At 46.5% G+C, this 72089-nt stretch overlaps 3 protein-coding genes across 4 annotated transcripts; all 3 read right to left on the bottom strand.

The window, feature by feature from the left end:
* Positions 1–20386: 20386 nt before the first annotated feature.
* Positions 20387–23606, bottom strand: LOC119311578 (BTB/POZ domain-containing protein At2g46260-like). 2 transcript variants are annotated; one of them, XM_037587231.1, is made up of 5 exons: positions 23138–23606; positions 21923–22041; positions 21780–21843; positions 21137–21395; positions 20387–20990 (listed from the first exon to the last, which is right to left on the bottom strand). In XM_037587231.1, the coding sequence occupies exons 1-5, from the start codon at positions 23301–23303 to the stop codon at positions 20741–20743; spliced, it is 858 nt and encodes a 285-aa protein (XP_037443128.1). In that variant the 5' UTR covers positions 23304–23606; the 3' UTR covers positions 20387–20740. The 2 variants fall into 2 exon arrangements, with proteins under 2 accessions (XP_037443128.1, XP_037443127.1); XM_037587230.1 differs by having other exon boundaries at positions 21119–21395; positions 23138–23594.
* A 4927-nt stretch (positions 23607–28533) lies between these two features.
* LOC119311576 (BTB/POZ domain-containing protein At2g46260-like) lies at positions 28534–32589 on the bottom strand. Its single transcript, XM_037587227.1, has 5 exons — positions 32318–32589; positions 29939–30057; positions 29796–29859; positions 29121–29400; positions 28534–28997 (listed from the first exon to the last, which is right to left on the bottom strand). Exons 1-5 carry the CDS (start codon positions 32466–32468, stop codon positions 28775–28777), a joined length of 837 nt encoding a protein of 278 aa, XP_037443124.1. The 5' UTR covers positions 32469–32589; the 3' UTR covers positions 28534–28774.
* A 1665-nt stretch (positions 32590–34254) lies between these two features.
* On the bottom strand, positions 34255–36811 carry LOC119310065 (BTB/POZ domain-containing protein POB1-like). Its single transcript, XM_037585917.1, has 5 exons — positions 36586–36811; positions 35803–35921; positions 35663–35726; positions 34993–35272; positions 34255–34873 (listed from the first exon to the last, which is right to left on the bottom strand). The coding sequence occupies exons 1-5, from the start codon at positions 36809–36811 to the stop codon at positions 34255–34257; spliced, it is 1308 nt and encodes a 435-aa protein (XP_037441814.1).
* Between the last annotated feature and the right edge of the window lie 35278 nt (positions 36812–72089).

The following is a 72089-nucleotide window of genomic DNA, read 5'->3' as shown; positions in this document are numbered from 1 at the left end:
TTGGGTGCCGGCCTACTTCATGCAGTGCTTCTTCCCTTTTCTGTAGACTACATAGCGCAACGAGGGGTTCAATGCTATTTTGAAGTGGTACGTGAGCCCTGGCAACTCATTGCTACAGTTTGCCAAGCAATACACAGCTTTGCAACAAAAAATACTGGGATCTGAGCTACATCAAGAAGCGAACACCGCGCTAAAGCAGCCAAAATTGCTAACGTATTTACTGATGGAGAGGCAGATGAGCAAGATATACACCAACAAGATCTTTAACAAGTAAGTCAGTTGCGTTACAATCTTATTTACACAAAGCACGAAGGCAGTAGGTCCCATATAGAATGCAATGTAGTTGCCATGATTTGTGGTTGACATGTTTAATGAAATATTGTTTGCCATGCTTACTCAGCTGCAGTTGCCATGTTCAATGAAAATACTGTTTGACATGCTTACTCACATGCAGTTGCCATGTTCAATGAAATACAGCTACCATGTTTAATGCACTGTACTTCCATTGGGAAAATTGGTATGCAAATGCCAATGTCAACTGAAAATGTTAGGTTGTTGCCATTTCTACTGAAATGCAATTGCCATGTTTACTAAAATGCAACTGCCATGTTTGCTGAAATGCAATTGCCATGTTTACTCAACTGTAGTTGCCATGTTTAATAAAATGCAGTTGCCATGTTTTATGCAATGTGCTTCCATTGGGAAGTTGGTGTGGAAATAACGATGGCCAGTTGAAAATATACTGCAGTTGCCATGTCTAATGTACTGCAGTTGCCATGTCTAATGTACTACAGTTGCCATGTCTAATGTACTACAGTTGCCATGTTCAAGGTACTATATTTGCCATGTTCAGACAAAATGTATTTCTATTTACATGACAACATAAGGTGCTACAAAAAAAGATCACACGATAGTTTAACAGAAAACACACAAAACTTGCAGATTCCAGGAAGAAATAAAGCATGCCAGCATGTTCATGGCTTTCCAGGTGGACGAACATACGTTCAAGGTGTGTTCTATTTTGGGCATGTCAGATTCAGAACCTGAAGACCCGGACAAAGGAAGGAACTACTTCGTGAAAGCCTCGATCGGACAAGGCGAATACTACTGCCAATGTTGCAAGTTTGAATGGGACGGCATTGTATGTTGTCACATACTAAAAGTAATGGACATGAATGATGTGACAAGGATGCCCCGCCATTTCATAAGGCGGCGATGGACTTGGGACACTGACGACGCGTTGGCACCGCAGACAACAAACACAGTTCTGGCTGTGCATGACGAGAGACCTGAGTCAACCATGGAAGCCGTGAGGCACGTTGTGCTGACAAAGAACTATGCTGACCTAATTGATGAATCATGTAAGAGTGATGAGACAGCGAGAGTCGCAGAAAAACATAGGAAGGCCCTGAAAAGAGAGCTTGATGAGATTAAGAAGAGGAAAGTTGAGGAAGCCTTACATAGGTTCCCCCGCACATCAAGTGTGCCTTCATCCACGGGGCCATCATCTGAAAACTCGGAGATAGGATCTGGAATAGCAAGCACACAAACCCAGGTCAGGAACCCGTCCCGTTCCATCACAAAGGGGCGTCCAAAAGAGATAAGGTACAAATCGGGATTGGAGATTCAAGCAAAACACAAGAAAACGAAGAAAGGGACGGGCAATCCGTAAGCAAAATTGGGGCGCTGTGACATGGTCCTTGTGGACATTTTGTTTTGTAACCTAGATGTTGTGATTTTTTTTAAATTGGGAGAATGACTCTTGAGGGGCATCAGAAGTAGAAGGAAAAATACATTGTATGGATAACTGCAGTTATCATGTTGTGGGTATACTTAATCTGCCATGCTATTTTATACTAAATATGCCATGCTATTTTATACTGAATCTATCAGGGTAAATATATTGGGCCTGCCATGTTAATTATGCTCAATCTGCCATGTCAAGTGTACTGGATCTGCCATGTTGTTTGTGCTGAATCTGTCGTGTTCTTTGTACTGAATTTGTTGTGTTTAGCTGTACTAAAAAATGCCATGTTATTTCTAATGAATCTACATCGCGTATATTTCCATGATAATTCGACGCACTTTAGTCACACATGTTGTGTTGTGTGCAATCTATGGGAAACAAGTTGAAAAAAAGTGTAACGTGCATCGACCGCAGAAAAGGTTACGGCTATATGATCAAAACTACCATGGTAGCCGGTGCAGTTAGCAATGAAAAAGAAGAAAACAGCCAAATGAAAAACGACGATGACTTTTACTAACCATGTCTGATGAACTACAGTTGCCATGTTTTAAAACATAGTGAACACATTCGAAGCAGCAACCTGGTGGTGCAAACGATGAAACCATCATAATAATGATAAACATAAAACGTATCTACTGTCACGCCTAAAAAGGTTCACATCCACACAAATATTACAGAAAATATTCAAATGTCACTCACGAACCACAACTGCATACTAGGCTACCCGGGGTTGCAGTCATAACATAGCACACGGACATAGTTTTTGAGAAGAACAAGGGTAGTACCTTACATTCCTCGGCAACAGAATGTAAGGTATGCGTCCGGTGTGTAGCGCCGCGTGATCACTTGTACTTCTTGATGACTTTCTTGACAGCTTCCTCCACGAACTCGCGTGCTCCGGACCACTTGTTGAAATCTTCATTCGTCAACCAGTTCCATGTGTAAATTTTCCGGAGCTCAATGACCGTTGCAGCTGTGACGACGGGAACAAGTCTACCTTCCCACTTTGCAAAATATTCCAACGAGTGAAAGCCACAGTCCGTCCTGCACAAGAAAAAGAACCAGGTGAACTCGCAAAAAGGACAGACATAGCAATGATAAACTTCAATTCAGATGTAACAAAAAGAGGGGTGGGATTGATGTAAATGGCACATGAAGGAAGAGGTAGGAAATTACGTGTTCCCTTGATTCGTGGTCGCCACGTACTCAATCGGGAAATGTCTGATCTGGACCTTTGAGTTTTCGTAGTGACGGTTCCATGTCTCTTTGAGGTTGTTGATGAAGAATTCAGCGTGCGTAGTAAGGTCTGCATCAACTACCGAACAAATTGAATCAAGCACCTCAAAGCGTTGGTTCTTCAGGTCAAGACAGATCGCATAGTGGTGACCACACTTGTCGTGTGGGTCGTGTGGTGCAAGCTCCTGGAACATGGGGAACATGACCTGCAAGTAAAAATGAAGGGAATGAGAAGCAGAGTTCACATGAAGAACAACAGATGGACAAAAAAAAGTAGAATCACGAAGAATGTTTTTAGTTATAGTGAGGTAATTGAAAAAAAAGTTGCCATCCATGTATGCACAAAAGTTGCCGTGTATTTTACTTTGAAGTTGCCACATAGTTTGCACTGGATGCAAATCAAAAAGTTAGTTTACACGGCAGCCGATGCCACATGAAACATCTGCCACATAAACAGAGTGCAGATAGTGGCAGAAAACCATACCATGTGAAAAAAAGTGCAAACGTGGAAGGAGTACTCACATATTTCTTAAGTGTAAGCTTGAATTCACCGTGTTGAGCAAAATTCTTCCTGAGGATTTTGTGGTGGAAGTCACCATCCCATATTTTGCAGGTCACACTGTAATGCATGATTATTTTGTCGGAAGACATATCCATATGCTTGTTGATGTAGTCAATCCCGCATGCAACTACATTCGTCGACATTTTACCGTTTGGCCTCACGAACTCGGCAAGATCACCCAGGTCGACGTACGTCGCTTTGCATTGAATGACCTTGGTTCTGTCCAAACATGAGCTGTATGAAAATGATATAGCATGAAAGAATCATGTCTACTAAGTAAAAAGAGAAAGAACTAAAACGTAAGCGGATCATGTCTAGAAAGTACGAAGAAGATGAATGGTAAAAAAGATCAAAGCAAAATGAGAAATTATGTGGTGAGGTCATTTACGCTTTCAGCTCCTTCATGTGCTTGCTGCTGGCCCTCGCATTTCCAAAACGCCTGACAATGTCGTAAAGCTGGTTCTGCTCCTTTGTGGCCTTCACCTCTGGCTCGTAGTCTTCCGCGGGAGGTGGGTGAACTACCCTCTGCTGCCTCACAGAACCAGGGGTGGCACTCCTAATGGTATCCTCAGATACTGTATCTGCAGGCACGTTGGAACTTGATTGCCCCTGACCTCGTGTGGACCTCCTCTACAATGCTGCCTCCTTAATCCTACGGTAAGCTTCATGAAGAGATGGCGAAATCTCCTCAGGGGTGCCTGCAAGGATCAAAATGTGGTTTAGGATACCTGAAAAACAAAACAAAAGTAGAGCGAATAGAAAAGGTGCATGATATGTAATGTAGATACAAAAATTGGGGAGTTGCCATGTGGAGGCAAATCCAATTGCCATGTGTATTGCATTGTAATTGCCATGTGAAAGCAACTACAGTTGCCATGTTGTGCGAACTCCAATTGCCATGTGAAGGAAAATCCAGTTGCCAGGTGTATTGCACTGTAATTGCCATGTGAAAGCAACTGCAGTTGCCATGTTGTTCCAACTCTAGTTGCCATGTGGTTGCCGAATGAGAAATGCAGCATGGAAACAAAAAATGCAAGTGACATGCTACAGCAAATCCAAATACAAATGTATAGAGCGTTATAGTTGCCATGTGAGAACAAGTACAGTTGCCATGTTTTATCAACACCAGTGCAAATGTGCTTGCCCTAATGGAAACTACAGCATGGCAACAAAAATGTAGGTGAGATGGTGTAGTAAATTTGGTAGCCATGTCATCACATGGCAGTTGCCATCACATATGAGAAACCAAAAACAGAAAAAAAATTGATTGGGATAAAAGTCATACTGCACAGGTGTATACAAGAAAAAAGATAAACACGGAAGAAATGTACCTTGGACGATCGGCTCTGCGAACTTGACAGCCTTCCTGCCCTCAACCATTGGTTGCGCCATCATTGCGGGCATGCCTCCCGGAAAAGCAAAGGCAACTGGCATAGGATCTTGAACCACTAGTTGATCTTGACTGACGCCAAGGCTGAAGCTCGGTGGGGTGAAGGCCATTGGGTGCCTCTCATGCCTACTGGCCGGACCGCGAACAACTTGCGGGGCAGAATCCAACGGTGAAAGATCAACAAACATATCTGAATCAGCTGCTGCAGAATCATTAGGCTTGTCAATAGGGTGGGGCGTGCTGTCAGCAGTGACGGGCGTAGATTTGTTGTCAATCCTCTTGTTGGGGCTGTAGGGGCCACCGATGTTGATTGGGAGCTTGGAAGTGCGCAGATTTAAGCTGGGGATTTCCACTGCGGGTAAAGGCGCAGTCTGCTCCAGACGTTCACCTTCATCACTCGTGCCCGGCTTGGCACCTGCACCAGTTGTACTCCAGTCTTCTGGTTTCTCCATAACATTGCTTTTAGCAGTTGGCGGGAACAGTGTGGATGCAGGGACGTAACCAGACTCATCTTTGCTGCTCCTAGCTGCAGCTGGTGCGTTGGATACGTTCTGTTGATTGCTTCCGGGGGGCTACGACGCATAGGTGGAAGACCAGCACGCGGAATAGTGGCCTTAGCAATATCTGCACCACCAGGAGCTGGAGTTGTTGTGCCAAGACTCTCACCTGTAGATGGCATATCATCATGAACTGCCGCCTCAGGCACTTCTGTCGTGGACACATGAGTGGCACCACGCACGCGCTTAGAATCAGTGTCAGATGAGTGGGAATCTTCCTTGCTTAGGTTGGTCTCGGGGGCATCCACTTCAATGCTTGTAGATGGGGTGGCATGGCTCACAGCAGCATTCTTCATTGCCAGAAGAGTGGGCAATATTTCAGCTGTCCTGGCAGATACCGACTCGTCACTCCCCGATGTACGGATGCCCGTTGTTCTAGCCTGCACATCTGCAGCAGACGGAGATGATTGGCCGCTTGCATTAGAGTTTGCGTGAACAGTTGGTGGTGCAGCAGCAGTTTTGTCGAATGGTGGCTCATGAGCATCTGAGTTGCCACCTGTTGACAACTTTTAATGAAGACGTTCGAGTGGGTCCCTAATGGTATGCTTGACCGCGCGTGCAGTAGTCTTCTTCACCCTGCAAAAAAGGAAAGCACATGGAAAAGGTATTAAGAAACAAAGTAAAAATTATTGGCCATGGTAGAAAATGTAAGAAAAAAATGAAAAGTAGGTGGAAAAGGCTAGTAGTTGCCATGCAGGTGGAATAAGAGTTGCCATGTGGCATAGTTAGCAGTTGCCATGCAAAATCTACCAAGAGTTGTCATGCTAGCAAACTTGAAGAACAATGAGAAATGTCTGGTCTGCCAGTAGTGCAATTTGAAAACTAGGTATGCGGTGAGCACATAAGCCAATGCAAAGATGAAAGTTGCCATGCAGGAACAAGAAGATTTGTCGTTTGGCCTAGATAGCAGTTGCCATACAAAAAAACAAGCAGTAGTTTCCATGGAGTTAAAAAAGGAGTGAGATCATTTTAAAGCAATAGTTGCCATGTGGGACTGATGACAAAAACCCATGTGGCAATCTGCACAGATGCATTGAAAAAAATAGCAATATGGCAAAGAGAGAACATGGAAAACATACTTCTTGACTGGCTTTCTCAAGTCTGGTAACACGACAGGATCCCCGGTGTTGGACGTCGTCGTACGAGGAGATGACCTGGTGGAATGGGTGGCAACAGCAATGGGGGCACCTTTGTTCAACTGAGCAGAAGCACGGGTAGGTGTTGGTGCCTGTTTATTCGTAACTGCTTGTCCACCAGCTGTCACCTCATTGCACATGTAAGATGGATGCAAAAAGGTGGCAACTGTCAGATAGCAATCTCATTGTCGCACTTAGCAAAAGCAAAATGAAAAAAAGGGGTCAGTCTAATTCAAAAAATATAGACAGCACAATACACTAAACAAAAAAGTCAAACCTCCTCCTAGCAGCTACGGGATCGCTCCTAGACCACTTGCCAGGGGAACCCTGCCCATCATCCTCCCGAGCCCTCCCCCTTTTTGAGGGCAACACCCGCTTGCCTCTCGCAGCCGTATGTTCTTTGACTTTGTCCGGTGGGAGGACATTTGGTGCATTTTTTCAAAACTATGATATATTTTATAGCATTTTCGGAAACTATAGGACGTAATGCAAAAAAACCAAAACTAGTAGCCCGTCGGCCATCTTCTGGCCGAAGTAGTAGTTTTCGGCCACAGTTAGGCCGAAGTAGGGTTTTCGGCCAACACTTGACCGAAAAGTGGGGCACCTGGCCGAAAAGTTAATTTTCGGTCAATTCTTGGCCGAAATAGACTTTTTGGTCAAGTCTAGGCCGAAAAGTACTACTTCGGTCTCGTGTAGGCCGAAGTTGCATGGCTCATGCTGAAATGTATTTTCTCGCCACCCGTTTCCCGCCAACCCCTTCCCGCCACTCGTTTCTCGCCAACCCCTTCCCGCCATATGTTCCCGCCACCCGTGTCCCGCCAATCCCTTCCCGCCTTATTTCCCCGCCAACCCTTTCCCGCCATAACGCAGTTATTCTTTCCCGCCATTTTCTCCTCTGTATCTATAAAACCCCCTTCAGCCGAAGGTGGATAAGCATTCCAGTGTAGTGTAGTCGAGATGTCCCACTATCCGTTCGATCGTAGTTTTCACCCTGGGATGAGCAGCACTCTTCTGAGTCTAGTTACCGATTTCAGGATGGACAATAGGATAGTTCCATGGGACGAACTCATCGGTAGTGACACCATAATGAATGAGTTGGCTCACCAATTACGTAGGTCTGGGTGGCCTGAAAGGACCTATGAGGAGGTACGTCAAGAACTTCTTAGGTTGCATGAAAGGTGGAAGAAGGTAGTGGAGCCGAAGAGTGAAACTTTCATAAGGACTGCAGCAAAGAATACATTTTTATGGACTAAGGAGAGCGAGGACGACGAAGATATCTTCATGTCGCCGCTTCCGGGTTCTGCATCGTCGAAGGGCAAGAGTTCTGCATCGTCCAAAGGCAAGACTTCTGCATCCTCGAAGGGCAAGAGTTCTGCATCCAGCAAGGGCAAGAGTTCTGCATCGACGGAGGGCAAGAGGACCGCATCGTCGAAGGGCAAGAAGGCTACATCAACGGAGGATGACGATGATGACTTCATGTAGTATGTAAGATGTATTCCAGTTGTACCGTTTCATTCAGATGTATTTGCATTATTAGTTTGTATTGTATTATTGTAGGGCATTATGTTCTATCTGAATTTCATTTTGTAGTATGTAAGATGTATTGCACAAGTTCAACTGGAATAAGAATGCGAATTAATAGTAATATGCCTCTCGCATACATAAAACAATATATGTCTCCTGATCAGATAGAAGGAAGTGCGATAGTAACACATACATGAAGCATGTCTCATACATAAATACTGACACACATATGCGAATAGTCTGAAACTAACATAGATAATGAGTCATACATAGATAGATAAGCATATCACCGCGGGGGATGGCGACGAGTCTGGGTCTTCCTCGGGCGAGGACCGGAAGGCGATAAGCGCTGAGGCGGTGGACGAGGCTCGCGATAACCACGACCATAGTTAACCTCGTCTGTCACGGTCTGTGTCTCCTGCGTCGGTGGTGGTGGTGGAGTGTGAAACACTGTCTGCGAGAAGCCATAAATGTTTGTAGCATGGTCATCATCCTCGCGGTCGCCCTCAAAGTAATCACCACCACCACTAAGGATGGGTGACTGCTCTGAATGCATGAACGGTTGCGACTGGTTGCCGCCTGCGGTAAAGTAAAACATGTAAAATTGATACAAATGCATGAACGATTACTACTCTGTTGAAAAGAATGTAGTGAGTAGGGTTACCTAGTTCCATCTGCTGATGCCAGTAAGCGCTCCCTAGCTGTGAAGGAGGTGGCTCATGCCAGGAAGAGCTCCCTGGCTGTGAAGGAGGTGGCTCATGCCAGGAAGAGCTCCCTGGTTGTGAAGGATGAGGTTCTTCACGATGCGCAGAAGGTCGTGGTTGTGAACGGTGCACAGAGGGTCGTGGTTCTGAATGCTGTACAGAGGGACGTGGCGGACGATGTGCTGGAGGAGGAAGTGCAACATCCAAAGACCGTCTACACGTAACATCTGCGTAAATCCCGCATAGCTTGTCATCAAGACGCCTCAACCATGAGACGCCCTCTCGCGGTGGGATAGTTTCTCCCCTCTGATAGCGCCGCATTAAAGCGGAAACCTCCTCTCGCGCCTGTACTGTCAAGTCACCCTGTAGATGAAGAGTTAACCAATTATATCCTCGTTGTATGATAGACACCACGAATAGAGATCCCAGTTTAACAAAAGACTCAACATATAAGAACCAAGGCATTTACCGCGTGGTGTCTGGTTCCCACAACAGAGGCAGTTGGGTACATATCGCTGGTGAGAGGGGCTTCGATCTGATCAGGAGCAGCTGATGGAACCAAGTAGATCCTCGTTGTATGCCGGTAACGCTGCAGATACAACCCGAACATTTCCCAGTTAAAGGCCCGAACCTCACCCCAGATATTTGTCGCAGCGGTAGTCCATTCGTCAACGTAAGGGGTAATGCTCTTAAGCCCGTAATCCATCAACTTGTTTCCTCCTAGGCGACTGTCCCTGATATTGACATGCGTGATACATGATTAGGTATATTATGAATGTATAGCTGACAACTAAAATAGTATTAGTACTTACTTGTGCACGTGGTCTGGCAAGTGTGGAATATCTAGAATCTCAGGCTCTTGATATAGACCGAACTGTCTCATCACCCTATGAAGAGACATCTCCTCAACCGTCACATCGAACACCAACTTGGCCTTGGTCATCCAAAAGTGCCGATCTCTAGTGCATAATCCAGAAATCCCAACTGGGTACCTCGATGATATAGCCTGAGCCGAGTATGGCTCCCAGATAACTTGATCCTCGTGCAAACTATCAAACTGCGCCGTGAAGGACGGGTAGCATCCCCTAACCTGACTATGCGCAAATTGTCTCTGTGCATGACAACAAATAAGCATTAGTAATACTATTGAATGGCAAGAAATAATTGAATTAAATATTACTTAATATAAAAGTACCTCTCGTCGTGCCCAAACAGATCCCATAGTAGGTAAATCGCCGATAGCAGGCACATAAGCCCCAGCTAAGTCCTCCAAACCAAAAGGTTTATCAACGTAGACATAGGGTCGTCCAATAGGGAATCTCTCGTATGACCAGAGCTGCAACAATAATGGACATCCAACAACACCATATTTTATAGACTTCAACAAGCAAGCTTTGCACAGGCCTCTATACGTAGCCGCTAACACAGCAGAACCAAAACTCCTCTGTAGAATATCCGCAGGGCAACGTGCGTCAGCTATCTCTCGTGCAATACCGATGAGTCGTGCATCGACAGTGGTCACGTGGTTCTCCGTAAACATCGTCTTGCCGAACAGCCAAAGAATATATGCCTCTAGGGACCGGTCAATCTGTGCCTCCGACAACTGAACATCGGGATATCCTAACGAGACAATCTACATAGAAACGTAATAATTGTATGAAAATCGGGCAACTAAAAAACAACATTTGTTTAAGTGGCCTGTGATGGTTACCTGAAACTGGCTCAACCATCTAAAAAGAGGTCCATGAGGATCATTGTCTATGGCCCTAGCAGTCGGGACCGCAGCCAAAAAACGGGTCTGCATCGCTGTTTGCCAACCAGATTCTGCCTCTAAGGGACCTATGGCAGCACCGGCCAGAGGTAATCCCAACAAGTAAGACACATCCTGTAAAGTAGGCGCCATCTCTCCCCATGGAAAGTGAAACGTATGTGTCTCTGGCCTCCATCTATCTACTAAGCAGGTAAGGAGTGACTTGTCATAAGAGAAACGTTTCACTTGCCTCTTGTGTAACTGCACTGGTTCACCTGCCTCATCTAAGTCCGGACCATCAATCCACTCATCCAATGTACCCTCAACCAGCCGTGCCAAGGGTAGAAGTCCAGCCCAACTTAACCTACAAAATAACAAGATTGTTAGCGGCTATGAAAAGTATGTCAAACATAGTAAGTCATTATATGGACTCCATTATATGCACACATACCTATCAACCCATGAATTGTGTATCAGCCAGTTAGTCTTTGGGGTACGAGTGACCAACACGTCTAAGTTGTTGCCCGCTTCCAATAGGGCGCCCCGGTGCTTTCTATCGATGTTACCATTAAGCAACGGATACAAAGACATATCTGCAATTCAAACAACAAATCTCAGGTGCAAATACAAACATAGTCCTGACATATTACAAATACAAACATAGTCCTGACATATTACAAATACAAACATAGTCCTGACATATTACAAATTAAAACATAGTCCTGACATATTACAAATTAAAACATAGTCCTGACATATTACAAATTAAAACATAGTCCTGTGAATTATTTCTTCCTCGTTCGCCCTACGACACATTATATAGCTTGTGAGTTATTTCTTCCTCGTCCGCCCCTTCGGCCTCGACTGCCACGACCACGTCCGCCTCTTGCTCTTGTTGTCGCAGCCGTCGATGTGGAAGCACTCGTCGATGCGGAAGCACCATCTTTGTTCAGGTCGGGACAATATTTCATCATATGCCCATAAGCCGCGCATAACAAACATTGCCTGGTTGCTCCACCAGCTTCAGACTGGTCCATATCGTTCCGGATGCGACGGGCCTTTCGTTTGCCCCTACTTGTTCACCGAAGGTCTGGATGCGGGATGTATACTCTCTCACCGTCGTTTACCTTGTTAAAATTGCCGACGACTCTAAACCCTGTCATCTCGCCTGTCCAGGTGTTGAGCACTGCCTCTTTTAAAAAGTATGGGGACACGAAGGAGATAGCATCCAACTCAATCTGGCCACAGGAAGCCAACACATGAGAGCAAGGTAGGTGCAACAACTTCGGTTTGTTGCATGTACACTCACACGTTGGATAAAATTCCGTTCCAATTTTTACCTCGTGTGTCTTCACCTCATTTCCAGAACCAAAACCATCGGTAGGAAGCTGAACCTCATACCTCCTTTCTTGATTCCCTATGAGTCTGACAGTGTGCTTCTTTGCTTTCTCTATCTTCTTTGCCATGTATTCCATGACACGGCTACAATAAGGTGTGTTCTGATTATCTTCAATATGCTTCTTTGCTAACTCGTGCCTTTCTCTGAAATATCTCAAAGTGTCGTGGAATACAGCCTCCACAATAGCTGTGAGTGGCAATGCTCTATTCCCTCTCAGCACAAAGTTATACACCTCTGCAAGATTGGTTGTCATGTGGCCATACCTAGCTCCATGTGTGTCATGCAGCAAAGACCAATTCACTGGAGGCTCTTTCTCTAACCACTCAGAAAAATTCTTTATTGCCCTTCCCTTCTTTCTCTTAGTATTAGGAGGGTCAATTGCTGGCAAGTCACAAAGACCTACTGGCTCCTCTAGCTCCGCGATGAGTGCTGCTAATTTAACTTGATCTTCTTCCATTTTCTTCCTCGCATGGACCTGCTTCTTAGTAAACTCATCTAGTTTTGACCAAATAAATTCGTATTTGCGCTGTTGGCTCTGTTTGCATAATTTTTTGAACAAGTTCATCAACCGCTTGTTCTTGAACTGTGAGAAAAAATTAGCCCCAAGATGGCGCATGCACCACCGGCTCTGCAAGTCCCTCCATGGTGTTGGTTCGTCATCTGTTGGATTATGAAGTGTCTTCACGGCCTTCAATATACCAGCATGTCTGTCATGAATGACACACACGTTTGGTCAGTCCTTCACGATGGCAATTTTCACTTGGCGGAAGAACCATACCCAGCTGAGAAAGTTCTCACCCTCCACAAATGCCATGGCAAGTGGGATGATTTGATTGTTCCCGTCCACACCAATAGCAGTCAGAATTTGCCCTCTATACTGACCGGTCAGGAATGTACCATCCACAAACATAACAGGAGGACAATGCCGGAAAGCTTCGATGCACATACCAAAAGAGAAAAACACTCGTTTCAACACCTTGAAATCTGGTATACTCAGCAACCTCATGTGTTGTACATTCACATAAGTGCCGGGATTCCTCTCCTTCAGTATGCCCAGGAGACGAACAACATTATCATATGAGTCGAAGAACGTCCCAAACCTTTCCTCCATAGCCTTCTGCTTAGCCCTCCAAGCCTTCCCATAAGGAATGACATAATTCCATCTGACCTTCACTATTGTCTGGATGTGTTTTGCTTCCATATCTTTCTTCTCTACTATCTCTATACATGAGTTGCACAATGAGACTTGAAGTCAGGTTCGGATGCTTCACCAACAGGTTCTTCCTCACACAATTATGTGGGACGACAATGGTGACAACCCAGTGGATGTCATACTTCGGCACATGCCCGTGCACCTTCCCAGGACAACTTGTTTCAACACATTTCATGGTATAGTTTGTTGGACTTGATATGTGTGTCCGGAAAACCCTCTGCGTAGACATAGCCCACTTTATCACCGCATACTTCAATTTTTTCTTTGTATCAAACATAGCCCCTATCTGTACTTGGTTCAGATTATACTGCCATGGAGTCTCATGGCCATCGTTGACTGTAAGGCCAGTGGATATGTCCTGCTCCCATGCAGAAGGAATCGGTACCTCCACTTCATCCTCAGAATTTTCAGAATCCAGTTCCTCCACCAATCCATCCTCGTCCTCTTGCTCCATCACCCTCTGCATTTCATCCCCTTCCTCATCCCCATCAGCAAAACCAGAACCAGCTAATATTATCGACTGGCTACTCTGCCCAGTATCAGGACCACAAACATTGTGTGGCACGTACTCCGACTCTTCCTCGGGTTGGCTAGCATACACATCTTGTGGCTGTGACCCGGATAAAACAATCTCGGTCGCCACTTCACTGCCCTGACCGGTTTCATACCCCCTGTGGAGTTGTATGGCATTCTCCTCCTTCGGCACAGGTTGCACAAGTACATATGGGTGGATTCTTCGGTCTCGGCAGCATCTTAACAGGGACAACCAATGTTGGCTCCTATCAACCGGCATCAACTCCCACTTGACATTTTTACAAGATTTGGTCCACAATGTGTGAATACTGACGGAACATACTTCAGGATCAAGCCCGAAACTAGTTGTCAACCAGTACTTCAATTGCCTAATGTCCAGTCTGTCCGGGTCTGCTAGTGTCATGACGCCGTTTTTAAACTCGCTAAGATCAACTCCCAACTCATTATATCGAACGTTACCAGCGCCGTAGTAAACAGTCAAATTTACTGATTCAGACATTTTCACCTGTCAGACATTGTCATCTTCTCATTAATCACAACGAACACTAATATTACCCGCTACACTGACTACGCGCTAAAATGCCACCACAAACATATTAACACTAACTAATAAACTATACAATTTAGAGAAAATTTGTGACACCATGGTTATACCTTCGAAGCGTGCGTCTCTTCCGGTCACCGGCACCGGCCACCGGACAACGGCAGCGCCGCCCACTCGACGGCCGGAGGTTCAACTCCGGTCACCCCCCAAGCTGCTGCTCCTCCTCACCACCTCCTCCTCCACAGCTGCTACTCCTCCTCACCACCACCTCATTCCCAACCGGACCTCCTCCACCCAACCATGGCTCCTGCCCCAAGCGCACAAAAAACTATCCCATAACAAAAAAAAACACCATAGGCCGGTGGAGAATGCTATGATCTATCTATTATGTGCCTTGGTTGTGTAAATGAGTGCAAATTGGAGGAGATCAGGGAGGAGACCGGAGCTCTACAGAGAAGAACGAGAGGAACGAGAGAAAGAAGAGGCGAGCAGGAAGAGGAAGGCGACGACGGGATTGGCCTTATCCAGACCTTTTCGGTCTAGGCCTGGCCGGAAAGCTTTTCGGCTGCGGGCTGGCCGAAAACGGCCCACTTCGGTCTAGGCCTGGCCGAAGCTACTATTTTCGGCCCAGCCCCAACCGACGAGAACTCTTCGGCCCAACTGAGGTTCATTTCGGCCTACAGCTGGACGAAATGTCCTTTTCGGCCTAGTTCTGGCCGAAAACTACCACTTCGGCCACCACGAGACCGACAGGGTCATATTTCTGGTATATTCGCAATGGGTACTATAGTTCCCGAATTAGCTATAAAAAAGGTGATAGTTTTGAAAAAAAATCGTGTTGGATGTCGTCGTACGAGGAGATGACCTGGTGGAATGGGTGGCAACAGCAATGGGGGCACCTTTGTTCAACTGAGCAGAAGCACGGGTAGGCGTTGGTGCCTGTTTATTCGTAACTGCTCGTCCACCAGTTGTCACCTCACTGCACGTGTAAGATGGATGCAAAAAGGTGGCAACTGTCAGATAGCAATCTCATTGTCGCACTTAGCAAAAGCAAAATGAAAAAAAGGGGTCAGTCTAATTCAAAAAATATAGACAGCACAATACACTAAACAAAAAAGTCGAACCTCCTCCTAGCAGCTACGGGATCGCTCCTAGACCACTTGCCAGGGGAACCCTGCCCATCATCCTCCCTAGCCCTCCCCCTTTTTGAGGGCAACACCCGCTTGCCTCTCGCAGCCGTATGTTCTTTGACTTTGTCCGGTGGGAGGACATTTGGTGCATCCTTGCCCTTCTTACCACCTGCACGAACTTCGCCATGTTTGTCGTCATCGCTGTCGTCTTGCACGTTCTCCATGTCATCTTCGTCCTCCTTGTTGAGACCAGCGTCTCCATATAGTTGATCTTGTGTGTCGGCAGGCTCTTGGGAACTGTTGTAGTCATACCGGCCATGGCAACTAGTTGGCCGATGTGTCCATTCTGGGACAAATGTAGTGAACTGCCTTGCAACCGCATCGCTGTCAAAGCCGTTAAGGGACGTCCACCCCTCAACCAACTTTCCGAGCAAGCCGGTAATTCCGGATGCAAACTGCCCAATTAGATGCTCAACAGGTGCCCTCGCCTGTGCACAAAACAAGAAGCAGCAATAACCAACCATATTACAACCACTTGCACGAGATCAAAAAATAATCCAAGGCAACCATAGATATATATCTTTGATTACCTCAGTAGGGCAAGACGGAGCTGAGTGCACGTCCATCCACTTTCCAAAGTTTTGAGGCTCCCCAAACACGCTGTAGTCTATAGCATGCTTGACCATCAGCTGGAAAAAAACCAAAAAAAATAGCTAGGATGTAAGAGAGAATGATGAACACTGACTAACAGTTCATGTGTTGCAAAATACAACAAAAAAAGAAGACGCGAATATAAGTTTCAGCACGAATGACAGTGTTGCCATGTGGAGTGAGACATGGATACCGTACGCAGACAGCCATGGATAACAAAGATAGTCATCTCTTGTTAACCACAGACGGTTGCCACATCACGATTTTTCATATGTTATGCCGCAAAAAATTGTAAAGAATGTCGTGTAGAGAAAGAAACCAGGACTAACCTGCAGTTTTCCATATTTGGTATCAGTTACCCTATCTGCAGCAAGCACAGCCTTGACAGCATCGATAGTCCACGCAGAAACAACAAACTTGTGCGTAGGCAGCGGGCCTCTTATCCGAGTGAAATCCATGGTGGACAAATCAAGACAGTCGACGTACATGAGCTGATGTATAACAATTTTAAAAAGAAAGAAATATCAGTTACCATCATGGTATTTTGCGAAAAAACAGGATAATATATGTTCCTACAATCATCAAGTTGAAGTGCGTGAAAAAAGAGAAAAAGAAGAAGTTGCCATCTGTATGTGCTAATTTCCATCATAGTGTGATGGCAGTTGTCATATTGTCATGATGGCAGTTGTCATATTGTCATGATGGCAGTTGCCATCTTATTATGATCAGGTTGCCATGCATGAAAATAAAAGGTGTTAAAAAAGAGTGTTCACAGAAAAGGACTGGTGAAAAAATACCATTAAATGCAGTCGACAACCCTTCTGGTACATCTTGCTTGAGAATGCATCATGCAGGAAGTCGGCAATGAACTTACATCAATTCATGTTCTTCACATCTTTCAGTTTCGCCTGCACCGCACAATTTTCAGGACAACGAGTTGCCGCATCAGAAACCAAATGGAAAAAAACATCAAAGGATACTGGCAGTGACTAGCTTGCACATGACATCGGAAGCCAAAAGATTGAAGGAAAATAATGTAGTAAAGATAGATCATTCACCAGGATGGAGAAGCATTTGTTGCTTGGGCGAAGAGAAGTGGTCGGCGCGAAAATAGCTGAGATGAGGTATATGAGTAGTTTCATCTTAAAAACCTTGCCATGGGTTGTCATGACCTGCAGCGAATCTGCCAGTACAGACGTGTTCGGCATGGATTCCAACCCAGGAAACAAACGGGGGAACAACGCTTCCTCGATCTTGTTATTAACCTCATACGGGACTTTGATATGTCCACGAGGCACACCCAAAGTGCAGAAAACGGATTCCTCGTTCAACGGCAGTCTTCCACGTCCCCGAATCACAAATTCCCTAGAGGCAGAGTCGTAAATCTCACCAAGCCAGTCGCATACAGGGTTGACTAGATTCGTGCACCAGACATTCATCAAAGCTTGCATACCCATCTCAGCAGCAGCTCCCTTCTTATCGTCGGTAAATCTGTCAGTCAATGAAGTCAGTCGTTCCTGGGAGGCCCTGTTACGAGTACGTTTCTTCTTCTGCAAAAAACAGACAAATGATCAGTTGTTGCCGTGTTTTCACTGTCATGAAATTTTAGTTCATGACAGACGACTGCAAGCTCGAGGTGGCAACCAATAACATATGCAGGAGGAGAAGGGTGTGTGGACAGTTACCTCGTCGCCCTCTTTTCTCTGTCCAGTTGCCCGATTCTGCTATGGTGGATCCATGAAATCATCATCATCGTTTTGATGATCATCGCGAGCCATTCTGCTGAGGTAAGAATAGACCAAATTATCACGGTGGAAATGAAAATGCAAGAAGTAGGCAGTTGCCACCTAACAGAATGTCCTTGCCACATGGGCTCGAGTGAAAATGTCAACTAGTGAATGCAAAATATCACATGAACACGCATGCACCCCCCCCCCCTATGATTGTCAAAAACATAAATGTGGCAATTAAGCACATTGGTTACATTTGAAAAAAAAATACAAATCATAAATGCACTTAAAAACAAAATGTTGAAGTTGTCATGTTAGCACAAGATAGTACGAAAGAAAGTCACAAAATCCTCCATTGCACAACCTAAGATGTGGCAGCTCACACCCTGTCCTCATGCAACAATGACTTGGCATGTGTTCAATGGCAAAAAATGTGCTAGGTTGAAATTGCCATGTTGAAATGCAACACAAAATTCAAAAAAGCGATGAAAAACATCTAATGAACAACCTGAAATTGCCACAGTGTGTTCAGATATCACAAGTCATCATGGCAAAACACGAAAAATTGAGTCTGCTGTACAATGAATTTGCCACATTGTACTGATTGTAACATGACAACAGACATGTTGTGTTCAGACAAATACTTGCCACATGGAAAGCATTTATATGGCATGTGACAGAATTGATGTGCAAATTAGTTGCCATGTTATGCAGCCAATTTGCCATATTATCCTACCTACAACATGGCAACATCACTGTCTATTTGCCACAAGAATATACTATCCATATGGCAACAGATACAGTTGATGTGCAGATTAGATGCCATCCAGTGCAATTGGTTGCTGAAACTGCAGTGACTATCGATTTATTACACTTTACCATTCCTACAGTGTGACAACTATCACAATCATTCAGGAAAATTAGTTGCCACGCAGAAAAGCATGTTTATGGCAACTACCATAGTCATTCAAGAAATTAGTTGTCACATAGAAAAGCATGTTTGTGGCAACTATCGTTGTCATTCAAGAAATTAGTTGCCACATGGAAAAGCATGTTTGTGGCAACTAACACAGTCATTCAAGAAATTAGTTGCCACATGGAAAAGCATGTTTGTGGCAACTATCACAGCCATTCATGAAATTAGTTGCCATACAGTCGTGACATTTACTCAAACTACCACGTTTGCCTTCATACTACAGTTTGAAAAACAACTAACTAGATCTAAGGTTCAATGGCAACTATAGTGACTTGAAATTCATCCCCAAAATTCTCCTTGAACTGATCGCAAACACCAATTCAAAGCAATGCGCAACTATCAGACCGGAAAACAACGGCCCAATCCCAAGGCACAACCAGTGTGTGTCTCCGGACAGGCAGAGCCACGCCGGCGAGACCGCCACCGCGGCGGCGACAAAACTGCCCAGTGCCACCGAAAACGACAAGCACAGGACTCCGCCGCCTGCGGGAACGCCGGCGCATCGCCAAATCGCCTGAATCTCTACGAATCTCGAGCGAAGCATCGAACACGGAGGGAAGGGGAGAAAATGCAGGCAAGGATTGTAAGAGTGGGAGCGAGCATTACCTTCAACCTGTAGGCGCTCCGGCGAAGCTGCTCCGGTCAGGCGAGCACCACCGACGGCCGCGAACACCGTCCACTCTTCCGCCTCCGCCGTCTTCTCCCCTCGTCTTCTCCTCCAATCGTCTGAAATGTGAAGTGGGTTGTGCGAGTAACTGTGGGGATGAGTAAATGAAACCGTGAGGGGGAGGGGGGCGAAGTGCGCGACGTGTTTGATGTCAACCACGGTCGGCACGCGGCGTGCGGGCGCATAGCAGTTCCCACCGCACGCCCCCGAGTGGCAACCGCTGACCGCGGTGTGGCAACTAACGTGCCAGCGAACTATGTCACACACCACACACACGCCTTGTCCTACGTGGCACAGAAAATCGGCTAGATTGTGCCAAGATTCGTGCATAAAGTACTGGACGGTAATGGATGCGTGTGGTCGAGATGGTCAGCGCCCACACGTGTGAGCGTTAACATTTCCGTAGTATAAATTATAATTTGCAAAACTCCAGATCAACAAGAGTTGCGACGCCCACCATCTTCTGTTCCAAGAGGAACTCGGAATAACTGCAAGTTCAAAGTCTCCATCCACCCTTTTCGCAAAAAAGAAAAGAGTCCATCCACCCGTATAAAACATGAATGTATACCCAAAATCACCAAGTTTCAACCATGTACTACATAAATACTAAAAGGTGAACAGAAAGAGCAACCGGAAAGTATACCCAAAAACACATGGCACTTGAAGGTGACTTTCAGTTGAAGTTTGATGACAAGTGTCAGCCTACTCACAACAATCACATTCAGGTAACCTGAATACACTGGTCCAACTGAACTAACTAGCGGATAAACTTTCAAAAAATTCATTTACATTGAAATCCCTAATCTGCAAAGCAATAGACTTACCAACAGTGATATACAAAAGCATTCAGTCCTGGGGTAACCCACATTGCTTAGGTTCCTGTTTCCAGGGAGCACACATTGTTAAAATAGTTTTATCTGACTGCCAACAAGTATGTACTAAAATATCCAGAGATCATCACATAATATAGATTTTAAGGATTACATTCCAAATTAGAGAGGTCATCAGCAATATATGTATCAGCCAATTTGTGACGAAGTGTACATTAACAGGCCAGCACCTTAACAGAACACACACATGTGTTGAGATGGTGAACCCCCAGCATCAAATTCTAGACGTTCACATGCTACATTACAGTCGCCAAAAGGGAGAACAATGCTAGCAAATAACTAGAGCATCACAGTTCAGGTTTTAAATGGTTCAAAACGACACGGGATTCTCCTCGCTCGCAAAAGACAGGAAGGGACTTGGGGCAAGGCACATCAAGTTAGCGGCTAATGCACGCAACCACTACTGCTTCAGAATACTCTTCATGCTTTGTATGAAATCTGACAATAAGGTATTGGCCTTGTGTATACTCACTGTTGGAATTAAAAAAGAACTCAAGATCCTGCGACTTTCCTCTGAATTTGGGTACCATGAACAGGCCCACCTGATCACAAAGTCATAGGCGGCTACTTCAGATGCAACCTCAAGGTCATTCCTTGTCAAGATGGCCATAATCCCAAGGAAAGGGATCCTCATTAGTTCATCTTGGAACCTGATATAGTGACGTGAGACAAAACCATGCGATGCCTTGAGATCATGATTTTTTGAGACAACAATGTTCTTTCACTTGAGATAATAAAGGAAAAAATAGGGTATCTCACTCCAAGGGGGGTTACTTACTCCGGGAATTTCTTGTACCTTTCACTTTCAGCAAAGAATTTCTGGGCTGCCTCTTGGAGGGCAGCTGCCATTGAAATGCAACATGGGAGATCTAGGCACCTCACTGCCGATTCTAGGTTCATAGGAAGGTCTATGAGCCGCTGACCGCAGAGCTTCATGCAAGAAACAACCTCAAATTTGTCAGCAGCCATCAAGATATCAAGCAAAAGAGTGGGCTCAGTTGGTGTCAACTTTCCACTATACATAAAGCCTAAAAGCTCCATGAAGGCATTTTCCTCTGTTCCAAATAAGAAATGAAAACAAGGAGGCATCAGGATTAATGAAAAAAGTCAATAAACCTCAAACGGAAACACTTAAACAAGCACTAAAAAAATGGATAGCTATTTTTTATGCCTAGATGATTATTTAAGCATGACTATTGACTATCAGTAATCAATTGGTAAACCAGTAACACACAAGAGAATATTCATTTGGCAGTGAGAATAGCCAATTCATTATCAAGGTATAAAAGTGTGGCAGGAAACTCTAAAACAGGCATCTCTATAATAATCACATTTTTACAAATTAAAAAAAAACATAACTCAATAATACAATCACAATAGCAAACTAGAGACATCGGTTATAAGAAGATGAAGAGGAGTACATTGCACAGTCGACTTACCTGAATCAGCAATTCTAACTGTTGCCTGGGTTTGACCAGATTCTTTCATGCCATTTGAGAAAAGCTAAAAAGAAGGAAGCTTATCAGAAGGACGAGTCAACTGGTTATACAACAAATGCATTTCTAAAGATTGTCAGAATTACCTTCAAAAAGAAAGAACTTTTTGCAGCAAGGATCACCGAACTGACATGTATGGTCTTGACTTGTAATATCGGTGTACCCATCACAGTACAAGAAGAGTCAATACCTTCTTCATCATCACCTGCAAAAATCTAAGGTCGGATAATACAGAGGAAAATGCAGAACTAGGGAAGAAGAGGCACGTAACAGAATTACTTGACAAGCTTTTTATTCTTAAACTATATGGAACATCATATTCTCTATGTGCGAGATTCATTTGATCAACCTCGAGAACTGCAGAAAATGTTAAATATCACAAAAACTGGGTATACATTGAATTGCATCAAACATAATAAGCATGCTAATGTAATCATAAATGTTTTCCCAAGGATTCTATTAGAACTTTGTAAGACTGCACTCAATAATCAAAGGTAAAAGAACAATTTTTGTTCATATCATGAAGGGGACACTGGCTAATATAATCACAAAACAATTTCTTCACGTGCAAGCGTGCATTCAAGAAATAAAACTATTGACAAATCTGTTCTTCTGTTTGTTTTGGACCTTTGGTGCTAAGTTTGGAGATATGACAACTGTAGATTCAGTGCAGAGATCAAAGAAATTTATTTTTTTCTTGTGAAAGATGGCTGGAGCATTGTGCTGCTTGGATCACACCTACCTACGGGCTACACGGATCACGCATAAGCCCACATAACCTACACGTATCTCATCGGCATATACAGACCCATCACATACAAAATAAATTTCAAATCGTTTTAGCTTTCGGGCTATTCTCAACTTAAATATATAATGAGTTTGAACAGCAGTGCTACATCGAAATATGTGGCTACAGATCTGCTGCGTTGAAATTTGACAAGAATGATGTCAGAGAACTTGGAACGCATTTTAGAGTAAACAACAACACCTTGAAATCTAAAACAAAAAAGCTTTTATATAATATTTCATAGCCTTTTCTTAGTAGAAAACAAACAGACAGACAAAAGTAACCCCCAAATAAGCCAGAAAATTTCCCACAAATCCAGATCCCAATCGCGAGAAATTTACATCCAAGAAGCCATGCGAGAACTCGCGTAGCCAGATTTGGAAAGATCGATTATGTTTTTCGAGGCGCTTACAAATCCGACCGATACTTTCATGCAGTCACCTACGCAAGTGCTTAGATTAGCTATTAGAGTAATAATATACTAATGGCTAATACGGACTGGATACGGGCGCACCTTCGTCCCCCTCGCGGCGGCGCTTGCGGCTGGCGGCGCCGGCGTCCGACCCGGGCGCGTCGCCGCTGCCGGCGGCGACCTCTATACGCAGCACCTTGTCGGAGAAGATCTCGTTGTCGAAGGCGAACTCAAAGCCCGCGTCCACCTCCGCCCCCGTCGACGCCATTCGCGCGGGTCGCCACCTTCCCACCGGCGTATTGTTATCGGCGACCGTAACCCTAGCTGGCGGTGGAGCAAGGGGAAATGGAGAAAGAGGCAGGAGTGTTGTGGTGAGCCTTGGGACTGAGAGTGAGAGGTGCTCCACTAATAAGAGAGAGAGAGAGAGGTGAGGGTGGGTGGGGAAGTCGGACGCCTCGCCATTGATTGTGATTTAACTTGGCCGTGCGCCAGTGGCGAGACTGACCGTCGCGCCTGCACTCTCCCCCCGAAAGCTCGAATACCGGGGCGGGAAAGAAAGCTTTCCGGTTCTCTACCTCCAATTTTACTTGTCAAAATCAAGCGCCGGTCACCACCCGTGCGTGTGTGTTCTATTCAAGCGGCCGCGTGGCGACCGCATGCATGCCATAGGCCAACTGCAAGGAGCGGCCGCAAGGTCGTATTTTCCGATTTGCCGCCATTTGGGTCGACAAAACGAACGGTCGTGTCCGTTTTTTTTAAGTTCGGACTGATTGTAATGGGTAGTATCATAAGTTAGTATCATGCATATTATACTAGTGTATGACACTACCTCCCTAATGCATACTATTATCATATGGTAGTATCATAGATGACTTTATTTATTGTCATGCATGACACATACTAGTGTAGCACTTATTATGATACGTATCATGATATGATACTCAACCCTCTCTTATTTCATTTAATTCTATGCCACCTCATCAAAGTTGCCTAGTTGGCATGCATGATACTTACTATGATACTTCCATTACAATCAGTCTCAAAGAGTTCTTATTTATTCATAGAAGGCAGGAATCTCTGCCGAAACAAAGTGCAACAAACCGCCACATCCTAAAACATTTGTCCAGCTTAAACTTAAAAAATTCAAACATATTGCAAAATAATTAAGAACCGTCTTTATATTGTAGTTTGTAATAAACTTAAAAGGTCCACAAAAGCCCTGGCTGCACATTAACTTAATTTAAAATTTTAAAAAGAAAAAAGTAGATCTGCCCGACGGCCACATAACTTAATTTAAAAAAAAAGTAGATTTGCCCGGCAGCCACATAACTTAACTTAAATAAGAAAAATAAGAAAAAAAAGTAGATCTGCCCGTGGCCATCGTGGCCGCCTACGATGACGCCGGTCGATGCCAAGGTCGTCTTAAGACAACGTCGTCCTCATCCTCGCCATATATGATAAGGTCGATGTAGGGCGGCGGCCACAAGAGGTGGGCTGGTGCCCCTACCCCTACCCTGACACCCTGCGGAGCTGGGGAGGGCGCCTCATGTGGCTGCCAGTGCGGGGCAGGTTGTGATGGTGGCAGGGGTGGTGACCACGGCGCCCATGAGGCCGGCAGGCGCTATTGGTGGTGGTGAGGGTGGGCTACATAGCACCTTGGTCATCCACGACCACGACTGCCCGTACAAGGCCGCGTTCCACACCGGGGTGGACGACCAGTCCTACATCACCTCCTTCACGTCGAGCTCAGGGACGTAGCTAGACATCATCGGCGGCCAACAGCGTCACCATTTCCTCCAGGCCCTCTCATTCCTCCTCCTACACGTGCTTGAACTCCCTCTCTGAGTCCTCCATCATGGTCTGCACCAGCCGCTCCCCCTCTTCGGTAGTCATGGCTGGAGGTGGTGGTGGTGGTCATGGCGGGGACGGAGAGGGGAAGGGCGTCGGTGTCGGTGTCAAAACTGGCAGATCTCGGGTAGGGGGCCCAAGCTATGCGTCTAAGGATCAATGGTAACAATGGATAAAGGGATGCAATGTTTACCCAGGTTCGGGCCCTCTTAAAAGAGGTAAAACCCTACGTCCTGCTTGATTGTATTTGATGAGTATAGGGGTTACAAGAGTTGATCTACCTCGAGATCGTAACGGCTAAACCCTAGCTTGTCTAGCCTATGAATATTATAATTGCCTCTACGGACTAAATCCTCCAGTTTATATAGACACCGGAGAAGCCTAGGGTTACACCAGGTCGGTTTACAAGGGAAAGAAAGAACATATTCGGACACCAATCTTGCTACTCACGCATACAAGAGTCCTACCCGGACAAGGGGGATGATTCTCCACTCCATCTTCACGGCCCACCGGTCCGGCCCACATTGGATAAATCGGACACCTGGGGACCCCCGAATCCAGGACTTCCTCAGTCGGCTTAGGCTGCGTTCTCTAGGTGGGCTCAGTGCATGCGCAAGCGGTTCACAGGGTGGGCTGCAATTCTTTGCTGTTGCATGTCGTGTTCGTCCTGGAACCAAGTGTCCCAGAGCATCGAGTCCACGTCGTACATGCGGTCGGCAAGGAGGTGGTACAGGATATGAACGCGCCGACGGTTGATCCCTACGAGGCGGGTGTGGTCGGTCGTCGGGACGGTGGGGATTGACACCCGGTCTGGGCTCAGATGCCACCCATGGGGGAGGTGGGCATCAGACCACAGCATCGGGGTGCCGATCTCCCAGTAGCGTCGACATATCTCCACCTTCACGTATGGACATAAGAGTGGAGGGGCTGCTGTCGGGGAGATGGAGAATGCGGGCTGCAAGGTGGAGTACACCAGTAGCGTCGACATATCTCCACCTTCACGTATGGACACAAGGACGACCTCGCCTCGTGGTCGTGCTTAGCCTTCCTGCCGGGCACCCACTTTCACATGCCCATTTCGGCGGCCGACTGGGAGCGATGAGGGTCTCGGAATCTCGAAGTAATTTTTATCCTATTGGAGATACTTTGTTTTTTTGATAAAGGGTGGATTTTATTGGCTCAAAGAGGAGCATCAAGAGGATACAAACCCAAAAAACACACACCCGGACTCTATATAGCTAGGATGCACACAACCAACACCAACACACGCATAAAAAAACACGCCAGATAGTAAAGTCATATAAGACCAAAGCTATGTGTAGGCGAGTAAAAGAAAAACCCGAAGCGACCAGATCCACGATCGGCAAACTATATCAACGACCATATCCGCACCAACCATCTCATGACATCACACAGACGACGAGGTTCTTCAACAGTAACGCCTTCGAGAAGGGAGCGACACTCAAGTGTTGCCGTCACCGGATCCAACCACCAAGACCTGAATCTAGGTTTTCACCCTGAAGAATCAGTGCAAACATATCCGAGCAATGCCTTCAACAAGGTAACGACATAAAAAACATCGTCATTGCCAGGTATAACCAGCTCAGGTCAACCTAGGCTTTCACCCCGGATCTCGCGACCGGGTGCTCACAGCACCACCTTCGAAGTCACTCAAGTGTTGTCGCCACCACTTTTCCGTAATCCCAGCAGCTACATATGATGCGACCGCCGCCACTGCACAACCATTCCTCTACGTCAAGCCGACGTCTATAGTTTGCATCTCACCACCGAAGTCAACCATTGGATAGAGAGAAGAACCCTCCCGAAGATCCGTCGGTGACCACCGTCGTCGTGGAGCCGCAAGAGGTCACTGCAACACAGTCTGCAGTCACCCCACTCGACCGATCGAATCTGGATCACCACCACCAAGCCGTCTAGATCTGAATTGAGCAACCACGCCGGGTCGGTCATGAACAGACCACGATCCAGAGTCGCCGGAGCCCGCGACCTCGATGCCTCCACGCCCTGCAGCAAGCCGGAGCCAAGCCGCAAGAAGAGACAAGCCGGCATCGCACGAAGGCGCCCATCCAGCAGAGGGCAGTCTTGCCGTCGCGGGAGAGCAGTGCCGCCCGACCATCAAGTCGCCGCAGCAGGACGCCCATGCAGCAAGTGGAGCTGCATCGTTGCCCCGTGCAGCCATGAACCGAGGAGCTTTCCCCATGCAGCCGCCGCCACACGCAGATCCAGAGCGCCGAGGAGCCGCCCGCCGCCAGAGAGAAATCCCACCGCCGCCGGCACCGCGTAGGCCTTGCCTGGCGGCACGCGCCGGCGGCGTCGGGGGAGGAGAGAGGTGGTGGGGAGCCGAGGCCTGCTAGGGTTGGGGCACCCCAGTGCCGCTCGGGAGCGGCACAGGAGCGAGATCCGTTTTTCTTGGACCGGGAGGGAGGTGGTTGGAGATACTTTGTATTTCGGTGAAATTTTATAATAGATCTTATTCTTTCCGCAAAAGGGGAAAAATCCAGCATTTCCATGTACTGGTACCAGCTATATATGCCCTGATCATTATCGAGTACAACCCTGATCTTTGGTACCATTTGGATCAATGATTCATCTCCGCACTATTTGTAAGTAGGCAGATTTCTCCCCTAGCTTCTTTGTTTTTCAAGAGATGGTTCCATTTCTTGGTGAATCACGCAGCAGAGATTCCAGCTGCGGCCTTCATGCATGCTAGCATCTTTCAAAGAGAAACTCTCGAGCTGGAAGCTCAAGCTGGTTCTTCCATAGTTACTCTGTGATACTTGTGTGGTTTGTGTACAGAAAGCACCAAGTGTACCAAGATCAACATGACACAGTAATTTGCATTCTGGGGGTAGGGTGCCTGGGTGACATGAGAATATGTATGTTAGTGCCAAATTTATTTTGAAACAACTATGTTAGTAGGCATTTTCAGCCATGTAGAGAAATACTAGTAGATGAAGAGCAAATGAAAAACTACGCAGAAACAAAGCGTTGCACTGAAAGGTGAATTTCAGTTACAGCTGCAGTTGTGGTAAAGGAAATCAACATCTCAGGTAAAATGGACATTTTCAGTCACACTGAAATGGTTGATCTGCAACGCAACAGACTTGTGAACGTGTGGCATCATTAACCGGGTAGAGCCAACGGATAGAATATGTGTTATCATATTCATATTACTCCCTCCGTTCCATATTAGTTGTCGGCTCTCGCTGATTTAGTACAACTTTGTATTAAATCTAAATCAACGACAACTAATATGGAACAACTTTGTACTAAAACAACGATGACTAATATGAAACAGGGGGAGGGAGTACTATTCAGTATTCACTTGGCATAGAAGGCAAAATATGTTGCAGAGCAACAGACTTTGTCAACATTGAACTATGCAGCAGCATTCAGTCCCGGGGTCACACATTGCTGAAGTTGCTGTTTCCAGGGAGCACAGATTGGCAAGAAAAATTTATCAGCTGCCAGGAAGTATGTACTAAAATGTCCAGAGATTATCACGAATCACATAATATATACTCCCTCCGTAAATTAATATAAGAGCATTTAGATCACTACTTTAGTTATCTAAACGCTCTTATATTTGTTTACAGAGGGAGTAGATTCTAAGGATTACACTCCATCAATTTACAGAGGTAATCAGTAATACGTCAGCCAACTTCCGACAAAGACGTCAACAGTCCAGCGACTTTGCTGCATAGCAGGACAAACAAGCAAACATAACAGTCCTTAACCGGCGACAGCAGGATACACGAATCACACACAACTACCCTTAACCAGTACTATGTATCTCACCAGCCTACAGCCCTACAGGGTCTATCACTACAAGATAATCAACTCTAGACTGAAGTTGATTATACAAGACGGCTAATCAAGTACAATGGTTCTGACACTACTTCGCACTAGTGGTACTAGTGGAAGTAACTGTGAACTCAAGATCTTGCGTCTTTCTTCTGGATTTGGGTACTGCGAATCAGCCCACCTGAGCACAAAGTCATAGACGGCTTCTTCAGGTAAAACCCCGAGGTCATTCCTTGATAAGATGGCTACGATCCCTGCAAGAGGGATCCTCATCAGTTCGTCTTGTAACCTGAAATGCAACAAAACCAAATGGGGATCACTTAGTTGACATAATTATTTTGTTACAAGAATGCCGACATGCTTACTAACAAAGGAAAAGAAAGGGGTATCTCAATCCAATGGGGTTACTCACTTTGTTGACAAGAAATCCTTGTATCTTTCAGCAAAGAATTTCTTGGCTGCCTCTGCCAGGGCAGGTGCCATTGAAATGGAATATGGTAGATCTAGGCACAGCACTGCAGATTCTGGGGTCATAGGCAAGCTTGTGAGCAACTGACCGCAAAGCTTAATGCAAGAAACGACCTCAAATTTGTCAGCGGCCATCAAGATATCAACCAGATGAGTGGGCTCAGTTGTTGGAGTCAACTTTCCACTATACATAAAGTACAAAAGCTCCATGAAGGCATTTTCCTCTGTCAGTAAGAAATGAGAGCAAGAAGGAATTAGGATAAATGGAACAGTTTAATAAATCTCAAAAAGTAACATTAAATAAAGGAACACAAAGGAAAGGGGCTAGCTATTTTTATGCCTGCATGATCATTTAAGTCGGACCATAGACTTTCAGTAATCAACTCGAAGAACTATAATACACAAAGAATCAAGAATCCATTTTGTACATGTGGTCTGTAGGTCAATGAGAATGACCAATTCGTAATAAACCTAAAAATAAGTGTACGCTCCCCCCAACACACACAAATCACCACAACACACACAAATTAAAATACAGAATCGACAATATAATCACAATAGCAAACTAGAATCATCAGTTATAAGATGAAGAATCTAAGAGTACATTGTACGCTCTTACCTGAATCAGCGATTCGAAGTGTTGCCTGTCCCTTGTCAGACTCTTTCATGCCGTTTGAGAAAAGCTAAGAAGCATTGAGCTTATCAGAAAGCTAAGTAAAGTGGCTATAGAAAAAATGCATTTCAGAATGTCATCAAAATTACCTTGAAAAAGAAAGGACTTTTTGCAGCAAGAATCGCCGAATTGATATGCATGGTAGTGACTCGTAAAATTGGTGCAGCCATCACTATAGAAGAAGAATCGACACATTCTCCTTCATCGCCTGCAAAATACCAATGTCAGATAAATAAAGAGAAAGTGCACAAAATTAGGGGAGTGGAAGCTTTGTAACGAAATTACTAGACAAGATTTTTGCTGTTCAAATATTTGGAACAACATGTCCTCCATGTCACACATTCATTTAATCAACCTTTAGAAAAAGCGACAAAATGTTGAACATATAAAAAACTGGGCACCTATTGAGCTGCATAAAGCATCATAAGCACACTCGTATATTGGCGAGTGAAGTATTCACAAATGTTACCACGGGGATCCAATTAAAATTTTGTTCAGCTTGCACTCAAGTGACAAGCTCAATAGGTGTGCGGTTTCAGTACTACTAGCTGTGAGGAGGAGGAGGTTAGCCTTGATGGCCAGGTGGTACCTCGGAAGGACACCTTGCCGTATTTGGGGTCAATGTTGCAGGAGGATGGGGGTATTGATGAAGATGTGAACCATCGAATCAAAGCCGGATGGATGAAGTGGCGCCAAGCTTCTGGCATTCTCTGTGACAAGAGAGTGCCACAAAAGCTAAAAGGCAAGTTCTACAGGACGGCGGTTCGACCCGCAATGTTGTATGGCGCGGAGTGTTGGCCGACTAAAAGGCGACATGTTCAACAGTTAGGTGTGGCGGAGATGCGTATGTTGAGATGGATGTGTGGCCACACGAGAAAGGATCGAGTCCGGAATGATGATATACGAGATAGAGTTGGGGTAGCACCAATTGAGGAGAAGCTTGTCCAACATCGTTTGAGATGGTTTGGGCATATTCAGCGCAGGCCTCCAGAAGCTCCAGTGCATAGCGGACGGCTAAAGCGTGCGGAGAATGTCAAGAGAGGGCGGGGTCGACCGATTTTGACATGGGAGGAGTCCGTTAAGAGAGACCTGAAGGATTGGAGTATCGACAAAGAGCTAGCTATGGACAGGCGTGCGTGGAAGCTTGCTATCCATGTGCCAGAGCCATGAGTTGGTTGCGAGAAATTATGGGTTTCACCTCTAGCCTACCCCAACTTGTTTGGGACTAAAGGCTTTGTTGTTGTTGTTGTTGTTTGTTGCACTCAAGTGACAAAAACCAGATCAAGTCTTGCATTATTATCTTCTTTTATCTGATTATATTAATTAGTATTCCATACCACCCAACCAACTAGAAGCAGTAGCACGGTATCTCGCTAGGACTGGGTCATAAATAGTATGTTGCTCGTTTATAAAAAAAGAACAGTCAACTAAGTACTAAATATTTGATCAATGGATTGCGCTAGTAGCCTAGTACTGTACCAACATTACCGGTGTGTATGACAGTCTACAAGTGTTCGTACTAACTAAAAGTAAGTGATTAACTGATTATGAGCAGACTAATATCGACTGTAAATGTATCAATGCAAAAACAACAGAAATTGAGATGAAATGTGGAACAGAGAACAGAGAACAGGGAGCTCCTACTCTACACCTCCTAACTGAATATATTTCTTATTCGCAAAAAACAAATAAAGACATTTCTTCATATCCATGTATACATTCAGAAATAACACTTTTGATGAATCTGTCCTTCTACTTGTGTTGGACCTTTGGATGCTACTCCCTCCGTTCCTAAATACTCCCTCCATCCGGAAATATTTGTCCTAGATACAACCATTTCGAGGACAAGTGTTTCCGGACGGAGGGAGTATAAGCCCTTTTAGATATTCCAATATGGACTACATACGGAGCAAAATGAGTGAATCTACACTCTAAAATACGTCTATATACATCCGTATGTAGTCCCTAATGAAATCTCTAAAAAGACTTATATTTAGAAACCGAGAGAGTACATTCAGAGATATAACAACTGCAGATTCAATGTAGCAATCAAGCAAATCACGTTTTTCTTGAGAAAGATGTGAAATAATTGATCAGCTTATTCCTTCGATCTGAGCCTCAAGAATTGTGCTGCCTGGAGGGAGTAAATCTTTTTAGTAATGGTATATATGATACAGTCCGCTGAACACTACTACTACACCCAAATATGTGCCCACCGATGTGCTGCATCCAAATTAGTCGCCTGGATTACATCGTAGAGCACACGCGTACAGCTCGAAATCCAAACCTTTTTTTTTATTTAAGAAAAACATCTCCTCTGTTTTGCTCCCCCTTTACCTACCCACAAATCCCTAACGAACAAACAGAGCTGAAAATCAGACGAATCCAGATCCGAGTTGCGTACAGGTTTAATTTGCGCGCAAAGAAGGGGGGAAATGCGATCGGTCTGTCGGGGGTGCTGTGCTCACTTTTGTCGTCCTCGCGGCGGCGCTTGCGGCTGGCGGCGTCGTCGCTGCCGACGACCTCGACCCGCAGCTTCTTGTCGGAGAAGGCCTCCTTGTCAAAGGCGAACTCGAAGCTCTCGCCCACCACCGCCTCCTCCGCCCCCGCCCCCGCCATGCCGCTCACCTCTGGAACGACGGCCGTAATCCGAGCGAGCTAGATGGGCTGGAGGCGTAGGAAGAAGGGGAAAGGGACTGCTGTTTCTGGGCTGAGACTGATAAGAGAGACGAGGGGAGGGGAGGGGAGGTCACACGCCGTATACCTAGAGTCCCATAGACATTAACTCAATCAAAAAAAATCAAATCTTTTGGAATCCTTTTGCAAGTCAGTGACTCACTTAAATCAACTACTAAATCATTCTATCTATATGTCAGACGAGCATTCAATTTAAATCTTTTGCATTAACTCAATCAAATCAGATTACTTCCCAGTACTACATTAGAATATGGTGGGCGTAAGGTATACGTCGAACAAGGTTGTCACTGAACCACTAGAATAAGTATGCTTTTGTGATAATGCATGGACAATTAGCTAGTCTTTCGCTAAAATGTCAGCCTTCTTACCGGTCGACAATACACAACACTCTTGGCTAGCTAGTGAAGGAGGCGGCGAAAAATGGTTTTGGCCCTCAAATCGTTCTGATGTGGGCACTCATGGGCAATCAGGGTTTCCATTCCGTTGTCAACTCTTCCCTCGCCGTTGTCGGCGAGTGTGGCAGTGATATTTTGTGTGCTTCATTGCTCGGGCGAAGGACTTTTGGTGCATTGAGGCGTCGCCAAGGACGACCGCGGGTGTTGGTTGTGTGTCCTCGGTCGTGGGGACGGCGAGACGACGATAGGTGTGGAATGTAGCTTGACCTATTATGTTGGTCCTCGATGCCTGATCTTAATGTAACTACCCTTCCACAACATCTGGCCCACATCCCTGCTGGATCTTGCCACGGAAGACCTTTGGTTAACGGATTTGCTCCTGACCAAGACAGATGGTACAAAATCGTGACTAGGATGAACCCCCAGTCGACCACGTGTTTGAATCCTTTTTCGTGTCCCCTTCCCCAAAAACATTAAAGAGTGGTCTCACCTTTTTGTCATCATGTGAACTTGCAGATGGAGTTTGTCATCAATGAAGTAAGGGTTGTCATCAGCGATGAGCTCCGACCAAGGAACCCTGCATCCAACAGGTTGCTTCCTCCAATCTTATAATCTACTGTCCCCCTTACTGCCCCCTTGTCTTCCAGCATGTTTACTGAAAGGCCGAAAATCTGGAGCTGCTCCGTCGCCATACAGCGTGCCGAGAGGTAGAAACGACGCCCTGCACAATGGAACGGCGGCGAACGCATCAATTTAAGCTTTTGTTGTGGTTAAAATGGCAATTGTCAGCCTACTAGTACTGGAAACAATGGCATTCAAGTGAAGGAACTAGACATCCACTTAACTGAGTAAACTTTCCAACATTTCATTGCCACTGAAGTTTTCTTCACCTGCAAAGCACATTGACCTATATATGCAGCAACATTTCGTCCTGGAGGCACATGTTGACAAAGTTCAAATTATCAGAGTGCAGACAAATTAACATAAAGTAGATTATAAGGATGATAACATGACATAGACCATAAGAATTATAGTCCATCGAATCAAACTATCAAAGATGATATTAGCATTATATTAATCAACCAACTTACAACAAACCGAACATTAAGTGGTCAGCACCTTGAGTGCATAACAGAACACACATGCACACGTAACTGTGAAAGTTTCCAACATCAACTTCTAGATATTTACATGTGACATTAATTTCTGTCACCGAAAGAGAGCAGAGAAAATGCTAGCAAATAACTAGAGCACCTAATGCACACATGGGACTTGAGCAAGGCACATCAAGCTAGCAGCTAATGCACACATTACTATGGCAGTGGTGTTATCTTCACGTGAATTTGCAGATGGAGTTTATCGTCGATGAAGTAAGGGTTGTCGTCAGCCATTAACTCCGACCAAGGAACGCAACAACCATCTTGTCCCATACTATCGGTGGAGGTGGTGCACCTATACTTGGTGACAAACTTCAGTGATGGTCTTGTCTTTGCCCCAATCTCGTAATCTACTGTCCCCCTTATTGCCCCCTTGTCTTCTAACATCTTTATGGCGAGGCTAAAAAATTGGGACTGATCTGTCGTCACACAACATGCCGAGAGGAAGAAGTCACGCCCCGCGCATTGGAACGACGGAGAACGCATTAATCCTGATGGGACCAGCCTGGAACACTTCTCACGCTTTATTGTGAGGTTAATTATACAAGATGGATGATCAATTTGAATGTCATTGGTCATCCCGAGCACCCATGGCACCAGTGGAAGTAAACGTGTACTCAAAATCTTGTCCCTTACTTCCGAATTTGGGTACCGTGAACGTGCCCACCTGAGCGCAAAGTCATAAACTGATTCTTCAGATGCAGCTCCAAGGCGATTCCTCGATAAGATGGCCTGAATCCCAGCAAGAGGGACCCTCATTAGTTCATCTTGGAAGCTGACATAAAAAAACCATGTGTTGCCTTTAGATAATGATTTGTGACAAAAATGTACACATGCTTTATTACTTAATAAAAGGAAAAGAAGGGGTATATCATTCCAATGGAGATCACTTACTTTGTTGACAGGAGCTCCTTGTACCTTTCTGCAAGGAATTGCTTGGCTGCCTCTTTGAGGGCTGCTGCCATTGAAATGGAACTTGGCATATTCAGGCACCTCACTGCCGATTCTGGGGTCATAGGCAGGTCTAGCAGCCGCTGACTGCAAAGCTTCATGCAAGAAATGACCTCAAATTTGTCAGCAACCATCAGCATATCAAGTATAAGAGTGGGCTCAGTTGTTGGTGTCAACTTTCCACTATACATAAAGATTAAAATCTCCATGAAGGCCTTTTCCTCTGTTCCATGTAAGAAATGAACACATGTAAGCATCAGGACTAATGAAACAACTCAATAAATCTCAACCCGTAACAGTTAAATAAAGAAGTACAAAAAAGGGCATAGCTATTCTTAATACCATGATTATATAATTATGCCCAAAAAATGCAAAATATCCCTTTCCTAGGGTATATATGGGGGAGATCAGAGTAACAAATTCCTCATGAAAAATTAGTGTGGCAGGAAACTCCAGTCCACCTGTCTACAATAAGTAATCGTCTTGTAAATTATACAAGAAGTATTCATCTTTTAAATTTAAAAAATAGAAATCAACAATATAATAACCAAAACAAACTAGAATAATTCGGTTATAAGATGACAATTGTTTAGAGTACACTGAACACTGTTACCTGAATCTCCAATTGTAAGTGTTGCTTGCCTCTGATCAGACTCTTTCATGCCATTTGAGAAAAGCTAAGAAGCAAAAAGCTTATCAGAAAGCTAAGTCCACTGATTATATAACAAATGCATTGAAGTTCATCTGAATTACCTTGAAGAAAAAAGGACTTTTTGCAGCAAGAATCGCCGAACTAACATGTATGGTGTTGACTCGTAAAACAGGTGTGCCCGTGACAGTACTAGAATAGTCAATACCTTCTTCATCATTGCCTGCAAAATACCATGGTCAGATAAATATAGAGAAACATGCAAAATTAGGGGCATAGAACGGTAGAAGGACGTAAGAACTTGACAAGGCTTTGCTGTTAAAAATATATGGAGTACCATGTTCTCTATAGGTGCGGATTCATTCAATGAAACTTTAGGAAATACAGCAAAATGTTGAACATCACGAAAACTTGATGCTTGCAATAAGCATGCTCGTCAGTGGGTATGATAATCATAAATGTTGATGTGGAATAATTGATCACCTTGCCCATTTGTTCTAAGGCTGAATCACAGATACAAGCGCCCTTAAACAGTACGTACTCCCTCTGTAAAAAAATATAAGAGTGTTTAGATCACCATCCTACATAACTATCACGTGCATATTATTCCAAATCTTTCTACCAGTGGCAATTCTCAATTTGTATGGTATGAGATCAGATGTAGTTTGAACACCACTGCTGCATCCACATATGTGACTAACATATCTGCTGCATTCTTGGACGTATGGAGACATATACAACATTGTTAATCGCTTCTTATGAACAAATTTGATACCAGCTAACTGAGGAGCAAATTTAAATGTCAGGACTACATTTGAAATATAAACAAAAAATAGAACCCCTAGTAGGAAACAATGTGATCAATTTGTCAGAGGTACTGTACTCACTTTTGTCCTCCTCGCGGCGACGGCGCTTGCGGCTGTCGGCCCTGGGAGCGCCGTCGCTGCCGACGACCTCTATCCGCAGCACCCTGTCCGAGAAGGCCTCGTTGTCGAAGGCGAACTCGAAGCTCTCGCCCACTACCGACTCCTCCACCTCTGCCCCGGTTGATGCGTCGTCGCTGGCCTTGCCGCGATGTTTCCATACAACTCGCCTCCACTTACCCTGCGCCATGCCGCCCACCTCTGGAAGCGCCGGTTGCCGTATGTGAACCTAGCTAACGCGGTGGAGGAAGAAGGCGGGGGTACAGAGCAACTCCAATCCAGATATAATGGACCGACCTTGACAAGACTTAGATTAGAATACGGATCCGGCTTCTGCTACCTTTACCTGCCATCACGATTCACGCGTGGTTGATCCCGACACAGACACGTATATAACAACACAATTACGAGATGTGGACGACAGGGACGAACGCCGCCGGCGGTGGCGACCGTGGCACCAGTCTTCATCAGCGCGCTGGTGCGACCTCCCGGACGACCTCCTCGGCAATATCCACCTCAGGCTCGCGTCCCCGCGCGCGCGACCGCGTGCGCCTCGCCGCCGTCTGCAGGCCGTGGCGCGCGGCCGCGGCGCTGCTCCCGGCGCCCCGCTGCTGCTCCTCTCGCCGTGCCGGACGAAGCACCCCCTGCGGTTCGTACTCGTCCAGCAGCAGGATGAAGCACCTGTGTGGGCCCGACGACGCTTGGGTCCTGCGCGTCCCGAGCAAGCCGGAGAACAAGTGCTTGGTCGGCTCGCACGACGGCAGCTGGGTTGTGGCGCGCGATGACCAGATTATTAAGATCATCTTCTCCGATGCCCCTGCCTCTTCTAGAGGCCATCACAACCGGTGATTTGTCCAACGTTGCACTATGCAAAGTTGGTTGCGGTGACCGTAACAGCTTTCTACGCTAAGCTTACAGACATTGCCTTCTGCAACAATGACTTGTATGGCCTCTCACCGGGTACATTGCCGTCAAAAGCTACGACAGTCCCACCTGGCCTGGCTATTCTGCTTGGTACACCAGTTACATCATCGAGCTACATGGCAAGCCACTGCTCGCGGTGAGGACCCGGTGGTTGCCCAACCCCGAACCTTTCTTCAAGGTTTTCAAGCTCATCAATGCTGACGCGCCAGTGAGGGTTACCAAAAAATGTGGGCAAAGGTGACGAGCTTCGGTGAATATGCCTTGTTCTTTGGCCCAACAAGGTCTAAGGCGGTGCACGTGCCATTAGGCGCCGACCGACGGGGGCTCGAGAGAAACCACATCTACTAAGTTTGAGAATAGGTTTAGGGTTTTCTGTGGGGCAATGCCTCTCCACGTCCTTCTATATAGGAGTATATAAGATCAGCATACACAAGTTACATACGTACATAATACGTGTACATGACACGCTAGACCTATTTTAACATACCCCCTCAATCTGAACTTCTACTCTGTACAAGGTTTAGATTGGTACTAAAACGGTCTAGCATCTGTCGAGTGGCTGGTTTGGTAAACACGTCAGCCAGCTGATCATTAGAAGAAATGAACCTGACATCAAGAGCTCCAGAAGCAACACGCTCACGCACAAAGTGGAAATCAATCTCAATGTGCTTGGTGCGTGCATGAAAAACTGGGTTGGCAGTCAGATATGTGGCTCCTAAATTATCACACCATAGAACAGGAACACGCTGCTGGGAAACACCAAGCTCCTTGAGTAGTGATTCTACCCAAATGACCTCAGCAGCTCCATTTGCCAAAGCCTTGTACTCAGCCTCCGTACTAGATCTCGACACCGTCGGTTGCTTCTTAGAGCTCCATGAGATGAGATTTGGGCCAACAAAGATGGCAAAGCCTCCAGTGGATCGTCGATCATCAGGACACCCGGCCCAGTCTGCGTCAGTGAAAATACTAGTGCTGTTGGAGACAGCCTTCCGAAACTTCAGTCCAGTTTGCAATGTTCCATTTACATAGCGCAGGATGCGCTTAACAGCTTCCCAATGAACATCAGTCGGCTGTGAGAGAAACTGGCATACCTTGTTCACTGCAAATGAAATGTCTGGGCGAGTGAGAGTCAAATACCGCAATCCACCAACGACACTGCGATACCGGAAAGAATCATCGGCACCAAGAGGCTGTCCAGACACCCGTGCAAGCTGGTCGGAGGTAGACAACGGTGTGGAAGTGGACTTACAATTCTCCATGTTCACACGGTGTAAAATATCCATGGCATACTTCCGTTGTGTCAAGGTCATACCCCCTGAATTGTACGACGCTTCCAAGCCAAGAAAGTACTCCAACGGCGCAAGGTCCTTAATAGGAAAGGTGCCCGCAAGTGAATGAACAAGACCATCAACTGCACGTGGAGAAGAGCCAGCAATAACAATATCATCCACGTAGACAAGCATGTATATCTGAACATCCTGATGGCGGAAGAAAAACAAAGAGGCATCGGCGCGAGAGGGAACAAACCCCAACTGGAGAAGACGAGAACTGAGCCGAGCATACCATGCGCGAGGGGACTGTTTGAGTCCATAGAGAGCCCGCTGCACCTTGCACACATGAGAGGGATACCGAGCGTCCTCAAAACCTGGTGGCTGTTGCATGTAGACATCCTCAGACAAGTAACCATGAAGAAAAGCATTGCTGACATCAATCTGACGGAGAATCCATCCGCGAGACACAGCTAGAGCAAGAACCAGGCGAACGGTGGCTGGCTTGACAACCGGACTGAACGTATCACCATAGTCAATGCCAAGCTGTTGGGTGAAACCACGCGCGACCAGACGAGCTTTATGCTTGTCAATGGAGCCATCCGGACGATGCTTGGCTTGAAGATCCACTTGCTCCCAACGACATTAACACCACGCGGACGAGGCACAAGAACCCAAGTCCTATTGCGACGCAGAGCGTCCAGCTCATCCATCATTGCGGTGCGCCAAGCATGCTCACGGAGGGCATCGCGATGAGAGACAGGCATAGCGTGAAAAGCACGGCGGCGAGGGTCGTAGCGGACAGTTCCATCAGTGGGAACAAGCGCACGACGAGTATGATCGCGAGTGCGCGTGACCATGGTGTGGCCCGGAGCAGCTGGAGGCGTCGCGGTTGAGGGGACAGGGCTACCCTCAACAGAAGGCGACGCGAGCTGATCGGACGGCGAGGAGGGAGCAACAGCCTCCTGCATTGAGAACGATGTGGCAGCAGGCGATGTAGTGGCCGACACTGGCGCTGATGATGGGCCAGGGGAGGCCAGCGCGGTCGCTGGGCTGGGGGACGTGCATGTGCCATGCACGTCGATCGCCAGGGAGGTCGGCGCGTCCGCAGCGGGCTGACCAGCCGAGCGGCCCGCAGAGGGTGGGGGCGTCGCGGAAGATGGGTCGAGCGACGAGGCAGCCGACGAGCTGGGCGACGTGCATGCGCCATGCACGTCGATCGCCGAGGAGGGAGGAGCGGCGTCCTGGTATGCCTGCACAGAAGCAATATGGCCCAGAACAGGCGGATCAGTAGACAGGTAGGATAAGTCATATTTACGCATATGGTCACCCGTAACCGGCTCATTGGAAGGAAACGAGAGAACATCAGCCAAGGAGGAGATATCGACGGTGACCCAGGTGTGGCATATGGAAACACAGACTCATCAAACACAACATCACGGGAGATGTAGATACGACCCGTGGAGCGGTCGAGACATTTGTACCCCTTATGCAGCTGGCTATAACCTAAGAACACACACATAGTGGACCGGAAAGCAAGTTTGTGAGCGTTATATTTGCGCAAGCTAGGCCAGCAGGCGCACCCAAAGGTGCGGAGAAAGGTGTAATTGGGTTTGACTTTAAGAAGGCGGTACAGGGGTGTATCTTGTTGGAGAACAGGTGTAGGCATGCGATTAATCAAGTAACATGCAGCAAGGAAAGCTTCATCCCAATACCGTAAAGGGAAAGACAAATGAGCCAATAAGGCCAGACCTGTTTCCACAAGATGACGGTGTTTGCGTTCAGCAATCCCGTTTTGCTGAGAGGTGTGTGGGCAGGACACACGATGAGAGATCCCAGTGCGTTGGAAATAGCGATGTAATTTGTGGTACTCACCACCCCAGTTTGACTGAACGGATATGATTTTAGTGCGGAGAAGACGCTCAACATGAGCCTGAAAAGCATAAAATACTTGCTCAACGTCAGACTTGTGCTTAAGAAGATATATCCAAGTGAAACGGGAATAATCATCGACAAAGCTCACATAATACTTATAGCCTCCTGAAGAGGCAAGAGCAGGCCCCCAAACATCAGAATGAATTAACTCAAGAGGCATAGTAGAAACATGAGTGGATAAAGTATATGGTAATTGTCGACTCTTAGCACGCTGACAAGCATCACACACTGAAAAATGACGTTCAGAAGAACACACTAAATCATTGCTCTTAAGAATGTCTTGAACAATTTTATTGGAGGGATAACCGAGACGCTGATGCCACTGGGACGAAGTGGTCTTGACACTGAGAGACGCTTGGCGAGTGGAGGAGGATGACACGTGACCAAACGGGATGGGGTAGAGGCCGCCACGAGTTCTACCGCGAAGAAGAATTTTCTTCGTGGCTATGTCCTTAACAAGGAAAAAGAAACGGTGAAATTCTACAAAAACATCATTATCAAGAACAAGTCGATAAACGGACAATAGATGTTGATGTATATGTGGAAGACGAAGAACATTGCGTAAACGCAGAGATGAACCGGGTATAGTGGAATGACCAATATGCGAAATAGACAAACCTGCACCATTCGCCACTTGCACTTGATACTTCCCGCCGTAGCGCTCATGGAAGTGAAGACGGTCAAGATCACTCGTCAGGTGATCCGTCGCACCGGTGTCCAGGATCCAGTGCGGCGGTTCATGCGTGGATGCGGAGTTGGAGGCAGAGTTGGCGGCGCGGTGGTCGCGGTCATAGCGGCCGCGACAGTCTGTCGCCTCATGCCCCCGGTTCTTACATATCTGGCACCTAGGGCGCCAGCGACGGCGGCCACCCCCATTGCCTCCTCCATTGCGGCCGTTGCCGCCGGTGTTGCCGTTGTTACGGCCAGGGGCACCGCCCTGGGCGGAGCCGTAGCTCGCCGATCCAGGCGGAAGAGAGGCGGCGGAGGAGCGGCCGCCACTTGGGCATCCGGAATCGGGCACACGACCGGCGTGATCGTGGTAGGCCGGCCGGGAGGCGGCGTTTGCGGAGGACTGCCAGTCCTCAACTTCCGATTGCTGCTGCTGGAGGCCTCGTAGTGGAGGACGTTGGAGTAGAACGCCGGAAACGTGACTGGCACGCCGGCGAAGTTCATCGAAGCAGCGATGGGGTTGAACGCCGAGCCGAGCCCGGTCAGCATGTAGTCGATGATCTCGTCATCGCGAAGAGGAGAACCGGCTGCGGCCATCGAGTCGGCGAGAGATTTAATCTTCTGCATGTACTCGCCGGCGGGTCTATCTCCTTTGCGTAGCGCCTGGATCTGGCGCCGAAGGTTGCGCACGCTGGCGCTGTTCTCGGCGGCGAACATGGTGTGCACGACAGCCCATGCAGCAGCCGCTGTCCTGCAGCCGATCAGCTGCGCGGATATCTGCACGCTCATGGAGCCGAGGAGATGCCCGAGGACCTTTTGATCAAGAGTCCACCACTGCTCGTATTCGGGGTTGGTGATGGTACGAGCCGTGTCACCGGTGCCTGTCATCACGGTCGGCTCCGGCGCCTTGGCCGAGCCATCGAGGAACCCGTGGAGGCGTACGCCGGCGAAGTTGGGGAGGGCGAGAACCCTCCACATCATGAAGTTACTGCGGTCGAGAGAGACCGCGATGGGCGGAAGGACAGGAGCGGGAGCCGACGCCGATGGTGGCGCGATGACGGGGGCGGACACGGTGAGGGCGAGGGCGGAGGACGCGGTCATCGCGGTGCCCGATGAGGAGGACTGATCGGTGGCGGGCGACTTGGACATCGCGGCGGCCGCGATGAGAGGCTGGCGGCGGCGGCGGAGGGAGGAGAGGGGGCGGCGGCTAGGTAGGCTCTAATACCAAGTTTGAGAATAGGTTTAGGGTTTTCCGTGGGGCAATGCCTCTCCACGTCCTTCTATATATATAAGATCAGCATACACAAGTTACATACGTACATAATACGTGTACATGACACGCTAGACCTATTTTAACATACTACTCTGAAGCTACCGCCTCTAGGCGAATCATGATGCATGGTGACCAAGTGTACTCAGTGGCATCAAACGATGGTAACCATATGTATTGCACAAAAGATGAAAATACCGGCGATGGTCTAGAGAGAACAGGATACTACCTAATGGGCTTCCATAACTGTTCCATGTGGACACACCCTCGAGACTGTAAACACTTTCATTAGGCTGGTCACAGTGGGGAGGAACTTAGGAGTAACATCACACACTCAAATACAACTTTACTTATGTGGCACGTATTTAATGAAGAGAGAGGTGCTTGTGGTAACTAGCTAAGTTACCGGAACATCACACACTCCAAGAAACAATGAGTCTATAACCTAATAAATACATCGTTGCATGACACTATATGAATGTTCCTACCCACTATGGAGGTAGTAACATAGTCTAGAAAAGTGTGAAGTTACTACTCCCTCTTTCCATCTATATAGGGCCTAATGTGTTTTTCGAGGCCAATTTTGACCAAGTGTTAGAGCAATAATATATGACATGCAAGTTACACAAAGCATACCGTCAAATTCGTACATGAAAGGAGCTTCCAATAATATAATTTTCATATTATACATCTCATGTCTTATTAATCTTATCAATAGTCAAATGAGGTCTTGAAAAACACATTAGGCCCTATATAGATGGAAGGAGGGAGTAGCTTATGTTCTTGCCCATTGTGACCAGCCTTATACTCCCTCCGTTCCTCTTTTCTTTGCGCATAACTCCCAGCCCAAATACCAAGGAGCCCTTTGAACAGAATATTTTGGACTATTTTGCCCTTAAGTTGGTGTGATCTGCATGAGATACGGGGGAGCAGGTATGATTAATGAGCATGCAGGGATTTGCTCGTTCCTCCCTCTTGCTTCGTTCTACTCATTCCACCCCACACGCGCCCAATCTCCTCTCTGCATGCATGCAGAGGAGTAATTGCTAGGAAACGAAGGGGGAGCGTAGACTAGGAAAGTAGTGCTTGGTTTGGCTGAGGCGCAGAGTAAATAGGGAAAAACCACAGAAAGTTATACACAGACTTTTTAGGATCGGAGGGAGGTATTTGTTAAGAGTATGCATTTTGCTAGCTATTTCTAAAAAGGTTAGTAAAACATAGTTAATGTCATTTGATAAAAATGGTTGTATGAATCCACCCAAAAGAATGTGGACCCTCATTTATGTTTTGTAGCCTAAAGTGCACCATCACGTATATATTTTGACAAACGATCTAAATCATGCGGATGATTTCAGCTCATGCATCGCATGCATGATTTTGTGTGACCTCCACCGCTTCACTTGATAGCGCTGCCACGCATGCACTAGCTAGTAGGCTATATTGGTACTTTTTTTTTTGCGATCTCAATACTTGTATTACTCAATCAAAGTCTCATTACATTCTTCCTGAACTACCTCCAATACCCCAGGCGGACCTGACCCTAACCAGGTCATAGTCCTTCTGTTTGTACGTCCATAGAAAGCTAAGATGTCGCTCGCTTTATTCTGCGATCGAACGACGAGAGTAATACAAGATTGATGAGAAGAAAGTAAACTTCTAATATCATTAACTAGCGACGAGTATATAGATCGATCAAAGTCTCCACATGTGATAATGGAAACTGCCACTGAGGAATCCATCTCCACTTCGATCGGCAAGTCTGTTCGTTGAATTGATGAAGACAAACCCTCCAAGCAGGCGGATAGCTCCGCCTCAAGTGCATCATTGCATGAATACAGGGCCCTGCATGCTGCAAAAATAATCCTCCCTTCCTCATCACGCAGAATCATGCCCGCCCCCGCATCATTACTTGACACAAAGGAGCCATCAATATTTAGTTTACTCCAACCTTTCCTGGGTTTAGTCCAAGGCATTTTCCGAATATAAGCAGGTAGCTGCCTCATAGGTTCCATAAAAACGCTTGTCTTGCCCTTCACTGGATCCACATTAATGTCATGTTTGATTGCCCATAGTGAGTCCAAGTAGCTACGAAGATATCTCACTGAAACTTCCAAAGGCGGGGCTGGTTTGTGATGTACCACCTTATTGCGAACGAACCAAGCTCTCCAGAAAACAAGCAGTAGCATGCATCTCTCCATATCACTTTTGGTTGCAAGAATTTGTAAAAGCCATTCCTTCCCACAGTTCTGCACCGTTTGAATCCGAGGGAGATTCTAGATCTTTGCCATTTCCCTATATAAATCACTCCCAAGCTGACATCTCAAAAACGGGTGGAAATTGTCTTCGGTATCTAGACCACATATCGGGCACCTGCTAGTGGTTTCCAAACCGATCTTGTGTTTGTTCTTCCACGTTGGCAAACCATCAGTTGCGAGCCGCCACGCAAAGGTTGAAACTGTGGGCGGAACTCCACATTTCCAAATAAAATTCCAGCAACTTCTCGCTCCTGAGGGCGACGAGCTGGAAGCAACAGCCAGAGCCCTATGGGCCTCCTCAAACGCCATACGGGCTATATTGGTACTACAAGGCCTAACACACAGTTACTACCATTGAATCGACAAGGGATGACGCAAAAATGAACAACACCATTAGTTGATCGTGGACCGGAACCCAGTGGACCACAAGCAGTGCCGCTCGGACAATTGTTATTGGCTTGTCGCTCTTGAGGTTTGTGGTTGCTCCTTAGCATCATTGTATCGTGCCGTTTTCTTTCTTTCTTTCTTTTTTTTGTGTTTATGATCACGTTTTTGTCGTATTGGTGATTGTAATGGCTTCACTAAAAAAAATCCCACACCCCCCACGTCACCCCGTGTGGAAGGCCAGTCCGATGCTTCTGAAATCAAACACGCATTGATGAAAGGGCGACCATGATCGTTTATTTTTCTGTTGCATATCTTGTATTTGCAAAAAAATAAATAAAAATCAAACACACATTGATGAAAGGGCGACCATGATCGTTTATTTTTCTGTTGCATATTTTGTATCGTCAATTTTTTTCCCCCAAAAACAAATTATTTTGTTGTTTAATTTTGCTGTGGCCATTAAAAAATTGTGTGACTCTACGACAACACTAGTATGGTTTCTGCAAAAGATCTAATTTATTATTTCATGTTTTATGTATTTTTTTTCGAAAAAACTAACGCCCACACATGTGGCATCTTGCACATCACCCACGTGCCTTCATCACCACTCATTTTGGCACATATAAATAGATGACATCAATAGTAATGTTTTTGGTTTTCGGCTTAAAAATGTTTTATCTCCTAATAAAAAAATCAAATTAAAAATCTGTTTTCACCATTAAATTCGTCTGAACGAGATCTTCAAAACTAGACCCCATGTTGATATGTTTCGATGAAATTATTTTTTGCCCAAAAGTTGCCATGATGTTTACACTGTAGTTGCTATAGTGCTTAAATTAAAGTTGCCATGTGGCAGTTTTAGTTTGTAGGGCATGGCAATTTTAGTTTTTTGATGATGGCAATTTCAGTACTTTGACCATGAAAATTATTTTTTTGTATGAACCATGGCAATTTTAAGTGCATGTATCATGGCAATTTTAGTATTGGTTCATGGCAAGTCTAGTTTCTTATTCCCCGTTTTATAATATGTCAAAATTTACTTTTAAATATAGAAAAAAATAGGTGAAACATATCCTCGCAACTTCAGTATAAACATCATGGCAATTCATATGCAATAGACATGGCAACTTTTAATCCAAAAAAAATTCGTCGAAATATATTGATATGAGATCTTGTTTCGAAGATCTCATTGCGAGAGATTTAATGGTGAAAACGGATCTTCAATCGGATTTTTCATTTAAGAGATAAAACATTTTAAAAACTGAGAATCCAAAAAAATTCCCACATGCATGCGGTGACGTGGCGCTGTCTGTGTGTTATAGGGCGTGTGGGCGGGTTTGGCTCCCACAACACGTGTGGGCGTTAGCGTTGTCCTTTTCTTTTGTTATACATAGTAGGAGTAAACATTGTTGCAACGCTTGGATGAGGTTTTTTTTGTAGATGTTTCTGTGCAAATATAAAAAGTCACAACACGCTCTACCATAATTTTTTGCCGGAAGTCCATGCGGCTGATCTCACGTGTGGATCAGCTGGCTCGAGCCTAGCACGCGCCATATAATTTTGCATATCTCCACGCGTGGTGTGTCTACATGCGCCATGAAGAACTACCATCAATCATGTAGCCGAGGGGAAGTCTACATCAATCATGTAGGACCAAGTACTTCTGATGAAATAAGATGCGAATGCTAACAAATAACTAGAGCACCCCAAGTTCAGGTTTCTTCATGTTTGAGAATAACATGAGCCCCTCCTCGTCCTCGCTCATAGAAACAAAAAAGGACCTGGGCGAGGCACATCAAGCTTGCGGCTAATGAAGAAACCTGAACTGAATATAACACTAAAAGATGATGTTAATTGTAATATCAAGATGGTGTGAAGATTAATTTAAGAGAATGATGCCTTTACAATAAAAATGTACTTGCTCTTAATTTGTAGGTGGCCATTTGGACATTGGCAAATGGCGCCTTTGCCTTCACCACTTCACCGTCAGGGTGCATCCATCCAAGACCAGCCCATCGAGGGTGGCCTCGGCGTCATCTAGTCTGTCCACCGTCTCCATGAACATGGTAACACGTGCCTTCCCTGGTGAGATCACCTCAGCGGCGGAAACTTTGCCGTGCTTACCAAAGAAGGAACACAGTCGAGAGCTATCTACGCCTGGAGGTAGGTTTTGCACAAGGAAACTGAAGAAGGGCGACCTGGGTTGTTTTGGTTGTCTCTTCATGAGGTAAATGCTAATTGTTCTCATATTTGGATGATCTGCCCCCTCTAGTCTTTCTCTAATTACCTAGCAAAAAACAAGTAGGTCGTTTATAAGGCCACTTGACGATGACACGCATAAATTGATACATATGATACACCTATACTATAAGTGAGCCCACCCGACCTGTCTGTAATGTGTAAAAACTTGAAATTATTATAGCAACTATTTTGTACATGTTGGGTTGTACCATCACGTACATACGACATGATTCCCTCAAAAAAACGTACATACGAAATGAGTTGGATAAGTACCTGGATCGGAGCAAGGGAAGGCTGGGGCATGAACCACACGCATGCCTCGTTTTTGTGGCCCCTCCACTCCGGATCCGGAGGCAGGCCCTTAATGAACTTGGCCTTGCCGTCGAGAAGATTGCACCTGAACGCGCCACGCGATGCGAAGCTATGTAACTCAGACTTTCTGTTGTGGAGCAAAAGTAGACACACCCGCCGCTCACGTCATCCTCCCCGCCGTGGAACTTCGCGGCTTCCACGGCGAAGCTGGTCGGGAACCCCAAAAACATGACGCGGTCCGCGAAGCTCCGACCATCCTTCCTCACCCACCGAAACCTCCGTTTACCGTTTGCATCCACCTCTTCCTCCCACGCGTGCACCCGCACCACCAGTGCGCTCGCCTGGGCTGCTGCGCCCTTATACATGAAGCCCCTGTCTTGTTGGACCACGACAGTCACCTGCAGCAGCTCGCCCTGGGACTCAAGGTTATGGCTAGACTCGACGTACCAGCCGGTGGCGTCGACCTCTTCCCTCAGGTACGTGTCATCTGTTTCGGCACTAGGTCCCAGCTCTGGAAGGAAGTACCATGCCGAGGTGTCATTTTGATCGCCTCCGTCCAGGCACAGCAGGGTCTTTCTCCCGTCGACACGGTACGCCGCCAAGAAATGATTGTCGTGGATTTCGTACTCCCCCTCCACCTTGTCCTTGTTGTACACCTCCAAATGTCTCTAGACGAACTTCCAGGTGGTAGTGCCAGGACCAAGGACGGCCGTGTTGAAACATGCGTTGATTTGCTCGTCATCATCCTCGTCGAGGTTGGAGTAGGAGAAGTTGTAGAGGAAGACCGTGTCGTCGCCAGAGATGATGCCGCGGGAGATCTCCATCCTCCCCGTGGTCTTCTGATCGTCCTCCGGGAAGGACGGCAGGGCCGTGACCCCTCCTGTGAGAGGGTCCATGAGCGTAGGCCTGGAGCCAACGGTGAAGAACCAGGCCGCTGAGCCGTCGGCTCGCGCCACCAACCTGCGGTTGGAGAATGTCGCGGGCGAAACTTGACGGCCAAAGATCCATAGCCGGACGGCAGGGCAATGAGCCAGGGAAAGAAGGCCGGGCGGAGCGCCATCGTCTGGGGCAGCGAGTCCCGCCACCACGTGCAGACGGCATGGAAGCGGACGAAGTCAGCCACGTCGTGCAGGCGACCGGAGACGATGGCGAGCAGCTCCGGCGGGAGATCGGACCATCTTGGCGGCACGAACATGTTTGGGTATAGAACCATAGATCGGTTCCAGGAGTCTCAGAGTAGATAGGTGGATCGGTCTGATTCTCCGTGAAAACAATTGATCCACGCGCGGCGGCTAGGGTTGCATGCACCAGAAAAAACCAGACTCTGCATGCGTCTACGGATGTGCGTCGCTGGAGCTGAGCCTGGTTTATGAGAGGTTACCAAAAAGATTTTCTGTTATCTCTATCTCTACTTATATGTGCACTTTAAAAAGAACGGAAATGTTAACGCCCACACGTGTGGGCGTTAGCCAACTCATCCACACGCCTTCATCATCGTCCAGTGACTTCTGCACGAATCTTGGCACGAATTAGCTGATTTTGTATGTCACGTAGGACAGCTCGCCTGTGTGGTGTGTGAGAGAGGTCGCCCACACATCCGTTTTACCACACAGAGGGGCCGGTGTGTGGGTGTTTAGCAGTTCGCCCACACACTAATTTCAGTCACGCACAAGGGCTGGTGTGTGGGCAGTTTGTCATCTCGCCCACACGCCTGCCCCCTCTCCCACACCCAAGCTGCCAGTTGCCATGCGTTTTGCGGTGTACATGGCAACTGCCCTAGTGTCATTGCAAGCAGATGGCAACTCTTTTTTTTTACCTGAACATGTCAGTTGCCATATGTTTGGCATGGTACATGGCAAACTGCCCTAGCGTGCACGTAAGCAGATGACAACTCTTTTTTTTAAAATGGCAATTGCCCTAGCGTGCTTGTGAGCACATGGCAACTCTCTCTTTTTACCCGAACATGTTTTTTGCCATGCCTTTTTTTGTAGCGCTACATGGCAACTGCCTAGTGTTAGTAGGTGGCAACTCCTAAAGTTTTGAAATCATGACAACTGCAGTATACCAGACCACACATGGCAACAACTGTAGTTGTCCAAAAAATGGCAATCTGGAACTTTGACCTGAGATGACAACTGCAGTTGAGCAAACATGGCAACTGTAGTTGTCTGACATGGCAACCGTAGTTCAGTGACATGGCAACTGCACTTGAACGAACATGGACGAGGGTCCGGCCCATGGCAACTGCGGGGCGCGCGGTAAAGTGTCACGTGGGGCGTGTGGGCCTGACGTACCGGGCGTGTGGGCGTTATCTATTTCGCCCACACGCACGCGTGTAAGAGGGACCGGGAGGGAATAAAGAGGTGTGTGGGCGCTAGTTGTTTTGCCCACACACAGACGTGTGGGCTGGTCCTCTTAGGCACCACACAGAACATGTGGGCAAATTCCTTAACTCCCACACGTGTGGCAGTTAGCGCGCGTCCAAAAAAAATATGGACAGAATATAAGGTTTCGGAAATGTTAACGCCCACACTTGTGGGCGTTAGTGTAAGTGCATCTAGTGCCACCCCTAGTTGGTTTTGGAGTATTGACGACGAAGTTGGTTGAGGGACTAATGCGTTTGTGAGAATTACAGGATAACGCACGTAGTGTCCCTCATTGATTCGGTTTACCTACCGGAGATGACCCCTAAAAATGTATGAAGACATTGAAGACAATGGTGGTACGAGAAGATATTCATATTGAAGACTATGACATGAGAAGACATTGTGTGAAGACTATGGAGCGCGAAGACTGTGTGGCTTCATTGTTTCCTTTTCTTCTTTGTTGAGTCATAGGAACCACCGTACTGTTAAGTGGGGTCCAAGTGAACTAAGTCAGAGTGACTGAAGTGATGCTCAACCCAAATCCTATGTCTTCGAGCGAAGACAATGAGAGCAAATCTTATCCAGAGCCGGATGAGTCAGCTTTGCTTGTAGCCCAAGTAAAGTTGCCGCGTGTATTTGAAATCTGACCGTTGGAACACGTGTCAGTCCCTTAGTGACCCAGGGTCATTTCGGACAAATCAGGTCGGGTTGCCTTGTGGCTATAAATAGCCCACCCCCTACACCATGAATTGGTGGCTGCTCAGAGTTAGTTTACGGCTTTTGTCGTTTTGAGAGCAACCCACCTTGAAGCCTTTGAGAGAGAAATCCTTGCGAGGACAAAGCCCAAACACCCAGAGCCAAAGAGTGTTAGGCATCACTGAAGTCTTTCTGTCTGTGTGACCTGAAGACTTATTTCACTTGAGGACGGTGTATCCTCCAGCCGGTTAGGCGTCGCGTTCTGAGCATCCAAGAGTCATTGTGGATTGCCGAGTGAACGAAGTCTGTGAAGGTTCAGAAGTCTACCTTGAAGACTTACCAGAGTGATTGGGCGAGGACTAAGTGTCCTTAGCTCAAGGGGAATAAGGTGAAGACACGGTCTTCTGAGTTGAATCTCAGCCTCCCTAACCAGACATACAGTTGTCACAACAACTGGAACTGGCCCAACAAATCCTGTGTCTTCAACAAGTGACTGGTTCTATCTCTTCCCTCCTTTACTTTGAGTTTGTCTTCGTGAAGTCGTTGCTTATCTGTCTTATCTGATTGACTTCATTGCTTGACTACTATTGTTGATTGGCTTCATACTATTTTCCATCCTGATCCTACTACCTAGCTGCTATTAGTCTTCGTACGTTAACGCTATTGCATACTTGACTATGGCTTGCTTGTTGTAGTTTATCTTCCGCTGCATATCAATTAGGTCATTTCTATTGTTTGTCTTCGAAACTTCCACATTTTGAAGACTTTGATAAAAATCGCCTATTCACCCCCCTCTAGTCGATAACTAGCACTTTCAATTGGTATCAGAGCAAGGTACTCCCTTGTTCTGTGTGATTCGGTTTAACCACCTGGAGTTTCAGCTATGTCGACTGCAGGATTGAGGAATGTATCTTGCCCCACCTTTGACGGTCATGAGTATCCTCGGTGGAAAGTCATGATGAAGAAGCGACTCATGGCTATGGACAGCGAACTGTGGACCGTCACCGAGATTGGTCTTACCGATCTATGCAAGATGGCGGAGGCTGATGACATTCGCAAGTACACTCTACTGAACCTCACAGCGAAGGATGTCATCTGCTCCTGCCTGTCACGAAATCAGTTCAGGAACGTCATGCACCTCAATCATGCAAAGCTAATCTGGGACCGGCTTTCTGAGGTCTATGAAAGTCATCTTAATCGTCATGATCCTTGGCTTGATGACTACAAGGAGTCTCTTAAAGAGATGAACTTTCCACCTGAACCATCTTCATCTTCACCATGCCTCATGGCAGGGGGTGCTAAGGTAACTGAATGCTATCTTTCTGAAACTAGTGATGATGAATCAGGTGATGAATTTGGCCCCAGCTATGTCAAACTTGCTTCCCTTGCCACTAAACAACAAAGAGCTTTGGAAAGGATTCAAAACATGCTTAGTAAGAGCGATGATATGTTGGGCGAAGAAATGGATCAGTCAAAAGCTTTGGCTGAGAGTCTTCAGGGACTTCATTCTAAGTTTTACGCCCTTCAAGATCAACATAATGCTCTCTTGTCTGATCATGAGAAACTTTCTTCTGAATGTCTTCAAAGAGAGCGAGATCTTAAAAAGATAAGGGTGGATTATGAAGATCTTCTGAGGAAGCACGATTCATTACTTGCTCAATAAATCAGCGTTGCTCAGGATGAATTTGAACCACCATGTCTAAAATGCATTGAGCGTGATAACGCTGCCTCTGTTGCTGAATGTTCCACTGCTGCTACTGTTGCTCTGTCTTCAACTACTGATGTGGTAACTAACCCCTCTTATGAGGATACCACTACTATTGCTGATGAAAATGCTAGGCTGAAGATATTGCTTGAAATAGGGATGTATAAAAGTCTGAAAGGGCATCAGACACTTTGTGATGTCCTCAAAAAGCAGATTCTGAATCGAAACCCTAGGAAAGAGGGTGTTGGGTTCGAGAGGAAAATGAATGCTGATGGTTCCTACTGGAAGCCTGAGCAGTATCCCAAAACCACATGGGTTGCTGCAAAGGAACCTTCAGTGGATCCATCCACTTTATCTGGTTTACCTGTGCTAATCCTATTATCATTGATGAATCCTTTGATGCAAACTATAAACTGTTCAAAAATCAGAATGGTGAAGTGTTTGCCAGGTATATTGGTACTAACTGCAAGAATGGACCGCCAATGAAGAAGATCTGGGTTCCTAAAAGCTGTCTTGAGAATCTTCCGGTGAATGTTGTCATGACACCACCTGGGAAGAAGACAAACCCCAGACCAAAGGCGTCACATGGTCCAACGGCTTCATACGGAAACATGACTCACCAGAGTCACCCTAACACCAATGTTTTGCAGGGAAATCGCACTCAAACTTATGAATATGAGCGTGTGTCTTCAAACCGCTATGTTCATAATACTAAGAACTTTTCTGCTTATTCATATGAGCATCATTTATCTCCTGCAAGGCTATTTGCTAGGGCTCCAAAGCCGAAATTCTCAGATGCTGCACTTAGACTCATTGCTTCTAAGCCACCCCTAAAGATGTGGGTGGTGAAGAAGAACTAACTCTCTTTTGCAGAACATGGTCTCCAGCCAGCAATCAAAGGCGTCCGATATTATTGCTGGGGACCTAACACACAACGGAACGCATGATAAAATGACTTACTATGTATTCCACATATGAATCGCTTACCTGTCATACTGTGTGCTAACTTTCATCTATGCTGTGATAATCCAAGTGTGCATCAACTGCTTATGCTTCACAACATACATTGTGAAGCCTATCCTCCTAACCGCACTATAGGGTATGACACCTCGTGCTTCAGAATGGATTATGGACAGCGGATGCACTAATCATATGACTGGTGATCGAAGTCTTCTCATGGACTCAACCTTATGTCCATCCGGCAAGAGTCAAATCACATTTGCTGACACTGGTAAAGGCAAGGTATTGGGTCTAGGTAGAGTTGCAATCTCAAAGGATCAACACATGGATAAAGTGATGCTTGTTGAATCCCTTGGATTCAACTTAATGTCTGTCTCAATGCTTTGTGACTTAAACATGATTGTGATATTTAGAAAATATCGTTGCCTTGTACTAATGGAATCTGACAAGTCTCTAGTCTTTGAAGGGTATAGGAAAGGTGATCTATACATGGTAGATTTCTCAGCAGGTCCACAACTTGCCGTATGTCTTCTTGCAAAATCTTCAGAATGCTGGCTCTGGCATCGAAGGCTGGGGCATGCTGGCATGAGGAACTTGCTCACTCTCATCAAGAAGAAGCATGTCATAGGCATCGAAGGTGTCAAGTTCAAGAAAGATCATTTGTGTGGTGCTTGCGAAGCTGGGAAGATGACGAGGGCCAAGCACCCCTCAAAGACAATCATGACGACATCTCAACCCTTTGAGATGTTGCACATGGACTTATTTGGCCCTACTCACTACTCCACCCTCACAACAACGGCGTGTCTTTATGGCTTCGTCATTGTTGATGACTACTCAAGATATACATGGGTGCACATAATTCTCTACAAGACTGAAGTACAAGATGTCTTCAGACGATTCGCCAATCGAGCAATGAACAATTATGGCGTCAAGATCAAGCATATCAGAAGTGATAACGGCACTGAATTCAAGAACACCGGCCTTGATCTTTATCTGGATACAATGGGAATCACTCATGAATTTTCTGCTCATATACACCTTAGCAAAATGGCATTGTTGAGCGCAAGAACAGAACCCTCATTGAGATGGCTCGAACAATGCTTGACGAGTACAAGACACCAAGAAAATTCTGGCCTGAAGCCATTGATACAGCTTGTCACATCATCAACCGTGTCTACATCCATAAGCTTCTGGGCAAAACATCCTATGAGCTCCTTACTGGCAAGAAGCCAAATGTCAGCTACTTCAGAGTCTTTGGGTGCTAGGTGCTGGATCAAGGATCCCCATCACAAGTCAAAATTTGAACCCAAAGCTCACGAAGGCTTCATGCTTGGCTATGGAAAGGATTCACATTCTTACAGAGTCTTCAACCTCTTCCACTATAAAATTATTGAAACTGTGGACGTGCGATTTGATGAAACCAATGGTTCACAACGAGAGCTCCTGCCAAGCACATTAGATGAAGCTCCTTCCAATGAATCTATTAAGCTGATGAGAACTGGTGAAATCATGCCCTTTGAAGCACATCCTGAAGAGGAACTTATCATTTCTGCACCAAACCAACCTGAAGACAATGCTCAGACTGAAGACAATCCTCCCAATGATGACAATGATCAGCATGAGCAAGGTCTTCATCCAGTTCATCCTCGTGTTGCAAATGAAGTACAAATTGAGAAGATAATTGATAGCATTAACGCACCTGGTCCGCTTACTCGATCAAGAGCAACACAGTTAGCAAATTTCTGTGGGCATTTTTCATTTGTATCAATATCTGAACCCAAGAAAGTTGCTGAAGCCTTTATGGAACCTGAATGGATTCAAGCCATGCAAGAAGAACTTCAACAGTTCAAGCTGAATAATGTTTGGGAACTGGTCAAGCGCCCTGACCCTCGCAAGCATAACATTATTGGCACAAAATGGATATATCGGAACAAACAAGATGAGCATGGTCAAGTCATCAGAAACAAAGCACGTCTTGTGGCTCAAGGATATACTCAAGTTGAAGGAATTGACTTCGATGAAACATTTGCTCCTGTTGCTAGGCTTGAAGCTATTCGCATACTTCTAGCCTATGCTAATCATCACAACATCTTGCTATATCAAATGGATGTGAAGAGTGCATTTCTCAATGGCAAGATTGAATAAGAAGTGTATGTTGCTCAACCACCTGGCTTTGAAGATCCAAAACATCCTGATATGGTGTACAAACTCAACAAAGCACTGTATGGCCTCAAACAAGCTCCTCGCGCTTGGTATGATACAATCAAAGACTTCCTGAAGAGCAAGGGCTTCAAACCTGGATCCCTCAATCCCACACTCTTCATGAAGACATATGATGGTGAACTGTTTGTATGCCAAATATATGTGGATGACATAATCTTCGGTTGCACCAATCAGAAGTATAGTGATGAGTTTGGATACATGATGCAAGAGCAATATCAGATGTCCATGATGGGTGAGCTGAAGTTCTTCCTTGGTCTTCAAATTCGTCAGCAAAGAAATGGCATCTTCATATCTCAAGAAAAATATCTTAAAGATTGCCTGAAGAAGTTCGGCATGCAAGATTGCAAAGGTTGCACAACGCCAATGCCAGCCAAACATCATCTTGGTCCCGACGACAATGGTAAAGAGTTCGATCAAAAGGTATACTGCTCCATGATTGGTTCTTTACTTTACCTATGTGCATCTAGGCCAGATATTATGCTTAGTGTTTGCATGTGTGCTCGATTCCAAGCGGCACCAAAGGAATCGCATCACTTAGCTGTGAAGCGAATTCTTAGATATTTGGCTTACACCCCAACACTCGGATTATGGTATCCAAAGGGCTCAAGGTTTGATCTGGTTGGATTCTCGAATGCTGATTATGCTGGTGACAAGGTGGATCCAAAGTCTACATCAGGCACATGTCATTTTCTTGGTTGATCACTTGTCTGTTGGTCTTTAAAGAAGCAGAATTGTGTATCACTCTCAACTGCTGAATCTGAATACATTGCTGCTGGATCCTGTTGTGCGCAGCTTCTATGGATGAAGCAAACTCTCAAGGACTATGGCATCAACCTGAAACAAGTACCTCTCTTCTGTGACAACGAAAGCGCCATCAAGATTGCCAACAATCCAGTTCAGCACTCGAAGACAAAGCATATTGAAATTCGTCATCATTTTCTCAGAGATCATGTCATGAAGAAAGATATTGACATCATTCACGTCAACACTGAAGAACAACTGGCAGATATCTTCACAAAGCCCTTGGATGAGAAAAGGTTTTGCAAGTTACGGTGTGAGCTAAATATCTTGGAATCCTCTAATGTCCTATGATCAGGCACACATCCTAACACTTATGCATGTTGATGACTTAGATGTGCAACACACAAAGTAATGTATATCTTCAATCAATGAAGATTTACACTCTGTGTGTGAATACATTAACATGGAATTTGACTTCGGAGTGCCACGATAATTGTGCGCCGTGTCTGGGTCTAATACTTCCTATACGGTGGGTAATGCCACCACCAAATTTCTCTGTTTGAAGTGTTTCACTCATGGCGTTACTTTTGCAAAGACTTCGCATTTGGTTTGTCTTCAGTTTCAATTTATCTTCATGATTTTCTGCGCTATGATGATTTGATTGCATATATATACTAGTGTTCTGTCCTCTACAACATTCACTTATAGCTATGTCTTCATTGTTGAATCTTTTGAACTAAGTGAATGTGATCGGACCCTAATCTCTCTATGCTTACTATCTCAAACTCTATCTGTCCAAATCATATGCATTCTATTAAAACTGTCGAATGTCTTCTCTGCATCCTTGTCAGCAGAAGACACAGAGACAAACATCATGTCCTATTTAAGTGATTCATCTTTATTGTCGATATCCGGAGAAGCCGGAACGAACATCCGACAAACTTGGCGGGCGTGGGAACGTGGGACAACTCTAAGTATGTTGCATGCTTGCCACGTGTCCCACAGATGTGAACAGACAGGGGCACCTGCGTAATTGCGCTGTGCCGCACACCTACTTATAAATATGTGTCCCCTACGGTAAAGAAATCCTTCTTCCACCTCTCCACCTCGTCAAAACCCTAGCGCCACCACTAGCTCTCGACGACGCCGGCGACGAAGCGCTTAGCTGCCGCGACTTCTCCGACGCCGTCCTCATGCCGGCCACGGACATCGTCCTCTCCGCCGTCGCCGTAGGTGTCCTCCGTCGCCAAGTTAGGGAACGGTGGGTTGAACTGCTCGGTCTCCTATTCATCCCTTCTAGCAGTTCTTCGTGCGGTAATTATAACTCTATTTTTACCACCTTTTTGATCTTCATAGATTCATCCTATTTACTGAAAGTGGTTTCTACCTACTCAATGTTAGATCTATTCTGTCTGCATCTCATAATGCCTAGTCTATTCACTTAGATTTCCTATCTAGTTTGATTCCTCACTTGTACTTATTCACGGATTGGTACAAATCTGGAACCAACTCACCTCATATAAGTGAATGTCTTCGCATCATGAGGTCAATGTCTTCAAACTGATTTATCTTGAAAATCTTCTGAGAATGCATATGACCTCTTCCCCTTCCCTCGCATCTCTAATGCTATCACAGGTACATGTCCGTGGGAGAATCCCTAGGTTCTCATAGTCTGCATTCGTTTGCAGAATTCTTACAGCAACACATTGATTCTCCTGAAGCCAGTTCCTGTCTGACCAGCAAGCGAAAGCCTTTGAAGCCTTTGAACATATTAAAACCGTTCAGTTTGAAGTTCATGGCTGCAGAGAAATCAGTAAGGAAGGGTGGCAGACAGCGTCGTGGGGGAACTTCAAAGGATCTGCCTGATGATCTTGCAGAAATATATAAAACAGATCCTGAAGAAGATTACAATCAGCGCAAGACTCGAATCCAATGGATTCGACGCTATTGGGCTGAACAGTGGTACAGGTATAAGTTTGTGACCCAGGAGTACGCAGAGAAAAATGCTATCAAGAGCCCTTGGGGTGATATTCTCTATCGAGGCCTTCCCCCCAAGAACAAAGTTGAAGCCATTGCGCAAGAATTCTATCCTTGCATGGTCCGTGGACCACAGCCTGAAGAAGCTGACCCATCATCATTGCTCTGGTGTCGTGACGACAGTCTCTTCAAGCGCAACTTCCAGTTTGCTAAGGCTTCGGCAAAGGAAAACAAGAAGTCATGGGGATTAGACTTCAATCCTGGCCCCTCTGCTCCCCGTGATGATGGCACACGTGAAGCTGAAGAAAACAGAATTGGCCCCTTTGCAAACCTTGATGGCCTCATCTCCTACATCTTGGTACAAGGTGCCAAAGTGGATCATTCTGACAATGATGCTGATTCTGATGAAGCCCCAGCTCCTCCTCCAAGGCCGCAAAAGCCAAAGAAGATTAAGGCTTCATCATCAGCTACACCTCCAAAAGCTTCTCGTGTGAAGCCACTGGCAACTGCACCTCCTAAAGCCATTGTGCAGTCTGAAGATCTTTCACGCATATCCAAGAAGACGGAGAAGAAAAAGAAAATCGTCAAGAGTACTGATCAGGCTTTGACTCCTGCTGCTATTCTGCGTGAAGAGCCCATTGATCTGTTCAGTGATGAAGATCTTGCTGATGATGCCCTTGATCAACTGATAAAGAGCAAGGAAGAAGCATAAATCTTCAACAACTTGCCTCTCTTTGATGTGGCAATCATCCATAACTTCATTGATGAGTGGTTCGACTCCCCCAATCTAAGCTTTGAAGATTTGCAGCTTCCCATTGGCCTCAGCGTCTCTTTCAATGGCGCCATTGCTTCTGAGCTAGCTCTTGCTCAGCGCATCGTTGAGCTGAAGAACAAAATTGATTATGAGAAGGCTCAATTCAAGAAGCATGTGGCGAAGCTCAGTGTTCAAGACATCAGAAACTTCAAGGTCATGCTGCATGAGCTTAAATAAGCTTTTCTGAAGAAGCGCCAAGAAGCTCAAGGCTCTCGTGAGCGCATGAAGAGTTTGGCTGATAAGTGTGTGCTTTCCTACAATGAGGCTGAGAAGCGCAAGTCACTTGGCCGTCCTGGCATTGACCCCAGGATGGCTGCAAAGAAAAAGAAGAAGCTTCCTGCTGACCAGCCTGCACCTTCAAGCCAAGAAGCCCCTCGCATTATCTTCCCAAGTGTAATGACTAGCTCGAAGCCAAAGGTCACCACAACCGCTTCAGAACAGAAGAAGACGAGGGCTGCCGAGGCTGAAACCAGAAATAGGAAGAATACTGAAGCCTCTGATGCCACTCCCTCCAAGAATAAGCGCAAGACCAAGAAGAATCGGGCTGCTCCCACAGAGCCCCTTGTCGTTGAACCCATCTCAGTGGTTCGTCCTGCATCTGCATCCCAAGAACTTCGCATGACTGTTCATGAGCCTGCTTCCACAGAGGCTCCTGAAGCTGAAGAGATTCCAGCAGTTGATCCCATCGCTGCTGAAGACATTGGTCATCATGACAATGTTAAAGATGATGAAGTTCTTCCTCAAATTGAATATAATGTGGTATCATCGCCTGTTCGTACGAACAACGAAATCATCAGCATTGGTCGTCCTCTGACGCCAATTGCTCAGGATGCTTCATGGGCTGATCGCCCGCAAGAACAAGATTCCCCAAGTACTCCCCAACAACAACAAGTCACACCATCCGTGCAAATTGAAGAGGATGAGGACCTGCCAAATCCATCTCCAAAGGCGTCGCCTGTACTGCAAAGGCTTCGCAAAGGACCAAGGCCTCAAGCCCCTCTTCCGAGCGTTCCAGAAGGAGAAGTGCACCATCAACCTGTTTCACGTCAAGTGTTCTCAGAAGCCACTCCAACTGTGAATGTCTCCGAGTCTGAAGCACCAGCTGCTGAAGACAATCCGGCTACAACAGCCGATGATGAACGTCAAGAAGAACGTGTCCCTACTCCCCCCATTCCAGAAGAAGAAGTTCATGAAGTGAAGGTGTCTGTGCTTGACCCTCCAGCTCAGCAAGTGGAGATTGAAAATGTTGAAGCTGCCACCACCAACGACAATGAAGCCGATGACCTTGTCATGGCTGACGCTAATGTGGAGCTTGAACCAACCAGTGTGCCTGAAGCTAATGAGGCCACTGCACCTGAAGCTAATGAGGCAACTACTCCTGAAGCACCTGTTGTGCAGCCTGAAGCCTCAGCTGTTGCCCCTGCTCCAGTTCCGCCACCAAGGCCCCATACAGTTGAGCAAGCATACAGCCATGGTCAGCTAACCACTGTTCAATGGCCCATTCTGGTACCTCCGCCTACTGCCTCTGGACCTCAATTTGATTATCATGTTGAGCATAGGCCTCAGGTCCAGAAGCCCAAGCCAAGACTGCCAAGGTTTCCAGGTACTGCAAACTCACCAGGGTCCTTCAATGCAAATGGCTTCAAAAGCCACAATACCTTCTTTGACAGCGCCAAGAACCCTTATGCAAAGCCAAGGATATCATCAGATCGGTTCTGGAGTTATCAGCAGAGAAGCTATTACTCCTGTGTTCTGTATGATCAAGGGTGCATTTTCCCTCATATGCGCCTCGACACTGAAGCCATTACTGGACTGCCTTTCTTAGAACAAGCACTTGACTGCTTTCGTGATGCTGGACTGCTCAGTTTTGTCACAGATAAAGAACATTGGAATGAAGAGCTATTGCTTCAATTCTATGCTACACTCCACATTCATGGTTATAACCCAGATACGAAGACATGGGTTCTCGAGTGGATGATAGGAAATGTTCATCATGAAGCCAAAGCTCTCGACATCATTGAGCTTACAGGCCTATCCACTCCCGGAGAACTCTATGAACCTGGTTGTCAAAATCACCGCAATGCTCTGGAAAGCATCTTCCATAAGCCTGAACCCAATATGAGTCAGATGTTGAGCATGATGAAGCCTTTGCCATCTGACGCTGAATATCCAACAGAGTTCTTTGTTGAAGATCTTGAGTATCTGCCACGCACAATATATCATATTATCAGGTAAACTCTATGGCCTATCAAAGGATATTCATCAACGGCAAAGCTTGAAGGAGCTATGAAGACTTTGGTCTTCTACATTCTCAATGGCATCAGCTTCAATGCGCAAGATTTCTTCATCAGGCAACTAGCTGCATCTGGATCTAACCTCTTTGGACTGAAATTCTATGCTCCATGGGTCATGCGCCTCATCAAGCGACACTCTGCTGTCAACTATCAACCTTCTGCTCACAATCATGTGATTTTTCTACCAGAGGTTGATATGTCAGTTGAAGCTATATACCCTGAACCGGCCAAGAAGCCTCTTTGTCTTCAGAATGCCGAGCACCAAAGCTTCACTCAACCCATTGAAGGTGTTCAAGCAGCAACACGAATCTATCCATTGGCTGGAAATACTCGTCTGCCTCATCGAGCACCTACTGAAGCCACTGAAAGCACCATTGCCCAAAGGCCTCGGAAGCGTTCTCGCGTTCTCAGTGACCAAGAACTTCTTGTGGCCCTTCATCAGAAACAGGATAAACATCACTTTTGGCTCAAAAGACAGATGCAAAGCCTCTTGGTGGATGTCAATCGCATTCATAACCTCGCCACCAAGAATGCCTTTGTTGCTCATGAAACTTGTCGGCGAGCATGGAAGAGCCTGACCCTGCTTAGTGCTGAAGCAGATCTTCAAGACGATGGCTTCAATGAAAGATTCCAGTTTGACTCCACTCCTCCACGGACTGCTGTCCTACGTCGCACTCCATCTCTTGAAGACTCTGAATATTCTTCCTCCACGGCAACTGTCAATGTCAGAGTGATCGATGACGAAGGTGATGCTACTTCACCGCCCCCTACTTCTGCACGCATCGACACTGCACCAAGTTCGTCTGCACCGCCAAACGACAACGACAATCCTGCTGCTTCAACTACTCCTCATGAGGACGAGTAGATGCTCTATGTCTTCAAACCTTTTTGGTCATTACTGACAAAAGGGGGAGAAGCGTATGAGTTTGATAGTCTTCAAGTAGGTTCATATGGGCGATTGCATTATATTTTTCCTCGTGCTTACAACTCTTGCTTTTTAAAACATTTGGTTCTTTGAGTTGTAACACCTAAACTTGATGGTCGTCTGCTACTTATTTGCTTTCCTGTGGTGCGACAATAACTTCCGCACTTAGATCATCCTGCAGACGCCCATTTTTCATTATGCATGTCATCCTATATGCTATATCATTTCATGCATGATGAATTATCTTCATAAGTTGAAGTGGATCTCCACAAGTACAACCTGCCATGTGCATTTGCATTCCAAAAGCAAAATTACTTATATGCACATCTTCAGGGGGAGCCCTTGCTACTTATGAAGACAATTTCCTATCCTTTACAATTTCACATACTTTATCCCCGTTGAAAACTTCAACCAGTTTGTCATCAATCACCAAAAAGGGGGAGATTGTAAGTGCATCTAGTGCCACCCCTAGTTGGTTTTGGAGTATTGACGACAAAGTTGGTTGAGGGACTAATGCGTTTGTGAGAATTACAGGATAACGCAGGTAGTGTCCCTCATTGATTCGGTTTACCTACCGGAGATGACCCCTAAAAATGTATGAAGACATTAAAGACAATGGTGGTATGAGAAGATATTCATATTGAAGACTATGACATAAGAAGACATTGCGTGAAGACTATGGAGCGCGAAGACTGTGTGGCTTTGTTGTTTCCTTTTCTTCTTTGTTGAGTCATAGGAACCACCGTACTGTTAAGTGGGGTCCAAGTGAACTAAGTCAGAGTGCCTGAAGTGATGCTCAACCCAAATCCTATGTCTTCGAGCGAAGACAATGAGAGCAAATCTTATCCAGAGCTGGATGAGTCAGCTTTGCTTGTAGCCCAAGTAAAGTTGCCACGTGTGTTTGAAATCTGACCGTTGTAAGACGTGTCAGTTCCTTAGTGACCCAGGGTCATTTCGGACAAATCAGGTCGGGTTGCCTTGTGGCTATAAATAGCCCACCCCCTACACCATGAATTGGTGGCTGCTCAGAGTTAGTTTACGGCTTTTGTCGTTTTGAGAGCAACCCACCTCGAAGCCTTTGAGAGAGAAATCCTTGCGAGGACAAAGCCCAAACACCCAGAGCCAAAGAGTGTTAGGCATCACTGAAGTCTTTCTGTCTGTGTGACCTGAAGACTTATTTCACTTGAGGACTGTGTATCCTCCAGCCGGTTAGGCGTCGCGTTCTGAGCATCCAAGAGTCATTGTGGATTGCCGGGTGAACGAAGTCTGTGAAGGTTCGGAAGTCTACCTTGAAGACTTACCAGAGTGATTGGGCGAGGACTAAGTGTCCTTAGCTCAAGGGGAATAAGGTGAAGACACGGTCTTCTGAGTTGAATCTCAGCCTCCCTAACCAGACATACAGTTGTCACAGCAACTGGAACTGGTCCAACAAATCCTGTGTCTTCAACAAGTGACTGGTTCTATCTCTTCCCTCCTTTACTTTGAGTTTGTCTTCGTGAAGTCGTTGCTTATCTATCTTATCTGATTGACTTCATTGCTTGACTACTATTGTTGATTGGCTTCATACTATCTTCCATCCTGATCCTACTACCTAGCTGCTATTAGTCTTCGTACGTTAATGCTATTGCATACTTGACTATGGCTTGCTTGTTGTAGTTTATCTTCCGCTGCATATCAATTAGGTCATTTCTATTGTTTGTCTTCGAAACTTCCACGTTTTGAAGACTTTGATAAAAATCGCCTATTCACCCCCCTATAGTCGATAACTAGCACTTTCAGTTAGCCAACTCACCCATACGCCTCCATCACCGTCCAGTAACTTTTGCACGAATCTTGGCACGAATTAGCTGATTTTGTATGCCACGTAAGACAACTCGCATGTGTGGTGTGTGAGAGAGGTTGCCCACACATCCGTTTTACCACACGGAGGGGCCAGTGTGTGGGCGTTTAGCAGTTCGCCCACACACCAGTTTCAATCACGCACAAGGGCTGGTGTGTGGGCAGTTAGCCATCTCGCCCACACGCCCGCCTCCTGTCCCACACTCAAACTGCCAGTTGCCATGCATTTTGTAGTGTACATGGCAACTGCCCCTAGTATGATTGCAAGCAGATGGCAACTCTTTTTTTACCCGAACATGTCAGTTACCATATGTTTGGCATGGTACATGGCAAACTGCCCTAGCGTGCACGTAAGCAGATGGCAACTCTTTCTTTTTTAAATGGCAACTGCCCTAGCGTGCTTGTGAGCACATGGCAACTCTCTCTTTTACCTGAACATGTTTTTTGCCATGCCTTTTTTTGTAGCGCTACATGGCAACTGCCTAGTGTTAGTAGGTGGCAACTCCTAAAGTTTTGAAATCATGGCAACAATGGTAGTTGTCCGAAAAATGGCAATCTGGAACTTTGACCTGAGATGGCAACTGTAGTTGAGCAAACATGGCAACTGTAATTGTCCGACATGGAAACCGTAGTTCAGCGACATGGCAACTACACTTAAACGAACATGGCCAAGGGTCCGGCCCATGGCAACTGCGGGGCGTGCGATAAAGTGTCACGTGGGGCGTGCGGGACCACGAGGTACGAGGCCTGACGTACCGGGCGTGTGGGCGTTATCTATTTCGCCCACACGCACGCGTGTAAGACGGACCGGGAGGGAAAAAAAGAGGCGTGTGGGCGCTAGTTGTTTTGCCCACACACAGACGTGTGGGCTGGTCCTCTTAGGCACCACACAGAACGTGTGGGCAGATTCCTTAACGCCCCACGTGTGGCAGTTAGCGGCGTCCTAAGGTTTCATCCACCCTAAAAAAAGATTTCGTACACTTATTCAACAACTTTATCCAGATATGTTGAAAAAAGGGCACTGCTACACCACCGGACTCGCGGCCTATGCCGACGGCCCTGGGCCGACGGCATAGCCCCGTCGGCATAGATCACGTCATCGTAGATGTGTCAGACCGTCGGCATAGTATAGCCGTCGGCATAGGAGCCTATGCTGACAGCCAAGGGCCAGCTGTCGGCATAGTTTAGCCGTCGGCAGTGTTTTTCGCCTGACGGCAACAGACGGCGCCGTCAAAAGCGCTGACGACTCATGGAACGACGCTTGGCAGGGATATGCCGACGGCTTTGCCGTCGGCATATCTCTGCCACGTGTCGTCCCCTGAGTCCTCCTGGCGGCAGGGCTATGCCTACAGCAAAGCCGTCGGCATAGATTTTCATCTATGCCGACGGCTTTGCCGTAGGCATAGACCTGCCACGTGTCACGCCCTGGGAAGCCCTGGGCTCATCTATGCCGACGGCTTTGCCGTAGGCATAGTTTTTTTTTATTTTCCCTGTTTTGCTCTTTTTCAATTCATTTGATAGAATTTCAGAGCAAAATAACATGATTTTATGCAGAAATATGACCGTTCATCATCTAAACATACTAAAGTTCATCATCATCATTTAAACATACTCAAGCTCATCATCTAAAGATCATAACCGGTGAAAGTTCATGAACATAAACAGTGTAAGACATGGAACATGAAAGGTATGGCACGATGGCCACATGCACGGACCGCCTCCGCCAAAACCACATCGACAGCAAGCAAGACCACCGCCGCCAAGACCACCTCCTCCAAAACCGCCTCCGCCAAAACCACACCCGCCAAAACCGCCACCACGACCACCACCACTCTGCCAGATCAGAGTGACTGGGGTCAACATAGCAGGAGTCGAGCCACCGGTCCCCTACATGTTTGAGAGAAGATTATAACGGTAAATATGGTATGATAGTGTTGCATGAACATGAACTAGTTAAGGCAAATGTAGTAACCAGACTATCACTGCCTAGTGCCACCCATTCATCGAACGTGGGCATGTGTGGGGGTTCTCCCGCATGTGGTGGTGGGGGTCCAATTTGTGGTGGCTCCGTGCGGTTAGTCCAAGACGCCAACATAGCCTGGATGTTAGTTAAACAAGCAAACTAGAAGGTCAGAAGGAATGAAAGTGCAAATTTTAGATTGTGTTTAAGAGGGCAAAACTAATCGTCATCGCTTGACGGTTGTAATCATCGTTTGCCCTCACTCGTTGCAAGTACTCCCGCACCTCAAGATTCCTATGCTCGACAAAGGCCTTATATGCCTACAAAATTTAGGTTGTTTCTAAGTGAGCAATGCTGAAAATAAACTGAGAATGCTAGAGAGAAAGAAGATAAAGGGGAAGTACTTACAGCATGCTGGCCGGCTAAGGGAGTCTGTGAACGCCATGTACTCTCTAACTCGCTCGGGTTGGTAGCCCGAAGACGTGTGTACGAGATCGAAGGAGTGATCAAGCCATCGAAACACGGATACCGGCCATGTGACTTCCCCTGGATGACCACCACCACCGTGTTGTTGATCTGAGACAGGGCGACCTCAGGAAGAGGAACATCCGGATGCAACTTCTGATAGTTCTGAGTGTAAGACTCCAGGTGCTCCTCGGTGTTGCCGTAGTACTGGCTCTCGCCGCCCTTGCGATCACTCCGCTCGCGGGCCAGCTTCCACGACTCAATGTCTGAGAGCGGCCTCTTCAACTTGTCCTCCTGCAATGTTAAATGGAAGTTAGCTATACATAAGAACATGACGGTAAAGAAGAACAAAAATGCATCATGCATATAGATATACCTTAATGGCCTTGAAGCCCCAGTGGTTCCTGTTTCCTTGGCCGCGTGTCCCGTCTCTTCCACGGTTAACCCGGGCCTTGCTGGTCTTGGCAGCAAACTCTGCATCATCGCCGAGACACCTGTCCACCAAACTCGCCCATCCGTCATCCCTTCCATAGCACCAACGAGGAACAACCTATGCAAATTTTGGAAGCATGACATGTGAGCACGAAACATATAGTTGACTGCTTGAAACAATGTAAAGTCAGTAATAGTTACCTCCATGAACTGCTCCCTGTTCAAGGTAAGTCCTTGCCTCTGCGCTTGAGTTTTTCTCATCTTTTGGTGCAGGTAGATGTGGTAGTATTGCGAGACAACAACCCAGTGCACCTCATACTGCAACTGACGAGCTTTCTTCTTCGCAGTCGCAAGCAAGACCACGTCGGTTCTGGCCTTGTGCTTGTCAAGAACTCTATAGAGTTGCTGCAATCATGCATAAACCAGAAGCAAACAAGGCATGAGTTGAGTGATTCAATGATAAACTTAAGACAAGTGATTCAGAAGAGAACAAGGCATGAGTTGAGTGATTCAGAAGAGAACTTACCCAAAATTTGTTGATCACGGCCTTAGCGGTCGTCCCGTACTCCGCGTGGCAGGAAGCCTCATAGTGGGCCCAGCTCGTGGTCAAAACCCGCTGCCGCGGGTCCCTGTCTGGCGGCATACAGAATAGGCCCGGCCAAAACTCCTTCAATAGGACAGTGATAAGGCTGTTTAGTTTACGACCCTCTCCGTGAAGGATCCAGTTGCTGCAAAAGAATTAAAGGATTGAAAATATTGAAAATGTTGTCATGTGTTGAAAATATGATTGAGAGGCACTTACTCTGTCCCCGCAGGTTCAATGAGCCACTTCTGCGCCTCGATAGAAGGTGGTGTAGGTACTCCGACAGTACCACGCAGCCACCCCTACAGAGCACCCAGTGGCAAGTCACCCCACAACTCGGGGTCAACCTCCCCTCCACCACCCTCCTCGCCCTCCTCCTCACCCTCCTCCTCGGCCTCCTCCTCCTCGGCCTCCTCCTCCTCTCCATCAGGAACATACTCCTCCTCCTCAGACTCAGAAGCTGCATCAGCATAGGAGGGCATCGAAGAAGACCCTCCTATTTCGGACACGGCCCGAATTTTTTTGCCCCGGCTGCCTCTCCCCCCACCTCCTCGTCCTCTAGGGTCTCTCCCCCACCCCCTCCTCCTCTAGGGTCTCCTCCCCCGACCCCTCCACCTCCCTGTGAGGTGCCATCCTCGCGTTGTCGAGAGGGAACCTTGTGGGTTCGTCCACTCCGAGTAAGTCCTCCTTTGAATTTACTGAGGAAACTGGCGCCGCTGGACTTGCCCATGATTAGCAAACCTGCATTGAGAAGAGAATAAACAATTAGTAAGGATATAAAAATACAAGCATACAGGAAAGACATTAATAACAGAAGAGCACATTAAGCATACTATTGTAACGATCATTGAAAGAACTTACATTTTCTAGAACCCATATGAATCATCACTATTGTAATCTATCTGTCGACCAGTCTCATCATCACTATCCCGCATATCTTCTTCTTTGTCTGACGGAGGTAGAGGCTCTTCCTCATCGTCAGTGTCTTCATTTAACTTTTCAAGCATAATTATGTCTCTTTGATTCACAACTACCTCACCATCAATCCGTGCGCCATCGTCGTTTGGGTCCAGGTCAACATAACCCAAGTCATCATCCTCCTTGTTTCGGACCACATCATCATTTTCCTCTTGAAAGAACACTCCCTCGTATGTCATGGGGTTTATGTTGTAGTAATCATCATCGTTCGGGTCCGGTATCTTACCATGTGGCGACACCTTGAACACAACTTCCAAACCCTTTAGGTACTCTTTCTGGCATGGGTAAGACCGATAATATACTTGTGTGGCCTGGATAGCGACAATAAAGAGATTAGCTCCGGCATAGACGATTGATGGTTTAACTTCAACTAAACCAACAGAAGGCGTATGTCTCAGACCCTTTTTGGGGTCGAACTATCGGCATTTGAACACATTGAGTCTTAGGTGTTCACGGCCACGTTTGAATGTAAGCTCGTATATGTTTCCTACCCTTCCGTAGTAATCTACTTTATTATCTCCTTCGGTGAAGACTCCGGTATTTATGGTTTTGGGATCAGGCCAACTGTTCTGGTGCTCCTCTATATGGAAGCGATACCCATTCACATCATACTTTTGGCATGTCATGACGGTAGGGTCAAAACCCATGGAAACCCATCTCAATTCTTCATCCATTGATTCATTCGGATCATTTCCTTACAAGTTTAATTGAAATCATAGGGTGCATGAGTTTAATTGGAATTGTATGGTGAAATGGGTAATAGGGAAGTGTGAAAAATTACTTTCTCCATGAACCACGCAACGAAATTTTTCCTTCCATCAACACCGTTTCGGAGAAGAGCAAGTGCCTCCGCTTCAGTAGGAGGCAGCATTCTCGTCCACTCTTCATCAACGAATCGACTACAATAAGAAAAGCGGTATAAGAACTAGGCAAAGTGAACATAACGAATTGACTAAAAGAATGGTGCAAAGGTATTACCTCATCCACTCATCCTCAACTTCCTTGATGTTGTGCAAGATATAGAACATGACATCCTCCCACCCATCTCGTGGCATGAGATAAGGTGTCGAGCATCCAACCATGCCACCTTGCCCGATGAATAGAGGCAACTTGGGTTTATACTTCGGTTCTTCTGTATTGTATCGAGACACCTTATTGTGCAACGTGGGAACATGGTCCGGATAGTAGGCTGTCCTGAGGTCTGCCATCTCCTCTATGATAACTGCCTCGGCTATGGAAGCTTCATATTAGCTTTGTTTCCACATTTCTTTCTCAGATGCTTGTTCTGTCTCTCAGGGCCGTACTGCCAATGATTCTGCACAGGGCCCCCCAACAATACCTCATTCGCGAGGTGCAAAATGAGATGTGTCATCAAAGGGCAAGGTGAAGCCTTAGCGTCTCTGCTGCGTCAGAGGGGATGGTGGCCGGCGCGTGGGGCTCTGTGGCTGCCTGCCAGTCTTGGTCTGCCACTCCAGCCTGGCCACCACAGGGGGGGCGGGAGGGGCCGGCGCCCGCGGCATGGCCAATCGGCCTGAAGCGCGTGCCCAGCACATCCGGCCCGAGGACGACGACGAGGGAACGGATCTGTGGCCTTGGCGGCAGCGGGGGTGCGGGCGACGGACTCGGGGAGGAGGAGGAGCCGGCGGAGAGCGAAACCATGGATGCCATACGGAGGCGCCGGGGGGTGGGCGTCGGCCCCGGAGTGAAAGCCGACGAGATCTAGTGGCCGCCGGGGCCGGAGTGGCCGCCGGCGCTCAGGGAGAGGATGAGGCGCTCAGGGAGAGGGTGAGGCGCTCAGGGAGAGGGTGTATGCACATGTGTTTTCTGTACGATTCCCATCCGACCATATGATCCATGATCCCTGGCTGACGTAGCAATTTGATACACGGAAATTTACCTGCATAGTACAATCATCAGCAGAAAATTCATCGGAAGGGCATTAAACATCATGGCAATACAAAGAGTAGTACAAGTAACCAAAAAATACATCCATATCCGTAGACTACCTAGCGATAACTACAAGCAATTGAACGAACAGAAGGTGTGTCGTCATCATCGCCCCTCCTTCACAGTAGTCGTGCAAACTATGTTGTAGTAGACAGTCAGGTAACCTTCATGCTAATGCCCAAAAGGACCAACACACCAGCACAACAACCGCCGTCGATGAAGAGAAGCATAGATCGAAATAATCTAACATGTAGACACATGAGGGCAGATGAACGAAGACCAGACCCAAATAGATCTATCAACGACAAACATTGATCGATACACCCTCCAATGATAGTAGATGCACCACCGGACCAATACTACTCGGGAAGAACCTTATTCCAGCTTTAGGGACCCCTACACCCCCCTCCCCGTCATGAATGTAAGTGATAATGAGGGATGAAGGTAAAAGGAAGAGAGTGTTGTCTTGTCCTAGTTGCATGTTATGAAAACCAGCATAAGGGCATCTCTAGTCGATTCCTTATAATTTAACTCTTTGTACTTAACTCCTTATATAATTTGGGGAGTTAAACGGTGGCTGGACCTAACTGAACCTTCAAATTTAACTCCCTATATCTTACATTTCATTCACGCATTTCATCAAACACTAACAATGCAACACTCAATGCCCACACAACCTACAAGCACGCTGACCATACACAACACACATATATGCCGGCGAACTAAATGGATTGGGAAACCACTCACCGCCGAGCTGCATGTGTGCAAACCACCGCATCCACTGTTGCTCGTCTCCTGTCGGCCGGTCAGGCGGCACAGCCATACCCTCCCTTCCCCCTCTCAGCGGCGTGGCCTAGTCTGGAGCTGGTGCTGCTGCCAGCCGTGTTTGGGCATGGGATTTGCGCCGGTTTTGCGGGGTGCACTCGTCCTGCCTCACGTTGACACCCTCTCCTTCGGCCCTTCCTCCCCCTCGAATCATGGTGACGGCTTTCGTGCGGCGGTGGTGAGGCTTCAGTGGTAGCGGCTGGTGCGGTGCACCTTGCGGTGGGTGTTTGTTGGCGTTGCTCCGGCCCCGGCAGCCTCGGACCTGCGTTCTCTGGTGTCCTTGGCTTGCCGATGTTCTCTGCCAGGCGGCTCCGGCTTTGGATACCCGTGGCTGCGTTCCTTCCAGCTCGCTTAGTTTGTTGTTGACCCGACGGCTCCGACCACAACAACTTGGATATGCACCCTCCAGTCCTAGCTTGCCGGCATTGCCGGTCGCCGTCGCCTTCCCTCGCGGTGGTCCTTGCTTTGTTGCCAACC

Source organism: Triticum dicoccoides, chromosome 5B (assembly GCF_002162155.2).
Source record: "Triticum dicoccoides isolate Atlit2015 ecotype Zavitan chromosome 5B, WEW_v2.0, whole genome shotgun sequence".
Taxonomy (NCBI): domain Eukaryota; kingdom Viridiplantae; phylum Streptophyta; class Magnoliopsida; order Poales; family Poaceae; genus Triticum; species Triticum dicoccoides.
The sequence above is the reverse complement of the archived record's forward strand: the minus strand, read 5'-3'. Positions and strand labels throughout refer to the sequence as shown.

Excerpts from the sequence above, each read along its gene's own strand:
- LOC119311578 (XM_037587230.1), bottom strand. The coding sequence starts at position 23,303 with ATGGCGTCGACGGGGGCGGAGGTGGACGCGGGCTTTGAGTTCGCCTTC. Across the intron at positions 21,844-21,922 it reads AAAGTTCTTTCTTTTTGAAG|CTTTTCTCAAATGGCATGAA; the intron begins GTAATTCTGACA and ends CCTTCTTTTTAG. Across the intron at positions 21,396-21,779 it reads AGTTAGAATTGCTGATTCAG|AGGAAAATGCCTTCATGGAG; the intron begins GTAAGTCGACTG and ends TATTTGGAACAG.
- LOC119311576 (XM_037587227.1), bottom strand. The coding sequence starts at position 32,468 with ATGGCGGGGGCGGGGGCGGAGGAGGCGGTGGTGGGCGAGAGCTTCGAG. Across the intron at positions 29,860-29,938 it reads AAAGTCCTTTCTTTTTCAAG|CTTTTCTCAAACGGCATGAA; the intron begins GTAATTTTGATG and ends AATGCTTCTTAG. Across the intron at positions 29,401-29,795 it reads ACTTCGAATCGCTGATTCAG|AGGAAAATGCCTTCATGGAG; the intron begins GTAAGAGCGTAC and ends TCTTACTGACAG.
- LOC119310065 (XM_037585917.1), bottom strand. The coding sequence starts at position 36,811 with ATGGCGCAGGGTAAGTGGAGGCGAGTTGTATGGAAACATCGCGGCAAG. Across the intron at positions 35,922-36,585 it reads TCGCCGCGAGGAGGACAAAA|GCAATGATGAAGAAGGTATT; the intron begins GTGAGTACAGTA and ends GGTATTTTGCAG. Across the intron at positions 35,273-35,662 it reads ACTTACAATTGGAGATTCAG|AGGAAAAGGCCTTCATGGAG; the intron begins GTAACAGTGTTC and ends TACATGGAACAG.